Source organism: Hyaena hyaena, unplaced genomic scaffold (genome assembly GCF_003009895.1).
Source record: "Hyaena hyaena isolate Hyena2069 unplaced genomic scaffold, ASM300989v1 scaffold_491, whole genome shotgun sequence".
NCBI classification, from domain to species: Eukaryota; Metazoa; Chordata; class Mammalia; order Carnivora; family Hyaenidae; genus Hyaena; species Hyaena hyaena.
The window spans coordinates 337,003-409,091 of NW_024081114.1; the positions used below are offsets into that span (position 1 = coordinate 337,003).

The 72,089-nt window shown below is 43.5% G+C and overlaps 1 protein-coding gene across 1 annotated transcript; it reads left to right on the forward strand.

The window, feature by feature from the left end:
• Positions 1-34,229: 34,229 nt before the first annotated feature.
• PRSS23 (serine protease 23) lies at positions 34,230-45,563 on the forward strand. Its single transcript, XM_039254346.1, has 2 exons — positions 34,230-34,373; positions 41,948-45,563. The coding sequence occupies exon 2, from the start codon at positions 41,961-41,963 to the stop codon at positions 43,092-43,094; it is 1,134 nt and encodes a 377-aa protein (XP_039110277.1). The 5' UTR covers positions 34,230-34,373; positions 41,948-41,960; the 3' UTR covers positions 43,095-45,563.
• Positions 45,564-72,089: the final 26,526 nt, after the last annotated feature.

Genomic DNA, 72,089 nt, shown 5'->3' on the forward strand with positions numbered 1-72,089 from the left:
TCTTACATTCCTTTTTTTCTTTTTTTTTTTTTTTTTTTTTTTTTTTGGTGTTTGCTTTTTGTTTTTGGCCTCTCAGACACTCTCACTGGTGAGCCCCTGGATGCATCTCAGCAAGGCCTGAAAGAGACACAGCAGCCAGATGGCAGCCTGTGCAGCTCAGGAAAGAGCAGTGCTCTGGCTCCCTAATCAAAGAACTGAATTAGGAGGCTCAGTTAGAGTCACTGAGGTCTGCCGAGGGGCCCCTCATGCGGAATCCGAGGGCTCAGTGTAGCTCAGGCATTCTGTTTTCTCTCTGCTGGCATTGCTTCTGTTCCCGAGTTGCTCAGTGTCACTGGAAGGAGCCATGCCATTGCTATGATTAGCATGACGACAAATCCCTGTTATCTAATCTCAGCTGGGTCCTCAGTGCTGCTCAGAAGGCCTCACTGATCCTAGCGGATCTCTGTTGCTTTTCCCACAGCACGATTTCCAACTGTTTCTGCTTTTCTTAAGTCCCCAGCCCACGTGAGCTCCCTTGCCCGTGTGCTGCTTTGCTTAGAAGATTAGGTTGTTGGTTACCTTCCCCTCCAGTTAGAAGCTGCCTCATTTCTTCCAGTCTTTCCTCTCTCCTTGCCTCCTCACTCCCAGGGGCCCATTCACAGTCCTGATGAGGTCCTCCCCAGTCCTGGAGATGCTACTTCCTGTCTCATTTCCTTGTTCATGCATCTCCTTCTTCACCATTCCTGGGCTCATCGTCTCAGCTGATAAGCAGGTGTTCAACCATGCAATTAAATGAATAAGCAAACAACTTTTTCCCCCAACATGCTTCCCACTCACAATACTATCCCACCTTTCTCTTTAATGGATGCTTCCTCTTCTTCATGTCTTGGGCTTACAGTTGTGAATTATATACGATATCTATGCTCATGGTAGAAGAGTTAGAAACTGCATGTAAGCAAAGGGGAAAAAATCTACTATCCCCACCCCTTGGAAATAACTCTGTACTATCTTAGAGTCCATTTTCTAACCTTTTTTCCCATGCATATATATGTTCATAAATAGTTAAACAGATTTAAAGATAAAGATAAAATCATATTCCACATTGTGCTCGGAACTTTTCTAACTTCACAGTGTAAATGGAGCATCTTTTAGTAGAGTCCACCCAAATAATCCAGGGTCCTCTCCTATCTCACAATTCTTAAATTAATCCCATCTGTAAAGTCCCATTTGCCAACTAAGGCAACATATTCACTGGCACCAGGAATTTGTGTGTGGACATCTTTGGGAAAGGGAGGCATTATGCTGCCCGTCCCACATAGTCAATAATCTAGAAAAGTATAAGTTGGATAAGAGTGGGAGGTGAGGGATTCTGGGCACAGGAATTCCAGGCAGAGAGCTGTAACAGGACCTCAGTCTCTCCCCATCCCCCAAAGCTTCTGTGCTCATAAATATAGATCTACATTATATATATAAAAAATAAGTTTACCATAATGATAGGCACTTTCAGAGAGCATCATCTTTCTTCCTTTTGGAAGATGCCCTTTCCTCCCACAATATGATTCTAATGGGTTTTTCAAGGAAGGCATGTGTGCTCAAGTTGACCAATCACATTTCTCCACCTCTTTGTCCACAGCAGTTGGTTGAAGGATGGGCAAGTGACCCAAACAGGACCAGTGTTCTTGGGCCAGGGTCCTGACCAAGCAGGTGAGGCAAAGAAGTTTTCTCTCTTGTGGATACAGTGAGCTCTAGAAATGCTGGAACCATGGGGGCCATCCTTTCCACCATGTAGAGAAATCTCCTCTAAAAATGAATCCACCTAAGTGAAGAGGGGAGAGGCAGAGGAAAAGGGAGCAGGGAATGGAGAAGAGTAGAGAGAGATTTCAAGATCAGAGGACATCATCTTAACATCCAGACATCTGGATTAAATTCAGACTTAATTAAGCATTAATTAAGTATTTAATTTAAATTAAACATCTGCTTAAATCCAAACAATTTCTGGACTCTTCAATTACATTAGTTAACAAGTTCCTTTTTCGTTTTTGGGTTTTTTTTTTTTTTTTTTTTTGCTTGAACTAGTTTGATTCAAGTTTCTGTTGCTTAAAAAGTTCTTACTAATATAATATTATTCCATAATATGGATGCTTTAAAATCAAATTAACGAAATTCTCTACTATTTGGCTTTTAGACTATTTCCAGTTTGTACTAGTACTGTTTTAATAATACCATAGTAGATATCTTTGTACGTATGTCCCTATGCATACAACTGATTATTTAGAATAATCAAGGAAACCCATCAATTTAACCTACTGCAATCTGGCTGCAACCCACAGGTCCACTTAAAGTACCCTCTATTAGGTCCCCAAGTATCTAAGTGACTATACCCATATTCCTTTTCTCCATCCTCATCTTATTCAGCCTTTTCCCACTCCTTCCACTTAGAGAATTTCCTTTGACTTGAATGAGTCTTTTTCCTAGCTTCCCTTGCTACTTCCAGGATTCAAGTTGGTGCCAGGTTTGAAGTATTGGTAGGGAGTACTCTTAGGGAGTACTGTGTTGAAGTAGATTTTTGAAACCACAAACAGGTTCAGCGGGAGAATGTTTACAAATGCACTGAGGCATGCAGTGGGGGGCAGGGAGAACTGAGGTAGGGAGAGGTGAAGATTCTTGAACATTTGTCTTTGTTTTATCAATGAGGTTATTAACCTGGAGGAAATAGACCAGGGATTTCCCTTGGGGTTCCAAAATGACTGAAGGGTTTCATAAATCCCCTACTGTTGCATGCAAATATTTTTTGTAGTTGTGCATTTTTCTCGAAAAAACAACATAGCTTTAATCAATTTTAAAGGGATCTTGAACCCCCCAAAAGATTTAAAGCCACTTCTGTGGACAGCCTCCTAACCTGTGTTTTCCTCAAACGGCTTTATGGAGCCCCACCTTAGAGAAGGGGAGAGTCAAGTAAGCCAGTAATTACCGACCAACCTGACACGTACAATGACATCATGAAGATGTCGGAGGTCCCTGAGAGAATCTTCAGGGAGAAACATGTGCCACTTTACACTGCCCTGTTGGCCAGTCCCCGAGAGAGTTTAAATGAGTGGGGAGAGCAGGCAGGCAAGGTGACAGGAGGTGCAGCTGCTCTCCATGACATGCGTTTCATTCTTTAACCTGTTCTCCAAACTTCTCTGAGCTGCTCCGCGTCAGCTTCTCCCGAAGCCACTCCTACTCACCGGTACCGGAAGCCAGCACAGTGCATGACCAGGGCCACCCGCCAGCTGTGCCCCAAAGCACAGAAGTTTATGACACCTGGAAATCTGCACATCCATATTTCACTTTCAATATGATTTCCTCTCTGCCTTTTCTGTTTATTGTAAGTCTCTTAAATCACAGTGGCTCTGTGCAGACCTCCTTATCTTACTGACTATCTATGCTTTGAATTCCTTGCTCCCCCTACCCCAAGTTGAATGGGAAATGTTTCCTGTCAACATTTCTCTGTCCTCTCTAATGACTATGGCTTGAGCCATTTTGTTATCTTCATGAATTCCATTAAAAAAGGATGAACATCCGATGTTCCAAGATCACTCGTGAAGATATTAAATAAACCAAGAGTGACCTTCAGGCTTCATCACATCCTGTGAAGACCTCCCAGAATCTGGGCTAATAACTTTGTATTTTTATTTATTCCATGGTCATAACCCATACTGTGCCTTGACAGACCACGTTGGATTCTTTCCAAGAATATACTTTCTTGAGACCAATTCAATGTCCCATGGAAATTATAATGTGCCTCCTATGCCCCAGGAATGTCTCTAACCCATGCTTTCCAAATACCATTCAGCCTTCCACTCAGTGCCCGCGCTTTGGATATTTTCTTCCCATGTGCTCATATGGAGCACGGCTGCACACACACACAAAGGCCCATGCATCTCACTCTGCAAGGCCCTCCAAGTTGGTGACCTTTCCTTTTAGAGTTTTATCCTCTATAGGAACATGCACTCTAGACTCAGATGACCTGCACTTGAATTCTGGCTCTTATACTTCCTAACTCTGTGACTCTAGGGAAGCTGATTATCATCTCTGGGTCTCAGTTTCCTCTGTCATAGAATGAACTGAAAAAATTAAATTGCATAGAGTTACTGAAGGGATTACATGAGATAACATATAGAATGCATTTAGCAAAGTGGCTGGCCCATATGACGTGTTGCTATAGAGAGAATGGAGCCCCAAAATGTCCACAACCTCATCTCTAGAACCCAAGAAAGAAATAGCACGGATATAATTCAGATTAAGGACCTTCAAATGCAAGGATTATTCTGGATTTTGTGGGTGGGCCAAATCTAGTTCCACAAGCCCTTAAAAGCTAACAGTGTTCTCTGGCTGGAGACAGAAGAGATGCAGCAGCAGGCGAAGCATGTGCTAGGTGGTGTTGGCAGCTCGGGGTGTGTGCCTGGGCATGGGCTGTGAGGCCAGGAGGCAAGTGGTGCTGACAACTGGCTCAGGGCTCCCATGGTGAAGCAGGTGCCGGAGGCTGTGTGGGAGATGCCTTCCAAGGGCCCCGTTTTCACCTCCCCAGTCCCAGAAGACTCCCCAGGCTTCTCTGGAAGGGCAGAGGACACTGTGGTCCAGCTGGAGCAGCTCTCCCATCAGAGGCTGGCCTGCATGGCCATGAATCCATGGCTGCAGGAAGTGCATGATGGGCTGAGGCAGAAGTATGAGGACCTGCGGCGAGCTGGTGAGGAGCTGGAGCAGGATGTTGTCCAGTGAAGCAGGTGGCACTGCCAGGGGCCATGGCTGCCTCCTTGGGCTGCCTTGGCCCACCTGCTTGCCTGAACATGTGCCCCCCGAGCAGGATGCACCATAGGCTTGCTGGAACCTTTAGTCCTCAAACCACACCTGACCTGGCACACCTCAGACCTGGGGCCCTGGGGCCCAGAAACAGGTTCCAGGCTCTCTGTTCCATGACATAGGCACGCCCTGTTACCTGAAGACCACAGGGGACAGAGCTTGCATGAAGTGTGACAGATGCACGTGCCTCAGCTGGGCACGGGCCCTTCCCTGGCAGTCAGGTCTGGGACAGTACGGATACAGCTTGCTCTGGAGCCAGGGAGCCCAGGTTGGACTCCATGTGGGGTCCCTAGCACCTGAGGGCCAGTCCATCCATCCTTCCCTCCCTTCCTCTGTGACCCTGCTTCACCACATTATTCCAATAGACTGAGCGGACAAAAATTACCCCTGCTGTCTCTGCTCACGTCTGCATGAACTACAGGGCCCAGAAGTTCCAAAAGAGGATGGGAGTTCTGTCCCTTCTTCTACTACAATAGCCATGGCTGTATAGAGAGCAGTTGCCCAGCAGGGCCCACATCTGAGACGGGGCCTCTGAGGGGTGTCACCCCTCAGGATCCCCAGCACCCTGATCTAAGGTGTAGGTACTTTTCCAACAAGCACTTGCTGGTTGATGGTTGGGATGCAGGACCAACCTGTTAGCTGTGGGATCTGATCACATGGGGCACCTCACATGGGCTCCTATGAGAGAATGAGCAGGTCAGTCACCCACCTGAGCCGTCACTGGGCTGTCTTGATCTGGCAAGCTTCACCTTTGGGCAGGTATAGGGGCATGGAACAGGAGAGGATCTTCAAAAGGTTTTTTCACTCTAAAAGCTAAACCATGAGAAAACCAGAGAAGCAATATCTTGCAAGAGTTGTCCCAGAGGCCAGGCTGTCCATGGGTGTCCCTACTGAGTCCCTCAAGTAAAATCTCCTCTGCAACTGGCCACCTGACAGTGACTCTGTGAGCTGTGGGTCTCTGGAAGCTCCGGGAAGTATCGGAACCTGCCACGACAGGGACCTGACACAGGGAACCCTGAGCATTCCAGTGTTTCTTTTTCCTTGAAGAAGGGGAGCCTGCCTGAGCCTCAGAGATCCCCAAAACTGGAAACCAGAAACTGGACCATGGGAGCATGATGTGAGGACAGTGTGATCTTGGCTCCAGTTACAGCAATTGATGCCTGTCCGGGGTACCCCATGCCCTCAGTGCACTCTTCCTAGATGCTAACCGTTTGCCCTTGGTGCAAGGTGCTGCATGCCCCTCTGCTTGGCCCTGGCTTCAAGGAGCTGCCTGCCTCCGGGGTGCTGTCCACCTTCCAGAGCCCCCCTGGGGTCAGGCAGAGACACTTCCACTTACCTCCCTCCACTGCCCTGGTAGATCCACACCTTGGCTCTGCCTCCAGGGATCTGTCTGAAGGAGTCTCTCAAGCATGTATAGTTCCTTTGCTCCTAGAGGAGGCCAGGATCTGCAGTAAGCACATGGACCCAGGATGGAGGTGAGTAGGACAGAAGACACACAAAGTCCCCCTCCCAGCCTCACCTTGTCCTCACTCACTTAGAAATGGGGCCACAGGCAGCGCAGAGTATGACTTGAGAGCTGTGTTTATTAAAGGTGCACGTGAGAGAAAAGAGAGAGGCAGCAGCAGAAATCAGAGGGATTTGAAACAAGAAAAGAGCCCACCATTGTGGATTGAAGAAAGGAGTGAACCACAGATGAGAATACAGAGAGGCTTCTAGGAGCTAAAGACAGCAAGGAAACAGGCACCTCAGCCCTAAGCACAAAGAACTGACTCCACTACCCTGAAGGAGCTTGGAAGTGAATTCTTGCCCAGACACTCTAGAAGGGAACATGGGTTTGACTTTAGCTGAGGGAGACTGGTGTTGGACTTATGTCCCCCAGAAACTGCAAGATAATACATTTGTGTTGTTTTAGCTGCTTTGTGTGTGTGGTAATTTATGACAGCAGCAATAGAAAACTAACACATTGCTCAATAATATTGGCCATCACTATTTGCCAACACCAGCCTAAGAAGATACCCCAGCTCACCTGTATTCTTTTTCCAATCTCTAGAAATTTCCTTCCCTTGTGAACCCACCTTCCAACTTACCTCCTCCGTGGGGCCTTTCATGATCGTTCTATGAGAATCAATCCCCCGTGAGCTTCCAGAGAACATTAGTAAATGTTCCACTCCTTCCACAGTCTGCTTTCTTTCAGAACGGCTCACCTACTCGTCTGCAAACTCCACGGTGAGTCCTGGAGGAAACGCTACCACATTCATCTATATTTTGCCCTGCACATCGGTCACAGACTTCTTTCTGAGGTACATGTGACAGGAGAGGGAAACTAGCAATCACAAGAGTTTTTTCTGGGTCAGGCTCTGGGCATATAAATTATTTTATTTCATTCTTATAAGAACCCTATGGGATAGATATCTTTTTTTTAACTTGAATTTTTTAACTATTTATTTGAGAGAGAGAAGACAACATGATCAGGGGAGGGGCAGAGAGAGAGGGAGAGAGAGAATCCCAAGCAGGCTCCATGCTGTCAGCACAGAGCTATATGTGGAGCTTGATTTCACGAACCATGAGATCCAAGAATTGGATGCTGGGCTACCCAGACACCCCTAGATACCTTTTTAAAAATAGATGTCTCAAAGATAAATATCGTATGACTTCACTCATATGAGGACTTTAAGATACAAAACAGATGAACATAAGGGAAGGGAAGCAAAAATAATAAAAGCAGGGAAGGGGGGAGAACATAAGAGACTCTTAAATGTAAAGAACAAAAGGAGAGTTGCCAGAGGGGTTGTGGGAGGGGGGATGGGCTACATGGGTAAGGGGCATTAAGGAATCTACTCCTGAAATCTTTGTTGCACTATATGCTAACTAACTTGGATGTAAATTAAAAAATAAATAAATTATTTTAAAAAAAGATGTCACAGTGAGACAAACTTGCCCAAAGTCCAACAGTCATTAAGGAGAAAAGCTATGCTTTGACTTCCAGTGAATTCAGATCTACATGATTCTAAATTTGTTGTTCTTTCCGTTGTCCTACAGTGTTTGGAATAAATAGTACGTTTGCCACCATCACTAGAGCCGCTGGGGACACCCCTGTGACTATCCCTGCAGCGGTTCAGAAAGTTATTCATGCTCACAGCAACTCTGAGGAAGGCTTTATTTCTCTAATTTTAAAGATGAGGAAATTGAAGCCCAGAGAGGGCTGATCTGCCCAAGTGCACCCAGGCCCTAAGAGACACAACGGGGGCTTGAGCTCTGGATTTCTGACTGCAGAAACTGTTCAGCGCCCCTTCTGCCACTCCACAGCGAGTTCCAGTCAGTGTTTACGAATGAAATGTTGTGCAGTCTCAGCCCTGTTCTCTCTTTCTCTTTTCTAAAATTACTGCAAGGCAGTATTTCTAGCGTCTCTGAGTCAGATGTCAGTGGTTTCTCTGTCTTGACTATACGAGCCACACCTCCTGAAGCTGGGTTAGCTGCAAATTATGTTTGTGTCACCCTGACTTCTTCCAGACTACACACCCAGATAGGCAACGAAGCACATTCTGACACCAGCTTCTGAGGCATCCAGGCCCCACCTTCTTTTCCTCCAACACAGGCAAACCAGCGCCAATCTCCCTTTGTTTAGGGTCTTTCAGTTTACTTTTAACCAATGTGACTTTTTGTAAGTAAATCTTTATTTTTGTTTCAAAATAACATATCAACTGTGAAAAACAGAAATTAAACATCACATTTAATCCCACCACCACAAAAACTAGAGGACGTTACTTTGAAATGGAAATGTCCCTAAAGGCAGTTTAAGGATTCTATATCCAATATTGTAAAACTGAATACATTAAATGCATAATAATGTCTTCCTTTGCCTATTTATAGACCTAGTATTTGAAAAGCAATTTGGATTGAATACGCTGTATTTATTTTTTTTATTTTTTAATGTTTATTTATTTTTAAGAGACAAAGAGAGACAGAGCACCAGTGGGGGAGGGGCAGATAGAGAGGGAGACACAGAATCCAAAGCAGGCTCCAGGCTCCTAGCTGTCAGCACAGAGACTGAGGTGGGGCTGGAACTCATGAACCACAAGATCATGACCTGAGCTGAAGTCGGATGCTTAGCCGACTGAGCCACCTAGGCGCCCCGAATACACTTTATTTTAAAAAAGAAAAAAGCCTTTATTGAGATTCTTCATGTTTTTTTCTTAAAGTCTCTAGGGTTACTTTTTTTTTCTTAAACAGTTTATTGTCAAGTTGGTTTCCATATAACACCCAGTGCTCATCCCAACAAGTGCGCTCCCCCATGCCCATCACCTAGGCTTTTAACTTTTATTGTTGTTTCATTAATTTTACTACTCAATGAAATAAGATCTATATTCCCCCTTGAATGTAAATCAAGTTTCTGATTCTGACCTCTAGTCCTACCCTAATTTTTCTTTAACTTGCTAATGCAAGTACCCACCTCCTTACCCCTGAGAACATTCGTGTAGCTCTGCGGCCAAGTTCCTGTTTTCTACGTGCTCCTCAGACTGCTTTCCATCAAAAGTTACAATAGCGTTTTCATTACCTCCTAATTCTCTATACTATTGGGCTCCGGCTCCCTTATGAATGGAAGCAAATAATAATCTGTGCAACAGTATTTTCTGTTATTTTTCATTATTTCTTCATCTGCAAATTTTGACTTAATGCAGGATTTTCTGTTTCTGTAATTATATATAGCAAACATTTTCTCAAAGCCCTCAGCCTCATGCTACTGACTCTCATTTTTTGGCAGTCCCTGTCTTTACTTCAGGATGCCTCAATTTAGGTTACTAGGTTTTTCCTCACAGTTCTCCTTTTTATAAAGTGTGGACATTGCTTTTCCTCTATGCTAACTTCACAGATGTGGTTCTGTTTTAGTTACTTGCAAAGTGAAACATTTAATGATATTTTATTTGTAGAGGGTGTGCCTAACCATTCAGTCACAGCACAATCTATTGAATTGATATTTATTGATGATCTGGCTTGAGTTTTTTTTTATCATTTATGAAAGTATTTCACGAATATGTATTTACATGTATTAACTTGTTTATCACAACAGATTTGTGATAACTGTCCTCACTTTACAGAGAAGGACACGGAGGTACAGAAATATTAAGTATTTTATCCAAGGTCACACAGCTAGTAAGGGACAAAGCCACAATCTGTACCCAGGCAGTTTGGCTGTTAGGTCAGGTGTTGGCTCGTGGGACATGTCAGCGACTTTCTAGGAATACACATGAATTTTCAAATAAGTATTATTTCAAGAATTAACTAGAGAATGTATTGATCTTTTTCAAAAAACAATTAGTAAACTTGACTCTCTGCCTCCACTATGGTGGACACTGTGGAGAAGAGAATTAGCAAACCAGTATCTACCACTGATTGAATTTAAATATAACTGAGGACTCCAAAGGTACAGATGTGACATAACTAAATAACAATGGAATTAACATTTGAGTAAAAGATTATATAGAACAGCTTGTCTATGATATTGGAAATTATAAAATGGGAAAATAATTATGGGATCCATTTTGTTACAGTATAATGGACTAGCACTACAGCATGAGTAAATTCAAGGAGATAAGAGGAAAATCTTGATATCATAAAATGATTTAATTAACTCAAGCAATACTTTATGCACCTACTATGTGTCAGGCAGTATTCTTTGTACTGATTGTTAAAGTATGGAATGCATTATTGAGAGAAATTATAAAATCCCTTTCTCTTGGAGACCTTAAAGCAGGACGATCTATATTTAGTTATGCCCAGAGGCAGGGAGATGAGCTGGGTGATGATAATTGTACCTAATAATACCGGGCTGACCTGAAAGAGGGACATTTCATGGCCCTTTCTCTTGTTGTCCTGTTGAGGTTCACAGGGAGGAGTGTCGACAGATCATCTCAAGACCTCACAGAAGTTCAAGGCTAGTGTTGTGTATTTTTAATCAAATCCAGTCTTTCATCCCGCATTTTCCTCTCATACCCTTTTCTAGTGCCTTCCAGAGCTACACCTGTGATCCACAGACTCCCATATGTCCTCACTGTTCTGACTACTCCCTCTTCTGCTGGCCTTGCAGAAACCTGGCTTTTTCCCTGAGGCCACTCTTCTCCCACAGCCCCTCAAGGCCCTGTTCTCTCTCACACCATGTGTATGTCGGGGCTAGGAGATGGGAGGCGTATCCTCTTTGCACCTACTGTAGCTTAAACCGTTTCTCCTCGCTTCCTCTCTCAAAAACGGCAGCTCCTTTGAAGCCCCTGCCTCAGATTACACACGTTCCTGGTAGTTGTCAGATACCTGGCCTTCCATTCACTGGGTACTCATTCTCCTTCTTTCATGGAAGGCTTTGCTGACAAGCTTCAGGTCTTATTCTCCTACCTTCCCTGTCATCCTCCAATACTTCAACATATACACGAATGGACTTCCCAAATCCCTGGCCTCTCTGTCCCTTGTCTTTCTCACCTTCCCCAATCACAAACATCCACTCCCATGGTCCCTCCCTAACCTCACTGTGGATGGCAGTTCCACCCTGATCTCAAACATCCCACTCCCTGACAAGCACCTTATCAAAACTTTCAGGCTACCTACCTGTCCCATTTCTACTATCTGTCACCCCCATCCTCATCCTTCTCACCCAGTTTAAACAACCTCTCCCTTGCAGTCCCCCTCAATGCCTTTGCTTAACAAATTCTCATCCTCTCTCTCTGTCTCTGTCTCTGTCTGCCTGTCTCTCTCTTCATTGTATTCATTTAGAAAAGCTTCACCAGTCATTTATCTAAGGTATCTGCCTTTTCTTTTTTTTTTTAATTTTTTTTTATTGTTTTATTTATTTCTAGGAGAGAGAGAGAGACAGCGTGAGCAGGAGAGGGTCAGAGAGAGAGGGAGTCACAGACTGAAACAGGCTCCAGGCTCTGAACTGGCAGTCAGCAGAGAGCCCGACGCGGGGCTCGAACCCAAGAACCGCGAGATCATGACCTAAGCGAAAGTTGGACGCCCAACCGACTAAGCCACCCAGGTGTCCCAGGTATCTGCCTTTTCTGTGCATACACCTAAGCTGCTGAATATTCTTGGGAAAAGGAAGCATTAAACTCAGTCAATTGGTTTCTCTCTAATTTCATGCCCACAAACCTCAAATGAGTACTGCCTGAAAAATTTCCTATCCTTCTCCAGCAAATTCATTTCCCACTTGCCAAGCCAACCAGCTCACACCTTTTTCTTTCTCCTTAAACACCCCCTGTCCATTCTCACCATTTCCTTCTCTTTTTTTAAAAAATTTTATTTTAGAGAGAGAGAGCACACACACACATGATTCGGGGAGGGTGGGGGTGGTGGAGAATAAGCAGGATCCATACTCAGCACAGAGCCCAATGTAGGGCTTGATCCCACGACTCTGGGATCATGACCTGAGCTGAAATCACGAATCAGATGCTCAACCGGCAGAGCTACCCAGGTGCCTCACTACCATTTTCCTTCTTATTTGAAGACTTATACTTCATTGAGAAAATACATGCTAGCAGAGAAGAATGGCCTGAAATTACATCTAAGAAAATGTATATCAATCTTCTTGCCTCCTCTCTTACAAAATAAAACAGAAGAACTGTCACTTTTGTATCAGTGCTCCACCCCCTTATTTGTGTCTCTCCACTTCATCTCTTCTAAACTTCTTCAGCACCACATTCCTATTATTTAGTAGTTCTCAGAGTGTGATCTGTAAAACTCTGAAGATCCCTGAGACTCCCAAACCTGTTCTTTCTGGACGTTTTTCTCTCATCAGCGGTCATTAAGTGAAATCCTGGGAGTCATTTTGACTCTCCTTTCCCTTAGGAGGAATCTAGCACTTCAAATCTAGCACTAACTCTTGTTCTCTTTATCAGCAGCTGGACTCCCAACCCCACCTCTATCCCAGCCACTATCTTCCTTCCCCAACCTGGCATGAAGGTCACCTAACACAGTTCACTGCTTCTGCTCATATCCCCCAAGTCCATCTCCACACAACAGCCAGCTAGCTCTTATGACCCCATGTCAGACCACATCAGTCCCCCCTGAAGAGTCAGCTGCTAGCTGTCAAATGCTCATAGGAAAAAACCCACAAGGAGCTGCAAACTTTGGCCTGTGCCTCTGTCCCCCATCTCGTATGTTCCATGCAGAGTGGAGCACTCCATGCACCTTCCACCTCCTGGCTTGGGCACTTGCTCTCTCTGTTTACCAGCTTCTCCGATGATCTGCATATTCTCATTCTTTGGGTCCCTGACTCAAATATGTTACTCAGAGAGACTGTCCCTGACAACCCTATCTTAAATGTTCTCCTCAGATTACTTTCTTTGTTTACCCGATTGTTTCCTTCATGACATTTATTATAACTGACTATTATTTATGTATTTCCTTATTTATCATCTGCCTCTCCAGCTAGGCTGTGGGCTCCATGAGGGCAAGGACCTTATTTTGCTTAATTGTCCCTGGATTTCCAGCACCCAGAACAATATTTGGCCAGAAAGCAGGCACTTGATCACCATCAAACATTTGTGCTGGTCCCTTGGCTATGACCTTTGAATGCATTACCTTATTTAATCATGTTAACAATCTCATGATACATGATTACTATTATCTTCATCCGACCAATGAGGAAACGGCAGTTGAGAAGAGCTATTTGCTCTGTCACAGAGTTCGCACGGACTCTCTTAGTCAACTCAGTCTGCCATAACCAAATAGCATAGACTGGGTAGTTTAAACAATGAAATTAATTTTCTCACAGTTCTGGAGGCTAGAAGTCCAAGAGCAAAGCTCCAACTGTTTTGAGCTTCTGGCGAGCCCTCTCTTCCTGATTTGCAGACAACTACATTTTTGTTATGTCTTCACATGACTTTTCCTTCATGCTTGCATGTGGAGAGAGACAGAGAGAGAGAGAGAGAGAGAGAGCTCTCTAGCATCTCTTCTTTTGAAGACACTAATCCTATTAGATCAGGGCCTCACTCTTATGACCTCATTTAACCTCAATTATTTCCTTAGAGCCTCTGTCTCCAAACACAGCCACACAGGAGGTTAGGGCTTCAACGTATGAATCTTGGGGGGACACAAACTTTCAGGCCCTAACACTGGCAGAACAGGGATTCAAATCCAAACCTGTCCAGTTCTGAAGCTCTTACTCTTAATTCCTGAATCACAGTGCCATGTTGTATCTGGGCCCCTGGCTCTGCCCTTGTCCTGAACCTTTCCACCTCAGGCTCCATACATTGCCAGGTGCTTGTGTGACTCTCTTCTGGCTCACAATTGCCTTGCAGTTAGGAGCCAAGGATGCAAAGCCTGGCTTTTCCCTACCATTGTGACCCGGAGCCAAGAGTTTGACAATCCCAGATATGCCTCCATTTCCCCATCAATGAAAAATGAACAGTAACAGAAGATACTTCTGAAAATTTCCTACAAGTGGCATGGAAGAAAAGAAAGCTGTCCTTATGTGAGTCCCCTGAATGTTTTGGAGCAAACACCGCATGATTCCAATCTCTTGTTGTTATGACTATTACCCTGAGTAACATTAACAGCTGCATGAATGGGGTGCAAGAAAGCTGCCTCCACCCCAGTGTGGTGACACAGCCTGTGGGAAGGGCATTTACATGGCTGTGACCTACATTTTCCCCTTCCTCCTCCTGTTGAATCATCAAGCTTTTGTTCTGTTTGAATTAAGCATTTTTCTCTTTGTTTATAAGCTGGGAGGAATCGCCCCAAGGGGATCATTCCAGTAGGTGGCCTGATCCTACTGAAATGGGTGTCACCCTTCTGAATGTTCTCAGGAATGTAACGAATCCACTCAAGATCAATGGACATCTGATGGTAGACTAAATAACAGTAATAATTGTAAGAGCCACAATAAGAGTCATGAGCTAACACTTAGAGAGCACTGACTGTATACCCAGCACTATCATGAGCACTACATGGACAGCAGTCCACTTACATGATACATCTAGGTAGGTACTATAGTAATCATTCCCACAGTTAGTAAACAAATGGGCTGGGATGTAAACTGAGGGACCCTGGCTCTAGAGGGTCTGAACCATCAATTCAAGGCCTTTCCTGAGGCCTGGTATTCCTCCCTGCCTGTCCTATAATCCCATGTGCTGAGAGAGGGGGCCATCCCTGAAGACAGGGAAAGGATGTGCAGTCCTCTGTGGGAGAGGAGAGACGCAAGGTGTGCCATCTAGGATTAAAAGCAGAAGCCATAAGTCTGTGTGATCTGCAGTTACCACCTAGAGAGATTATGGTTGGTGGCTCTCCCAAGGCTCCCAGGTCACCCTGTGTTTTCCCTCTCTCAGCACTAAGCAGCCTGCATCATGACAATTAGCTCATTATCTCCTCTTGGATGCAGTGAGGTCCTTCAGGACAGGGATGGCAACTAGGTCCAACAGGGTCCCTGAGCAGCAGGAGGGGGAGGACCTAGTCCATCACCCTGGGCCCTGACACAATGCACTTAGGGAATAGGCATTTGCAAATAAGTAGACGAAAAAGGCCAGGAAACACAATTCATTGGCGCTGCTATACTGGTCTTTGCACGTTTATGATTTCTTTATCTTCGGTTTATTTCCTTTTAGCACAAAGGCCCTCAAACTTGAATCATTTGAGGAGTTTGGTAAGAATGCATGTTCTCAGGCCCCAAGCCCCTAAGATTCTGATTCATTTTGTTTGGGTGTTTTTTTCAAGCATTTTACTGGAATATAACATGCAACCAGGAAAGTAGTATATAAGTAAGTATATAACCTGTTGAATTTTTGCAATCTGAATATACCTATGCACCCAGCAACTAGATCAAGAAACAACATTATTAGAACAGTTGGAGAGTTTCAAATAGATAATTCTGATGGTTCTCATGAAGGTCCCCTGAGCACTGAGAAACTCTGTAGGAATGACTAGCAGTAAAACGCATGAGTTCATGTGTACCCTCTTGAGGACAAGGACAAGAGAACTGGGAAGGGACCCCCAGAGACACAGTGGGAGACAGTGGTCTTGGAGTGGGAGCCGTCAAGATATAAGAGGAGCAGAGCTTATAAACTCCTAATACCTGTAAAAGGGCCCTGACCACTCAATGGGAGAAAAGTCCGTGGATGCCACGTGTAGACCTTCAGGTTATTAAACTGCTAAAGCAAACAAGCTTTCGAGGCCAAGACACAGGGGCCTCATGGACCTTCATCACTGAGCCAGCTGTTTCCAGAAGGATGCATGTCCCTTTTACAACTTCTGCCTGAACCATACTGAAAAGAGGCCTTCAGAAATTAATTCCCAATCTCAATCTCTCTCCCTCTTCCTCTTGCCCTGACACACACACACACACACACACACACACACACACACACACGACTTGCTTTGCTTCGGAATGTTCTTTCCCATGCTCCAATTAAGGTCTTTCAGTATGGGTCAGACTTATTTTGATTCTTGAAATACCTCTGTCTTTTTTCCTCCTATTTTTCTTTCCTTCAAAATTTCTTGATTCCCAATGTTTAGACCTAATGACAAAACTAAAATCTGTGAACCTGGGCCATCCACAAAAATAAAAATATTGAGCTGTGGGAAGAGAAGGCATTATCCTGATTAGCTCTTCATCGTCCAACTTCAGATTCACAGGGGTCTGAAATTAGCCTGAGCATTCCAAGGGGTGTCAGAAGTTTCCCTCCTGCATTTAACATCATCTAGAGCCTCCCCTTTTAACAAGTACAGATTTAGATGGAGGAATGGGGGTGTCATTTTGGCATTGGACTTTCTGGCTTTCTATTATTAAATCACTAACAATTTCTCCAACTTTAATATGATTGAAGTGCTGTATATTCAACAGACGGTTGGATGTTTCTTCTGTTTACTGATTGTGGCTCCTGAATTCTTTTCCCAGAATTTGTTTTCTGTGGGAAAAGAGTTTGAGGAATTTCAAATTGAGTCTAGAGAGAAGTTGCCCAGGCTTTGCAAGATTCAAGATGATTAAGATGAGTAAATTTTCTGCGTAATTCCATGTCTTCCAGCCACTCAGTAGCCAAAGTGACAGTCCCTATCCTGTGATCCTATGGAAAGCTCAGCCAGAGCCAATACCAGAAAAGTCACGCAGAGGGCACCCTTCACAGCCTACTACTCATTCACCAATCAACTCATCCATTCATTCATTTATTCAACAGATTGTTACTGAGAGTGTACCATGTGTCTGGCATCATGTAGGTACAGGTTGCCAAATGCAAGCTCCTTCTCTGGCCCCTCTTTTTATTTCTTGGTGGTGGCACTCAAATATAAGAAGGGAATTTAGATCCCTAAAATCATCTCTTTCCCCTCCAGCTGCTTCCAGTCTTCCCAGTCCTTAGTTGATAAGCCACATAATTGAGGGGAAAGGGATTCTCTCCTAACCAGAGTCTTCTCTCAGCACTGTTAACACCTGTGCTTCTTTCAGGATGATCCTTAACAGCCTAATGAGGGCCAAGAGGCACTGGGGCTTTGCAAATTAGCTGAGTATTGCTGTGAGCCCACAGCCTTGCAAGGCTTGGTGGTGGTTACAGGACTCACCTGCTCCAGCCAGACCAGTGCACTGGTCTAGCTTAGTTGGTTAAGCGTCCAGTCAGGTCATGATCTCTTTTTCATGGGTTCAAGCTCCATGTCTGGATCTGTGCTGACAGCTTGGAGCCTGGAGACTGCTTCAGATTCTGTGTCTCTCCCTCTCTCTGCCCCTCCGCCGCCAAAATAAATAAATTTCAAAAGAAATCAAATGTTCCAGCAGGATTGTCTTTTCTCATTTTCAAACTTTTGATCTCATTCCAAATGACATGTTATAGCAATTTGCATTAGCAGGATGATGATCATTCAGGAAAGCTGAAAGAGCAGTTTTGCCATATGTTTAAAAACGTGCAGTGTGTGTGTGTGTGTGTGTGTGTGTGTGTGTGTGTGTTCTAACAACTTGATTCAGGTTGCATTTATGCCTTTAACACTTTTCAAATTGATGTTTTCTACCTCATAAAAACAGAGCCCAAATTTAAAAGTCCTGTAATGGGATTTATCATTTTCTCATAATGCAGTTCAGGTGTACATGCCTGACTTTCCAGCAAAACCAGTATGCGAAAATGTAAGTCCACCCATCCACACAGGGGGAAGGGATTCACTTTACAGATTAATGGATTCACTTCACAGAATGATCCTTTTCTTTACCAGAGGAATGTCCATAGGGGTTTCTAAAAAGGGCATGCTTTCCTAGTGCGCTTAAATACTCTGTAAATTTTTAATTTAAAAACACTGCTTAGACATCACATGTACCGTGTAAAGAGAAGACTGCTTAGTTCAGGCAGATGCCCCCATGTTGTTTTTAGAGCCATTACCCCATTTCAAATGGTACACAAATGACTTGTCAACATCTGGCTAGCATTCAGTGCCCTTCCTAGATGGTTCTGAAGCAAAGCTTATACTTGCTTCAAGGCTTAGGTCAATAGTTTGTCTTTTGTCCAGCCTTCTCAGACAAATCTTCCCTCTTTCCCATCCTTGAAATCTCTCTGGCACATTTGTACTGCCCAATTTGAATACTGCCCTAGAAAGTGTCTTGGTTTTATTCATTTTATGAGTTCAGCTATGAGCCAGGTTCTCAAGAAACTTGCCTACAAAACTTATTGTAGTAGACAAAATGGAATGAAAAGCCATCAGTGTTCTCAATTAGTATCTTTTTATTAGCAAGAATTCATCAAGTGAGATCTGATTTTGGTCACGGAGCAATGTCTTTTTTTTTTTTTTTTTTTTTTTTTTTTTACAAATAGTTTATTGTCAAATTAGTTTCTACATAACACTCAGTGCTCATCCCCAAAGTGCCCTCCTTCATGCCCATCCCCCCCTCCCCCCCACATCCATCAGTCCTCAGTTTTTGTCAGCATTCAAGAGTCTCTCATGGTTTGCCTCTCTCCCTTTCCCCCACCATTTCCGCCCTTCTTCTCCCCCTTGGTCCTCCGTCAAGTTCACGGAGCAATGTCTTATAGTGGCCTACAGTTAGGCTGTCTTCGTGAACAAATAATTAAAATATTAATAGAAAATGAAAGACCAGATGTGGATCTAAGCCAATCAGTGACAAAATCTCGGAGCAGAGGGATTGCTTCAGGAATGTGTGATAGAAAGCAGATCTAAGGGCATTTGTTGGGCCTGATGGGGAGGATAAGTTCTCTCTTCCACAACGTTGAATTGTCAGAAAATATAAATTAGTAGCTTCTGGGGATTGCTGTAAAGTGAAATCAGCACTGAAGAAAAACTGTGTGGTCAGGAAAGCCAAAGTCCTGATGATATCATTTGAGCCCTGGGATCCAACAGTTCCTGAGGCGACATCTTTTTTCAGTACTTTTTAGTTAAGTGAATAGGTAAATTCACTTATTTATTTAGGCAAGTTTGGGCTGACTTTTTGTTACTTGTAAATGAAAGACTGCTTACTCTCCCCTTCCCAACTGGTCTTTATATCAATTACCAAGAACTATGGTTTCTCCATCCAAAATGTCTTCTATTCATTGGCTTATCCGCATCCAGATGCTCATAATCTGATTCAGGTTCTCATACCTCTTATTTGAACATGGAGACTCTTAGTTTGCTTCTCAACCTCCACTTTTTGTCCTTCTATCTTCCCAGAAGCTGCCCAGTTAATCCTCAACAAGCACAGTTATAATGAAGTTATATACTTCACTGGCCCAAAACTTTCACCAACTCTCCACTGCCTACTGAACTAAAATAATAATAATAATAATAATAATAATAATAATAAAAACTACAGTCTTGGGGAACCTGGGTGGCTCAGTCGGTTAGGCGTCCAATGTTGGCTCAGGTCATAATCTCACAGTTCATGGGTTTAAGCCCCATGTTGGGCTCTGTGCTGACAGCCTGGAGCCTGCTTTGGATTCTTTGTCTCCCTTTCTCTCTGCCCCTCTCCAACTCAATGCTCTGTCTTTCTCTCTCTCTCTTTCAAAAATAAACAAACATCAAATAAATAAATAAACCTACAGTCTATTCCTCTGTGTGTCTCCTTTACTACTCACACAGAATGCTTCACCTCTGATATTTCTGACTACCAAATGTGGATGGAGGGGTTCCCCACACCAAGCAGTTTCCCATGACACCAGCTGGGTGTCCTACAATTTAATTCAATTCTGACATTCTCTGCCTGGAAATAGGGTCAGATCTCACAGGTTAAAGTCTCAGTCCTACAAAACTTCCACCCTCATTTTGATGCCGATTCCAAGCAGGAGGTTCCCTCAGGGTTTCCTCAATCTCCCTCTCAAGGTTGATTTCTTTGCTGGATTGGCTCATAGAACTCAGGGAGACATTTACTTTTACCAGTGTATTAAAGGATATAATAAAGGATATAAATGATTAGCCATACACAGGGCAAGTTCTGGGAGGGTCCTTAGTGCAGTAGCTCTGTCCTTGTGGAGTTGGGCTGTATCATTCTCCAGGTGTATGGAGGTGTTCACCAATCTGAAAGCTCTCTGAACCCCATAATTTAGGGATTTTATGGAGGCTTCATCATGCAGGCAAGACAAATTAACTCTACTTCCAGCCGTTTTCCTTTCTCAAGTGAATAGGAGGTGAAGCTAAAAATCCCAAACTTGTTTTTAATTTTTTAAAAAATGTTTGTTTTTGAGAGAGAGAGAGAGAGAGAGAGTGGAGAAGGAGCAGAGAGGGAGAAAGACACAGAATTCAAAGCAGGCTTTAGGCTCTGAGCTGTCATCACAGAGCCTGACGCCAGGCTCAAACTCACAAACCACAAGATCACGACCTGAGCTGAAGTCAGATGCTTAACCAACTGAGCCACCCACGTGCCCCTAAAAATCCCAAACTTCTCATCATGCTTGGGTCTTTCTGGCTACCAGCAATCATCCAGGGGCCATCCTGGAGCCAACCCAGTGTCACCTCTTTGGTGACACTCCTACCATTCAGAAAATTACAAGGGTGTTAGGACTCCTCTGTCAGGAACTGGGATCAAAGACCAAACAGAACAAAAGATGCTCCCACTGCTCTTATTACTTAGGGAAGTACAAGCATTTTTAGGAGCTTTGTTCCAGGAACCAGAGGCAGAGGCCAATATATATATTTTCTGTTATCTCACACCTACTGAGTAAAGATCAGAGTTTTCAGCCTGACATTCCAACCCTCTATAATCCAGCTGCAATCTCTACCTTTCCAACTTTTATTTCTACTATGCTATTTATACTCAAGGATTATGCATTTTGGTTGGATATTCAAGTCCTCAGAGCAAGTTTGATGTAGAGTCAAGGTGAGCTCACTATTCCCATATCCAAATCTTCTAACCCTGGTCAAATGATATCTTGAACTAAGCCTTTCTAATGCCACATCTGGAAACCATGTCAATTCTCTGAACTCTTACAGCCCTTTATCTCTACATGCCTTAGGACTTTACCTCTCACTTCCTCTTATCTTTCTACATTTTATTATAGCTGCTGGGAATATGTTCTGTCTAGATTTCTCTCTAGAACTTTTCCATACTGGATAGTTATTCTCCTGCATGTAGGGTCTGTTTGGGATTCACTTTTGTGTGCATCCTCTCCCTTCCCCCCCATTGTAACATTCCACATTTGTTTATTATATTGGTATAAATAAAGGAAAGAGAAAGGTTGTTTAATAGAGTCTTAGGAAACTTGCTTTTTGATGCATAGAAAAAATAACTTATAAATAATGTATCCATATATAAGCAAATTCTATTGGAGTTCATGAGGGTGCTTGCCTTTTGCTTTTCTTAAAAACTAGGGGTACCTGGGTGGCTCAGTCAGTTAAGTGTCCAACTTCGGCTCAGGTCATGATCTCAAGGCTCGTGGGTTTGAGCCCCGCGTCGAGCTCTGTGCTGACAGCTAACTCAGAGCCTGGAGCCTGTTTCAGAATATGTATCTTCCTCTCTCTCTGACCCGCCCCTGCTCATGCTGTCTCTCTCTCTCTCTCAGAAATATATAAAACATTAGAAAAATTAAAACAAAAAACAAAAAAACTAAATGTCACACTTTCCCTGTTTTTGCACTATTAACTTTCCAGTACAAAAGTAAAACTTAGGTAAGCCTTTAGCAAAGCCTTAGAAATTCTAAGCTATTATCTTGATGAAGATTAAGCCCCATGTATGAGGGTGATTGAAAAAGTGTCTTATAGCCAATTGTTCTCTTTGAATCATGTTAATAGACACAATAGTATGCATCTAAGTTGTGTGTTATAGTTTGCAAAATGCTTCTGTGGACATTACTCCATTCCTGTCTCACAACCTGTGAGATTAGTAGGATAAGAATCATCCTGTTTTCCCAATGAGGAAAATCTAAGGTCTAAGAGAGGCTAAGCAACCAGCAATTTCTATAACTAAGTAAATGGTAGAACCAGGACTAAAACCCAAGATCCCAACCCCTAGTCCAGAACTCTTGTGATTATTCCATTTTGCTTGCCTCAAACTAACTAAGGTAACTCATTCCCTTGACAGTGGTTGATTTAATAAAGGGCTTATGATTATTGATTCTGACCATTGTCATATGGGGAGAGGCCTAGAGAGTGGCATACATTTCTTGCTCCCAAAAAGGAGACATAGGAACAGAAGTCGCCTTTCTTTTACATTCTCCTGAATATAATTCTATATGATGTCTGCTTGTATTTCTCCTTCCATCTTGTCACAAGCCTGTGGGCAGAGACAATGCAGAAGAGGGTAGGGCCAGGCAAAACAGAGTGTTAGTCACCTGCAGACCCCTTGCACTTGAACTTCTTGCTACGTGAGATGATCAATTTCTTTATCGGTCAAGCCAGTGTGAGTCAGTTTCCCATTACTTGAATCTGAAATCATCCCCACAGAAGCAATATGGGAGATGATATATGGATTTGAGGTTGAGAGTCCTGGGTTTGAATTCCCTCCCCAACCCTTCAAACGAGGAATGGTACTTAACTATAACTTAAGATTTGTTTGGTCAGATGCAGTAAGAGGAGGGAAGTGTCTGCGGCATGATAAGTAATCCATAGCCATAATTTTTTTTTAATATTTTATTTATTTCTAGGAGAGAGAGAGAGAGAGACAGTGTGAGCAGGGGAAGGTCAGAGAGAGAGGGAGTCACAGACTGTAACAGGCTCCAGGCTCTGAGCTGGCAGTCAGTACAGAGCCCGATGTGGGACTCGAACCCACGAACCGCAAGATCATGACCTAAGCGAAAGTCGGATGCTTAACCGACTAAGCCACCCAGGCGCCCCTCATAGCCGTTATTGTTAAGATGAACTCTGACCATACCAATGTCATAAGTGCTTTTACAAAAAAAATTTTTATTTTTGTTTAAACCGTAATTTTACCCAGGACAATTTTAGTGGCTCACTCATCCTTTTTCTGCCAGTCAGGCAGGCATTAGGGTAAACACAAAGGTTGATTCCTATCAAGCTTAGATCAAGAAAGCCCAAACTCTGAGTGAACTTCATTTCCCTGGAGCTTTGAGATCATTGGGCAGGGGATGAAAGCATTGATAATAAAATCGCGATTGGAGCTGAGGTTGGGGTGCTTCTACCAAGATTGGAATTTGCCTTGAAGTCAGCAATCAACTCTTCAAAGAGTAGTCTAACAAATCAAAGACTTGTCATTTATTTGTTTTTAATTTTCCTGCAGAAAGGGTTTCAGGGATTTAATAGTTCAATTTTATTGCACTGTTACAAAAAGAGAGAGAGGGAGAGACATTGCCTTCTCTTGTCCTGAAAGGGAAGGTAGCTTGAGTAACCTCACTTTACCAATATGCTATTTATACAACTGGGAGGTCACAGTAGTTTAGGACCGGGCCTGGTCTTCCTGGGTCTTCCCGGATTCGAGCCCACTGCCTTTTTCATTTCAACACTAAAACAAAAACTATCATGTCATCTTGGAATGACTGGAGGCACATTGCCAGGAAGAGCTAATTTTTATTGGCAGCGTAATCCCCAAAGTGCTCTGTTACTTGTGATTCCTCTATATGATGGGGTGCACCCACCACTTACCTGGACGATACACAGCTTTGGCAAACACAGCTGTCCAATTAAGGCCTCTGCCAGGCTCGAGTAAAGAGACAAAATATCTGTGTGCCCCAGGAAAAGCCAAAGGACCCAAGCAAGCTCAGGCCCACCAGGAGAGTGTGAGGTTTAGGGGTATCGGGACTTCAGAGCTGCAAATTAATAAAATTGGCTCATGTCTTGATTTTTCAGGGATGGGGACGATAATGTGAACTCCTTACATATGCCACAGGATCTAGGGACTAAGCATTCTTCTCACTAATTTTAGACTGCCGGAAACCCGGATAAAAAGTCACTCCTCTTTAAAGGAAGTCCCTACCTGCAGCTGCTGGTGTCAGTACAGGAATCTCCTCCCAGCGTGACCTTCTTACCTCTTTCAGGGTGACAGTCTCTCCAGAGCCTGTCACCCTCTGAATGTGCCCTTCCTCCAAGAACACAAGCTGCATCAGGGGGCACCTGTGCGGCCACACCAGCTCTGACATACACTTGCCTTCATGTGGGTAAGTTTCCCCCCTCAACCCGGCTCCTATGAAAGGGCTTTCTCTAGAATCAGCCTCCCTGGTTCAGGCAGAGAGCTAGCCCTCCACGTGGCATTCTGAAGGCTTTGAAGTGAAAAGAACAGTGGTGATTATTCTTGTTGTTTCCCTAATCTGTGTACCAAGGGCAGTGAGAGCCCCGTGACCCTATGTTTGAAATAAAACAGGTTAGTGATCTGAAAACAGGAAGCAAATTGCTCTTCAGACACAAACCCTCCTGCTTTACCCTCGGGCTGGCCATCCTGACTGTGTGCTGTCAGGACAGGAGAAATCGCTCATTCACAGGCTTGGTGGTGGTGGTGAGCTAGGCCCGGTGAGCTGGCTTGTTTTCAGTAACCCGCTTTGCCCCTGAGCGCCAGGAAAACCAGACACTGAAGACTGTGTCTGAGGAGTGCCAAACAATCTGCTGAAAACTAAAAATAATTCTCAAGTTTAGCTCTTTGTTGTCTGTTTTTCAAGGTCAGATTGGCTGAAGGTGTCAGTCAAAAACCCAGCAAACTAGCTTCCCTTTTATCTCCATGCAAAAGGGCTCCCCATCACCTATGAAATACCATCCATTAGGGGCTTTGCTATAATAAATGGGGTTTTGTGCTAAATGTGTAAAGGCTACAAATTAACCTACACTTGATATCTTCCTCAATTAGCTTTTATACTATCCATAGAGTTCTTCAAGTATATAATAATAATAATTAATAAAAAGAAGAAGAAGTAACTAATCTAACTAGAGAATCAGGCACCATACTACTTTGATGCATTTCTTATTTAATCCTCACTGTAATCCTGTGAGGAAAGGATGGTCACTGCCCTATTTTGCAAATGAGCAAACAGAGGCCGGCTATTCTCTGCCTCTCCACTGGCAATTCTCCACCCATTTGCTGCCCTGCTCGGTGCCCACGGGGCTGGGTCTTGCTGACAGTACAGCCCTGCTCTCCTGTCAGCTGACTTTGGCAGGCGCCAGAGGTCAGAGAGCAGGAAGAGAAGAGGTCAGGGTGTTTCTTTCCCACTCCATCCTTCCCCCGTGCCAGATGGGTGCAGTGGCCGCCACCTCCTCGGACCATGTAGCTCTGGCAAGAGGCCCCTGCTAAGGTGCTCACCTTTTGGGTCTCAGCTCCAGCCTTTCCTCCCTTCTGCCTCCCACCTGAACAGCGGGGATGGCTTCTCCCTGTTGCTAGACCTTGGGTACCCTCCGTCCTTGTTGCTTCCCTCATCCCCTTTTCTCACCTCTTCAAATAACCACTTTATCAAGTCTCTTCATTTGAACTGATTAAGGACAAATTGTCTTCCTGTCAGGACTCTGACTAAGACATCCAGCAGAAGTTCAGACCAGAGATTCCAACCCAAACTATTCAGTGGTTGGGGAGAGGAAAGGTAAACTGATAAGAAAAGAAAAAAAAATTAAAAGAGCCATAAGAAAGTTGTAAAAAAGTGTTAGGGAAAATCAAAGGCCAACAAAAACACTTTGGAGAGGATGATACATTGTGTTAGGCCTTTAGTTCATGCGTAGAACGGAGACAACGAGATATGAAGAAAAGAGTTTCAAATGCAAAAAAAAGTATTGATGCAAAAAAGCACAAACCACATTTTGGGTTCAGTACCAGCAGTGGAGCAAGCTTGTGCATAGTACTTCTCAAACTGCATCCTGCAGAATTCTACTGTTCACCAAATATTCTACCATATTGAAAAAAAGAGTCTATAGTCAAATAAGACTGGATAGCTTTGATATAAAGAAGCTTAACCAGGTTTCTCTACCTAGGGCTTCTCAGAGCATTTGAAAGACCAAAATGTATATTCTATTACCGTTTTTTTCATGGACAATCTATTTTAACATCTTCCAGAACTGAGAGAGGACACAGAGTTCGGGAAACACATGTTGTCTGATATCTTGGCAGACCAAATCAGAATGCTCACACAATTCAAAGCATATTCTAAAGGGTTGTGCAGAAAGTCAGTGGGAATGTTACAAGTCATGAACAAGTGATACCTATAACACCATCATGTAGCCATAACATGAGTTGTGAAATGTAACAAGAAGGCCAAGTGGAAATTGAATTTGTTACCTTGACATGCCCTGTAAGGTAAAAATTATGGAGGGGCATCAAACAGAAATTTGGATTTATATCCTGCAAAGCATTGGAGCCCCCATTGTAAAATTTTATACACAATGGGTCCTACTCCTAGTGACTGGCAAGCCAAATAATTTCAGACCTGGTATTTTAAGCAGATTAGAATTTCACTTATTAATTTATTAAATTATTTATTAATAAAAATCAATTGAGCTTACTATGAGCCAGGCTCTCTGCTAGACTCTAAAGGAAAACCATACAGACAAGAAAGAGAAACAAGACAGAGTGCCTGCAGATAAGGAGCTCAGGACCACTTGAAGTTGAACATGTAAATATATATAGCTGGCCCTTAACAATGCCAGGGTTATGTGGTGTTGTATCACAGAACTGTACTGTATTTACTGAAAAAAAAAATCTACACGTAGGTGAACCCATACAGTTCAAACCAGTGTTTGTTTAAAGGTCAGCTGTAGTTAACAATTTTAAACCTCATGTCAATACCATTCTCTGAAAGCACAGAAGATGGATTTATAGGGGCACCTGGGTGGCTCAGTCAGTTAAGTGTCTGACTTCAGCTCAGGTCACGATCTCACCGTTCGTGGGTTTGAGCCTCACATCGGGCTCTTTGCTGACAGCTCAGAACCTGGAACTAGCTTGCTTTGGGTTCTGTGTCTCCGTCTCTCTCTGTACCTCCCCGGCTCATGCTCTGTCTCTCTCAAAAATAAACATTAAAAAAAATTAAAAGAAAATAAAAGATGAATTTACATATCCAGCAATGAAGGGATTAGAAGACTTCAGAGAAAGCTTGATATTTGAGCTTGAAGGACAAGTAAAATTTGCCAGAGGGAAAAGGAGACAATTCTTGAAAGACATTGAATTTTAACATCCAGACCCCAGGGCGCTGGGGTGGCTCAGTTGATTAAGTGTCTGATTCTTGATTTTGGCTCAGGTCATGATCTCGGGGTTGTGGGATTGAGCCCCATGTTGGGCTCCCTGCTGACAGCATGGAGTCTGCTTAGGATTCTATCTCTCCCTTTTCTGTGCCCCTCTTTGCCCTGCTCATGCATGTGTGTATTCTCTCTCTCTCTTAAAAAAAATTCAGACTCCATATTTAATCGCTTAAAAGCTTGCTCCTTATAAGACAGAAAAGAGAAAATCCAGTATTTATGGATTAACAAAAACACAAAAACAAAGGAATTACCCCAAAATGCCTTTTAAAGTTATAGAGATTTGGGGGAAAATGTTGTAAAAATTATGTAAAGAGAATGACAAAGGATTATTTATGTCTATTTCAAGGCCAATAGCTCTGCTGCTTCTCCTTGAATTAAAGGAAGAAAAAACCCTTTATTTTCCTTTTTGTTCTTGTTCATGAGGTCCAGTGTGTAAGTTAGAATACATCAGAGAAGCTCAGTGCTGGCCTCTGGAGACTTTCTGAATCTGACCAGAGAAAATGAGAAACACATAGTTATTTCAAAATGTTTCTAATTTGCCAGTTTAGAATAGTGCCCACGGTTTACAGGAAATTGCTAGTGCCAAAGCCTGTTTTTCTTCCTGATAATTTTAAATCACTATATTCTTTTAAGTAGGATTAAAGCTGTTCTGTTCTTTGCTATGCAGCTTTTTTTTCTTTTTTAAGGGTACCATGTATACCAATGTGGCAACTTAACTCTTTGACTACTTTATATAGTAATCTTTCACATATTACACCTTCACATATTTATATTCATAGTGTGCTTATATTTCTAAACATTTTATTTTTTTAATCCTATTTTAAATGTTTATTTACTTTTGAGAGAGAGAAAGAGAGAGCGTGAGCAGAGAAGGGGCAGAGAGAGAGGGAGACATAGAGCCTGAAGGAGGCTGCAGGCTCTGAGCTGTCAGCACAGAGCCCTACACGGGAATCAAACCCACAAGCTGTGAGATCATGACCTGAGCTGAAGTTGATGCATAACTGACTGAGCCACCCAGGCACCCCTATATTTCTAAACACTTTAAAAAGAGTAATTTATACCTAACAAAAACAGAATTTTTAAAAAAGTTTTAATGTAATACAAATACATTTATCAAATGCTATAAAGATTTTTTTTTAGTGGCTCTTTTTGCTAACTTTTAAAAACAACTACAGTTAATTATAGGTTTATGGTAGGTTTTATTTTTTTTTTTTACCATGTAAGTTTTTAAATCCACCATCATAAGATAAAAAATCTGGTTTTGCCCTTAAAAACACTGACAAATCTACAGACCTGGCAATATTAGTGGTTCAATAGATGTTTGTGGAATAGATAATTGGGGGAAGATGAGACAGACAAATACAAATCCTGGCTCTCATTTGAACCTACAATTTTTCCCAAATTCAATTCTAAGAAACTCATTTTTGCTACAGACCAGAATTCTGACAGGGAGACTTGAGGGTAGTTCAATAGGAATCCCGAGATCATTTCTTTTTAGAAGGCCTGGATTAAACTTTCTGCATTGATATTATAATTTTATTCATTCATTCAACAAATTTTAAAACATTTATCGAGCATTCACACTAGTAGTAGCAGTAATTATGATAATAATATTGGTACTAGCAGTCCAATTTAGAATTTCTTTTATGCTGAGCCCTGTAACTTTGTACTGATTATGTGAGTCCTCACAATAGCCCTAAATTAGCCCCTGTGCACAGCTGAGAAAAACGAGGCATGGAAAGTCATATATTTGCCCACGGTCACCCAGAGACTAAATGAATTCTAAAGTGGATCCAAGGGAGTCTGACTCTAGAGTTCCACATTCTTTGCCACCTTGGAATCTCATGGTGGGGGCACCCCACAGATAATGATATACATGGATCACCCTTCTGCGAGGATTATGGTGTTGTAAATTCAAAGACTGTCGTCTAGGCTCTCTTTGTACAAATGACAAATAAGGCCCATAAGTGAGCTGATTTACCCAAGGTCACACAGACAGGTTTAGAATGCCCCCTACCCAATCTCCTGTATTGTTTCTCATTTCCACTCTCTTCGTTAACTACTTGGAGCTGTATGTATACCCTACTTAGCTGAGTAAACTTCTAGATCCGTATTATCTACCACTGAAAAAATCCGCGTTGTCACCAAAGAAACCACGTGGAAATTATTTTAAGTATGCAAATGTATCTCCTTAGAAATAATCCTCATTGGTAACTTTCAAATGGACTTAAAGTTTTGAAGCTGCATATGGATCTTGGACTCATGAAAAATGAATTGCATTTAGCAGTTTCAATTTAGCGCTGGCTTTGGGTCTCTCACCTCCCTGCTATCCTAAGTTTCCAATTATCTTCCAGTCTCATCTAGTCTGCTGCTCTAAGGCCATTTAACAGGACATTACTCAGTCATTTCACAACTGGAACAAAAGGACAGAATCAAAAGGATGTTTAGAGCTGGAGCAACACCAGCAACTGATTCAACCTCCTTACTGTAAAGCTCAAGAAAAGGCAGGTTCAGGAAGCAACACAATACAATGAAAAAAGACTCCATCGGTTCACTGGAGACCAGATTCTTACTGGCAGGCACCCTGTATTGCAAAGCCTCAGTTCCTCCTACCAATAAAGTGTGTCTGTGACTGGAGGCTAATATAATGCTTGAATGTGCACTATGAAGCTCAGGCATGGGAAAAGAATTTATCAACTGCAACAAAGATTCTTGATTCTCTTGAAGAAGACCTTGACTTTCCTTGAGATCAGTCTGCTACCACAGAAGCCAACATGGCCAGGGTTTATAATTGGGATATGAAGAGAAGGGGAAAAAAAGATGATTCTACCATGAACAAAGCATAATGCTGGCAATTAGAAATGTAGTTCAGTTTTTCAACCATGTTATTTTAAATGTTTTTAATGTTTTATTTATTTTTGAGAGAGAGAGCACAAGCAGGGGAGGGACAGAGACTGGTACAGGTACAGGAGATCCGAAGTGGGCTCTACGCTGACAGCTGCAAGTCCGATGTGGGGCTCAAACTCAAAAACTGTAAGATCATGACCTGAGCCAATGTTGGACGATCAACTAACTGAGTCACCCAGGTGCCACCCCCAGACATGCTACTTTAAATACCCCAAAGTTTATCCCTAAAAGTTGACATGACTTTGGCTAATTTTTTAACAGCAAGAATGATAATTAAACTTAAAAAAATATGATGAGTGAAAAAGATGGCAAAAGAGTGAGATAGACTGGGCAGAAGTCATAGCTGCGTTACTTAGTAGTATAACAAAACTGGGTATCTTACTCAATCACTCATGACCTCAGTCTACTCATCTGCAAAATGGGAACAATCATATCTATTTTTCTGTTTGTTGAAGATTACATTTAATAGTGTATTTCACACTATTTGGCATATAGTATACATTCAATAAGAAAGAGCTATAATTATTACGCTTCAGTGCTGGTTCTGCCCCCTTCATTCACCCATTGATTTGCTCACTTATACAGGGGAGGAACTCAATGAGATAAAGTTTGTTAAAGCCTTCATCAGAACTCCATCTTTTGAGCTCCACCTCAAATTCTATCACTTCTTGGAAGCCAGAGTGGGAATTAATAATTCCCTCTTCCCTGTTCTCTGGCTGGAGCCTGATACAGCCTATATCTTGCTTGCTTCTGTATCTGATTTTTTGTTTATTTTGATAGCATACCTTTTTTGGGGTGAGGGAGATCTGCTCTCTCCCTCTTTCACAGTCACTTTACAAAGAGTGGGCACTCAGGAAATGTAGGGGGCCTTGCCTTGAATGCATTTGTAACACTTGAGTTGCTATGCACATGAAAAGTATTTGAGAATGATAATCATGGATTTGAACTGAGTTCTTAAAATGAAGTGAGGGCTTTGGATTTTCTAGTTTCATTTTTGTTTTAGGGGCTGGAGAGTGGGGCAAATACATAAAGAAAAGCAAATATCTAGGCTCAGCGTGAGACATCTGCTATTTACACAAGACGCGTGTCTTGGAGGCCAAAGTACTCTACAGACCTGTTGCTGGTGCTCTTGCGAATATTGCCATGATAATCTAGGAGGCATGTAGTATCCCCTCCTTTCACTATTGGCACTCTCAGGAAACAGCACAGTGGGTGATGCTTGTTCAGGCCCTGACTTCCTGTGGGTCATCTGCAGTTGGAGCTTCTTTGGGTCGGGAGCATTAGACCTGAGACTGGCTGTGGGAGTGGAGATACAGAAGGGATGTGCTCTTGGGTCCTTCTGTGCCTCAGTTTCTCTCTCTGGACGATGAGAATAATTATCTTATTTTCTACCATCCTATCTCCCCAGATTAGTTACAATAACTGCCAGGACAAAGGAGCAACCAATGTGGGTTGAGGTTGTGTTAAAAGAGCCTGTTCCAAACCAGAGCTAAGGCAGGTTCTTTTCACATAACAGATGTAACACTGGCTAATATTTATTAAGGGCTTACTATGTGTCAGGCAGTATGCTAAGCAGTTTATGTGTTTTAATTCACTCAATTCTTAAAACTACCCTATGAGGTAGTCTCCATTTTACAGAGGAGGAAACTGAGGCACAAAAAGGTTAAGCCAGAAGCCACACAGCCAGGAAGTGGCAGAGCCCAGAATAGTACTCCTGCAGTTGAATACCTCTGGTGTGCTCTTCATTATGCGGCTGTTCTGTCTTCCTGTAGCTCTCTTTTTAATTTGGCGTTTACCACTATGCTCTGCATGAAATAGGTACTCGATAAAAATTTGTTTAATTGGAGTAAAACTAATGAAACTCAAGCATGCTTGAGAAGTCTCTCCTTTCTTCCTTCCAGTTCCAACCCCAGCTCCTCTATTAAGGAAAGTATTTCATTTTTAATGCAGTGTCTCCGATTGGGAGCTACGGACCCTTGGAGATCCATAATGAGCACTTTCCATAGTTTTCATATAAAATGAAAATAAACACATTCTGGATCATTGGGATAATGATCTAATACCAAGAACTGTCTTACGGTTTCAAAGTCTATGTGTGCTACTCCTTGGGGCCAAGAGTTACAACTTTATCCGTTATGCTAATAAAGCAACAGCACAAAGTAACCTCTAAACCGTGTATTAGAGTCAAGTGAAAGCCAATGTTACATACAATGACGAAGGGTGGGAACAGAGATGTGGTTGCTGGAACTGAGGAAATATGTCAGAAAATCGTGTCAATATCGGGCACATGACACACCAGAGAACTGATAGAGCCACACACAACTCAATGTACCCATACCTGGGCTGTCAGTACCACATGATGCTGGTAGTAGCTGAGTAAACATTACCAATTTAATGTTATTGTTCTGGGAGGGGATTTCATATTTAATTTATAAACTTGTTTTGGCTTTATTCCAGAATTGTTCATAAGCTGTAACATAAAAGTATATCCGGTTTAATGTTTATATAGGTAACATTAGAAAAGAAACTAAGCCAATACTGGGGAGATCTGGGAACATTTTGTCCTTAAAATAGCGGAGGACATGGTATGTTTCTCTCACGTCTGAGAAACACAATAGCACTTGTTGGAGCTTTCCCATTTAAAATTGCAAACACAGGGGCGCCTGGGTGGCTCAGTCACTTAAGTAGCTGACTTTGGCTCAGGTCATGATCTCACGGTTCGTGGGTTCGAGCCCCGCGTGGGCTCTGCGCTGACAGCCAGCTCAGAGCATGGAGCCTGTTTCGGATTCTGTATCTCCCTCTCTCTCTGACTCTCCCCTGCTCACGCTGTCTCTCTCTCGGAAATAAATAAAGCATTAAAAAGTTTAAAAAAATTGCAAACACAAATACATTCGATGTATCATTAACACCCTGGTGTGAAAAAGTATGTTAGGCCCTCCCTTTCTGAGAGCTTGGGCTGTGATAGGAGAAAGGACAGCTAAGAGGCCTGAATGGAAAAATGTGGCCTCCGTGCACTGGGCAGGTCGTTAAGACTCTGTAACCTTCATGTTCTTGTCTGTAAAAGTGGTTATCTGCAACTTCTCTGCAACGGTTTATCTGTAAAGCTGGTTCATAGAAGGCACTCGGTAAACCGTCATCTCTATTAAATACTGATGTACTTGGGAGAGAAGAGGAAGCTTTAGCCCTAGGCTCCTAAATGGAGCGGCCACCGGTCTGGCTGCGGGAGGCCCGGAACTGTGGGCTCATAGTGGTGACTCAAGGAAGCAGGCCCGCTGGGCGAGGAGGTGGCTCCACCAGCTGGTGCCCCTATGGAAAGCTGAGGCGGTGGGCTCACCAGCCCGCCCGCCACTCAGAAGACGCCAAGCCCTGCTGTGCTCCGGGCCCCACGCACCCACCGAGTGGCGAAAGGGATGCCAAGCATTGTCGGTCCTGCCACCGAGACGCAGCTCTGTTCCTCGGCGGCACCTGAGAAACTGCGTGAAGGGGGCAGGAACTCGGTCATCCTCTAAAAACTCAAGTGCCCAGATTTCCCGCAATTCCTCTATTTGCCGAGGGCCTCCCCATGCCCCAGGTGTAGCCCGCGTCCTCAGGCTGAGGGTGCTGGGGGACCACTTTGGGAGGTACCCGGTCTTCGCGAGCGGGCAGCTGAGTGCAGGCGGCGAAAGCGGGAGGCTCGCGCCGGAGGCTGTGCCCGAGCCCCGGGGGTGCGCGGTGTCGGAAGGGTGAAGGCGCGCGGCTCCAGCGCCGGGCGGGCCCTCCTCCGCGAGACTGGCGCGGAGCCGCAGGGACCCGCGGGAGCCGCCGCACCGCCGGGGCCCACCTGCGCGGACCGGACGGCGGCCCCTGCTCGGGGGCGGGGCCGGGGCCGGGGGCGGGGGTGGGGGGTGGGGGTGGGCGGCGGCCGCGCGGCTTCCCCGAGGCCGGAGGCGGGGCGGGCAGGCCTCGGGAGGCGCGGGGGGCGGACCCGGCCGCTGCCGGCGCCGCTCGCCCGCCCGCCAGCTCGCACTCGGTCGCGCCGCGGGGCAGGCATGGGAGCCGCACGCGCCCTCCCGGCGCCCACACCTGTTTGAGCCGCACGGCGAGCCGCGGACCCGGCGGGCTGCTCGGCGCGGGTGAGTGCGGGCGCGGGCTGGGGGGCACCGCCGGAACCCGCGGGGAGCGCGGCGCCCAGAGCAGCGGGACAAAGGGCCGGCGCGCGCGGCGTGGGGTGACTTGCGGGCTGCGGGGGGCGCCGGAGATCCCGCCGGGCCGCCCCCGGGGTTGGAGGGCTGGGACCGCGGCCGGGAGGAGCTCCGCGGAGACTCGGGCGCTGCGGGGCGCTAGCATTCACGCAGTGTCGCCGTGCAGCGGGTGGGAGGGACGGATTTGAAAGTGCTGTCTTGGATGCTGGGTGGGAGGTGAGAGGGAGCCGGCTCTGGGCAGGCTCTCGTCCCGCTGGGCGATGACAGCCCCCGCACCCACCACCGCCGCTTGTTTTCCTTGAGTTTTGCCTCTGTGCGTATTGCAGCATGGTCTGAGCATTAATTTTAACTCCGGGCACGTGATGGTGAACACATCCTAACCAGCAAGGAAAAGGCAAGCAAACACAGGTTGGGGAATAGGATAGGATCTTTTCTCTGGAGCCTTAGGTGGTGACCCTGTGCTTCCTTGTAAACTGTGAACTATCATCGTTGTTGGAAGCAAATGTTTCTTCTACAGCCTTTGGACATTCATCCCGAGTTAACCTTTAAATAAAAGTTTAAAAATTGTTTTAAATGAGGAGGGAGAATAATTATCTCGATGAAGGAAAACCTCGGGAATACACATTAGGGTTGCTTTCCAACGTCTCATGAAAAAGCAGCTGATAAAAATCCTGGGTGTTTTATTGTCCTTTGGGCGACACCCACGGAGACTTCAGAAAAAGAAACAGTCCGTGGCTGATGGAAAGCTCCAGGTTATTCAGGATCAGTGTTGGGTTGGGCTGGCTTCCCTCAGCCCCAGAAACGGAACGTAAGGAGTCCCTGCGTGCTCTTGTGGGAGCAGATAGGCCAGTGCCAGAGTCATCTTCATGTGGCCTTGCAGGAAGGGGTTGAATTTATAGTTTGAAGTCAGCTGTGGCCAAAAGCGTAATGCCACTTAATGAGGATATTAACTGCACTTGATTCAGGATCCTACTGGTGCCCAAGAGCTTTAAAATAGGCAGTAGGACTGGGTCTCTCCACAAGTGTGAGAGGAGTGGATTGGAGGTGGAGTGGGGTGAAGGAATTTAGGAAATGCTACAAAAGCCACTGTGTTTACTTGGAAAAGTTTGGTTCTAGGCATACCGTCTGCATTTGAGTAACTTGTTTCACCTGTGTTTTGCCCACTTCAAATAGTCAGGAGATAACTTGTCATGCGTTCCTGTGCCTGAACTGAGAAGGAAGCATTCTTCCTAGGTAACTAATAGGGATCCTGTTTTTCCCAACACTGACAACTTATTCAGTTAGATGGTGGATATGGGTGCACTTTTCTGTCTGTGGTTTAAGTGCCAAAGTGCCCATAGTGGGTCTGAGAACATTACTGGTGCTCATCTGCAGTGTTTAGTAGTCTCAGGTTCTCCTGTGTATTTCTTCTCATTGATCCCTTAGGATTCAGTCCACTGGGTTTTATTCAAGCATAACTCCCCCAAACTCTGGAGAATTCATGTCTCTTGGTCTCACCACTGAGTTTTATACACCCTGTTCTTCTTCTGTCACCAGGTTTGTCCCAAGCCTACCAGGGTAGTTCATTTTGCTTAAAATCTGAGAAAAAGTTAAACTTTGTTTGACCACAAGATTATGTTTAGGGTGGCTGGGCTTGTAAACGCCCTGCATTTCTTTCCTGTACAGGCTATAATTCTTAAACCAGTATGTGATTAGGTCTGTTTTCCTTTAACAGGTTCTGTGACTCAGGAAAATGAGAGCAAGCTTGGCTACAGAGGGTTCACAGAGCTTTGTTCATTTTTAGGTATTTGCTTTAGGAATTAGCATGGTTTCACTGTTCAGTATTCCTGGCCACAGATTCCATGGAAAACCCTTTGTTATCCTTCCAGATGGTGTCCAAAACTTTTATCTCTACAGATTTTCCCACTGTTCGTTTCGACATTACTGTTTATAGTGGTCACAGGAATTCATCTGTTGTACAATAGAGAATGTATGTCCTGAGGATTAGATTGTTTTTTTCGCCCAGCACTTGTTTGCTGTAGGAATTAAGTCCTTCCCCCAACTTGCCCTCTTGAGGAGACCTGTGTTGTTGCAGTTTTGAAGACTAAGGTGCAGGTCTAGGACAGAGCAAGCAGTTCCAGTGTCTGGTGTCCAGGCAGATCGTCGTTGTTTGTCATCTCTGATGATGTGCAAGGTCCCCTCACCATAAGATGATTAGTGGACCATGAAGCAGCAGCATCCTCATAAACTATAAATATTTGTAGACCGTGGATGGCAGGACAGTGGCTCCTCCTAAGTGAAAAAACATGGACTGTGTAACTCTTATGCAGCAGATATACAGAGTTGGAATAGTTTCTGTATTATTAAACATGGCGAGAAAATACTCACCTTAACTTTGCATCATGCTGTGTCATTCAGGAGAAGTGATACATGAGGATACTTAGCTGAGAACTTTGAAAGATAGGGGCACCCGGGTGGCTCAGGTGGTTAAGCATCTGACTCTTGATCTCAGGGTTGTGAGTTCAAGCCCTCCATTGGGCTCCACACTGGGTGTGAAGCATACCTCAAACAAATACTTTTTTTTTATTTAAAAAAGATAATGATATATAAGGAATCTTTAGCCAGAAAGGCTTATTTCTAGATATGAAATGTTGTAGGCCTGAATTTTCTTCATCTGGATTTTCTTCATATGGAAATCTTCATTCTTTTTTTTTTTTTCAAGTACGCATATTTCTGTCCGTTTTATTTGGAAAAAGTAATTCATTGGCGAAGGCAAGAGAGAATTTCAAGTTACGTAATCCATCAGTTACCTTTCCAATAATGAGATTATTAATGTTTATTTATTTATTTGAGAGAGAGTTTGTGGGCGAGAGAGCAAGCACCAGGGATGGGGGACGGGAAGAGAGGAAGGGAGAGAGAGAATCCCAAGCAGGCTCCATGCTCAGCCCGACTGGATCCCAGAACCCCTGGGATCATGACCTGAGCTAAAGCCAAGAGTCATAAGCTTAACCCACTGAGCCACCCAGGTGCCCCAAGATATGAATGTTTTTATTATATCTGTTTCCATCCTAGAGTGTTTATTGAAATAAACTTAAAGGGGCATAGTGCAGGCTTGATTTGAGTTTATAAAAATGCAAACAATAATTTTCCCCTAGGAAATTATTCAGAAAATTATTATCGGGTGAGTTGAGAAATTAATGCAAAGCCACCAACCTAATTTTTAAGCATCACGGTTTCCATTGGTTTGTTAATAACGGGAAAGGGGCCAGGGTAGGGTGTGAATGCCTAGGGAAAGGGCCTTGGTGGGTGAGGTTTCCCCCTCACCCTTTTCTAAGCCAGCACACCCATCCATTCTTCTACTCCATTCTCGAAAGCTGCCCTCTGCTGGAGGCCTTTGTTTTCTTGGCCAACTGATGAGGGAAATCTGGTCTTCCATATAGGCAAGAGATTAACAAGATACATTTTCCTTTTTCCCCCTCTGCCTCCTTCCTCCTTAACTGTGTGAGTGTAAGCTCCTGAGCAGTAAATGATGGTGCAGACCCTGTTTGTATACAACATGGTGCTTGCCCTGGACTTCTGTGACCCTGGAAAATTAAAAAATTAGAGAATCCTGGGCCTGAAATGACGAGTGCTAAAAAGACTAAAGAGATCATCCAGTTCAGGTTGCTATTCAGAATAGTTTCTAAACGACCCTAAACACCCATTTGATAAGGGGGGGGGAGCAGTTTATAAAGTTCATAACCTTTAGTATAGATGTCAGTTTAAACCCATTAGGGAGCCTGAGAACGGATAACTTTATTTCCCAATTTACAATCAGTTATTTAAATACCATTATTATTGCACACCTGAAACTTATATAATACTTCATTACAATTTAAAACTTAATCAGTTTGAAATAATTTGCCCTGCATTAGTCTGCATTAATTTCTACATCTGTATTAAAGTCTTTTTAATGCAGTTTTGTAGTTTTCTGAGTTACAAAGAAAATTTAATAAAGATCTGAAACATCAGAACAAGGTCTTATCACAAAAGTTGATAAATTTAAGCAATAATATAGGGAAATTAGAGACAGTGTTTCAGACTACTAGAAATTAGTGTTTTTGAGGTACCTAAAAAGTTTATTTTTAAAAGATTAAATCTTCAACCTACGCTGTTGGTTTAGTAATCCTTTACTTAGAGATGGCTGACTTCTTCACTGGCTAAATGATCAGAATTTAAGTTGTAAGGACTCTGAATTAGTAATATTATTTAATGAATATTGGATATTCATTCTCCCTAGAATATTTTGTAAGTTTATTTATTTATTTTGAGAGAGACAGAGACGGCATGGGCAGGGAAGAGGGAGAGACAGAATCCCAAGCAGGCTCTGTGGCAGAGTCCCACCCGGGGCTCAAACCTTTGCACTGTGAGTTCGTGACCTAAGCCGAAACTGAGATTCCATTGCTTAACCAGCAGCCACCCAAGCAGCCCATCTACCTAGAATATAAATATTTGATAGAGAATATTCATACCCTAATAATAACCTGCAGCAGACTATTTAGCATTCTCTCCCAGCCCTCTGTGATTTGTAAATGACCCCACAAGTTCTTTGCACAGTTGTCACTCATCTCTCTGAGGAACACATTCGATCCTGTGTGTTGAGAGGCTGCACTGAAGTTGTGACTGGTAAGAGAGCCCAGCTGACTGCCCAGCCCTCACACCCAGGAAAAGACTTGTCTCCATTTTTCCAGACCCATTAGGTTCCAAAACATTTTTTTTCCTGTTTGAAAGACAGACATTAAAAGAAGAAGAAGAAGAAGAAAAAAGGCCATGATATCACGTGAAATGAAACATGCTTCAAGGACTCTGAAAGTAGTTTTTAAACAGGCTTGCTATATAGGCAAAGCACTTAGAAAAGTGAAATTAGAGCTAATTCTGCCTAAGAGGTGGATAATTCACTAAGATTTATTTATAATCAAATAAATATTTGATTATAAAGTGTGTTTGAACTAGTTTCAGAACTCTTTGCTGCCATTCACTTCCCTGACACCCTTGCCAGTGGACTGTTTCAATGTTGGGTTGAAGACGGATGGGGCTGGAGCAGTTTTGCTGCGGTAGATAATCCAGACTCTGCAGTCTCAGGATCCAGTTAACACATACGTTTCTGACTGAGATTTGAAGATGCAGGCTCTAGATGATGAGCGTATGAGACCAGCCCATCTGCTGCTCAATGTCAGCAGGCACCAGCATTCTGCACGTTAGTCAAAGGGGGAAGAGATGGCATGTGGGGGTCCAAGACCGGCACTCCTAGTATATATCACACTTGGCAGGATTCTGGTGTGGGCGGCATTTAGTCACCTGGACAGCAGCTTACGTGGAGGAAAGGCTGTCCAGGACCTAGATATGTTAAAGACCGGGTCCCCAGCCAGGATTTTGGAAATAATCAGTCACAGAGCCATCTCCTGAAAGGGTTGCCGTCACCACACCTCCCACTGGGGAGGAGGGCTTTTCTAGCATTAGCATCCCCTCTCTCATCTACTTAGAGCCTTTAGTCAGGATAGTATCCACCCCTTCTCCCCCACACCAACAAGTACATGCAGACATGTGTATGCACATACAATGTGCCCTATGGTTTCAAGGATTTAGAGAAAGAAGTAGATGTATTTCCTCCCCACAGAAGGGCCTAGGGACTCTTCCTATTTGGAAAAAGAGAAAGAAACAATTTGAAACAATCAGGAAGTCCCAAGGAATTGCCTTTTCCAGGAGCTCATTCCTGTTTTCTCTGACAGAAGTGGAATCAGTAAGAAAGAATCAAGCAGAAAGGTCTCAGCGGTGTATGGGTCAAGCACGCTTCTTAGTGATGTTGATTGTGGATATTGGGAGTGTGGATTGGCATGCTCACCTGGCCTAGATCAGATCAATGGGATTTTACAGTTTTATGTAAAAGGAAGCAAAAGTCACCCAAAAGTTGCGGGCAGGTCTTACCCTCAAAGAGGAAGAGAAGGGGAATGAGGAAATGAGTTCTTCCTCACTGCTGCTAGGTAACAAAGCCTCTGAGACCTAAGCCCTGCCTGTCTGTCTTTTCGGACTGCTTCACTGTGAATGAGTTGCTCCACCAGCTCCATCAACTTCTCCTGAACAGAAGATTTACAGCTAGTCAGAGTCAGCCGGTGCTTGAATATTTATGAAAGTACTCCCAATCTTGTTTTTTATTCTTTTTTCTTGTGGGATGGTTGATCCAGATCTTTCAACATACATGTCAGGATAAAATCCAAGCTTCTTCATTTAGTATACAGAGCCATGCACAGTAGGCTCTTGTCTGCTGCCCACCACCGCCTCTCTCCCACCCTTGCTGAGCTAAATATAATAAACGTCTGAAATGACTTGCACTGTTGCATGTCTGTGTCCTTGCATACTATTGTCCCATCTCTCTAAGTGTCCCCTTCACTCTGCCTTATGTTATTCTACTTCTCTTTATATTCAACACCCGTCTCCAGCATCACCTCCCCTGGAATGGCTCCCCTGTTCTTGTAACTCCCCATGCCTGGATTTCGTGCCCTTTCCCTGAGCTACCACATCATCCATATCCATTTCTGTCCTTAGCACTCAGTGTGCATCATTCAAAACTGTGCGGTTTTTTAACCACATTAATTCATTCACTCCTCCATTGATACAAGTATCTATTCAATAAGCTTGCTCAATAAATTTTTGTCGAGCCCTAGCAGAAGCCCAAATTCAAGCCATTCGGATGAGCCAGGAACATAGGTACAAACACCCGAAAAGTAACCAGCAGTAAAGCTCACAACGTGATACCGGAGGCAATATTAGAGCTTCAGATCTTTGACAGAAATGGTGATAGTATACAACCAAATCCAAAGGAGGGAGGCATAGCTTGTTTGTTAGAGACCTGGCTGCTCTGGAACTAAATTTATAATAGTTCAGTTTGTTTTAAATTCATAGGAAAAAAAGTGTCTTGTCCTCTTTGGAACCACTCAGCATTTAGAAGTGAGAGAAATCCCAGTAAGTGTAATGCTGCGGAGCTATATCCCTCCTTAATGCCCGGCTCACTCAGTCAGCTGCGTAATTTAAATTTACATGAACAAGTTGCCCTGAGGATTTTCCAAGCACATGCTGTACTGAGAATGAGCAGAAAGAAGGAAAGAAAGGCAGGTGGATCAGAAAGGTGGGAAAGGGCAGGCATTTAGAATCCAGCACAAAGAGGGTTCGAAATGACAGAGAAACCGGGCTGCTCAAGCAGCTCATCTGGAGATAAATGACCGTTTGCACTCCGCCTCGCAGTGGGCCATCACTGGGGGCATCTTCAACGCAGAAAGGAATGAACACCCATTCATTTTGAGCTCGGAAAAAAGTTCCCAGGTCAAGCCTTTGTATTGTAAGTGAGACCATTATGTAGGGATTCCTCTCCACACCCTGATTCCTGAGGACGGTTCACAGACTTAGAAACAATGACAGGCATGCTGCTGGGCTGTTTCCTCAGTCAGCCGGTGCCCCTTGCCCTCCTGACCTGCTTATCTTTGTTCCTACAGAGTGGTGCTCAGCATGACGGGGATTCCAGGGCTCCTCTTCCTCCTCCTCCTCCTCCTCTGTGCTGTGGGGCAGGTGAGCCCCTATGGTGTCCACTGGAAACCCACTTGGCCTGCCTACCGCCTCCCTGTGGTCTTGCCCCAGTCCACCCTCAACTTAGGCAAGCCAGACTTTGGGGCTGAAGCCAAGTTGGAAGTGTCCTCCTCATGTGGACCCCAGTGTCACAAGGGAACCCCACTGCCCACGTATGAAGAGGCCAAGCAGTACCTGTCTTATGAGACGCTCTATGCCAATGGCAGCCGCACCGAGACGCAGGTGGGCATTTATGTCCTCAGCAGTGGCGGGGGACAAGAGTCTTCAGGAAAGTCTCGGAGGAAGCGGCAGATTTATGGCTATGACAGCAGATTCAGCATTTTTGGAAAGGACTTCTTGCTCAACTACCCCTTCTCAACATCAGTGAAGTTGTCTACAGGCTGTACGGGCACCCTGGTGGCAGAGAAGCATGTGCTCACAGCTGCCCATTGCATACATGATGGGAAAACCTATGTGAAAGGAACCCAGAAACTTCGAGTGGGCTTCCTGAAGCCCAAGTTTAAAGATGGAGGCCGAGGGGCCAACGACTCGAGCTCAGCCATACCAGAGAAGATGAAGTTTCAGTGGATCCGGGTGAAACGCACCCATGTGCCGAAGGGCTGGATCAAAGGCAATGCCAACGACATTGGCATGGATTATGACTATGCCCTCCTAGAACTGAAAAAACCCCACAAGAGAAAGTTCATGAAGATTGGGGTGAGCCCTCCTGCCAAGCAGCTGCCAGGAGGCAGAATCCACTTCTCTGGTTATGACAACGATCGACCAGGCAATTTGGTGTACCGCTTTTGTGATGTCAAAGATGAGACCTACGACCTGCTCTACCAGCAGTGTGATGCCCAGCCCGGGGCCAGCGGGTCCGGGGTCTATGTGAGGATGTGGAAGAGACAGCAGCAGAAGTGGGAGCGAAAAATTATTGGCATCTTTTCGGGGCACCAGTGGGTAGACATGAATGGTTCTCCACAGGATTTCAACGTGGCTGTTCGAATCACCCCTCTCAAATATGCCCAGATTTGCTATTGGATTAAAGGAAACTACCTTGATTGTAGGGAGGGGTGACCCAGTGTTCCTTCCTGGTGGCACTTAATGGTCTTCATGTACTTACTTTAGGAGAGGCCAGATTTTGTCATTGGTGTGTGTGTGTGTGTGTGTGTGTGTGTGCGCGCGCGCGCGCGCACGCGGTGTGTATAATGTGTCATAATATCTTTTACCTAATTTTTTTAAATTGCAAGATGACTGGCTTTATTATTTGAAAATCGGTTTGTGTATCATATAGCATTTAAACAGGTTAAAGGCATTCTTTTGCATAGAAGTAAAAAAAAAAAAACATGCTGATGTTTGGGATGATAGGGACTATTTAGCAATTAAGTTAATCTTTCACTTTCTGAGAACTTTGATTTTATTTCATCTGAACTTGTTTCAAAGGTTTATATTAAATACGTGGCATACGGGAGACATAAATTCTTAAATTCTTATGTGTGTATATATGTGTATTTTTTCCTGAGATTCATCTTGGTGTTTTGTTTTGTTTTTCTAAATGCCTAATCATCAATGTTTTCACATGGCAGTATTCCCACCACATACAACTCTTGGGAAATTTCATGATAGTTCTTAAGCAGGTGTGCTATTTTTGGATTTGGAGGCATTTACACAGCAGTCCTTGACCAGTAAAATAATTTGTTACCTACATTGGTACACGTCTTGAACTCTATCTTATAGTATGTCAGTGTCCCCAGCTGCTTTCAGGGTTGAAATGGTTTCTCTCCCCAAGACTGTTGCTCTGCTGTTGGGGAAGCCTCGCGGCGTGGCCCAGTCAGCTTTGCGACACGCCAGAGTAGGCAGGATCGTTGATGCCAAGCCTTCCATTTAACAGGATTTTACTCACATTTCTGAACTAGCTGTTTTCCAGAAGACAATAATCGGGGCCTAATTAGAACAGGCTGTATCACTTCCCAGCTAACAGTTGTGGTCACACCGAAACAATCATTTCATTTTAGCCCTGGAGTATGGCACATCTCATGTTTTATCATAGGGATGGAGTGATTTAAAATGAAGTGAATTCCAGAGAACAATGGACGCATTGCTTGGCAGACGTCACAACAGAATAACCACTTGTTTGGAGCCTGGCACGGTCCTACAACCTAATCAAAATTATTCTACATAGTTTTCAGTGAGCTTCCAGGGAGCTATCTACTTGTGCAGTTTGGAAGCTTTCCTCTTTTACTTTACTTGTTTTATAGTAAAAATATTTGGATGGCGCTTTAAGAATATCCAGGGGGACATTTTCCCAATAGCTTTAAAAGGGCCTCTGACTGGGATGCATTAGGCTACAGGCACATATATAATCAAGTACAGTAGCGAAAATGGAAATTGGGAGAATGAGAAGCAGATCAAAATCACGTTCCAGTAAATGTCTTTATGCATGTCTTATCAATATGATAATCACAATTTCTGAAGCAAAGAATTTGACTTATTTTATCTTTTCATTTTATGCATCACAGCCTGAGCACATCTTTCTAAATGTATCAGTGGAGGAGAAAAAAGCAAATGGTTTATAGGGCAGATGTTTGCTGGGCTTGTGCCTTAGGTGACAGTCTGGCTTGTGACTGCTTTGCGAGGACATTCAGATATGGCACTGATGCTTAAACCTTCTCTGTGTGGCTTTTAGCTTGCGTTTCTCAAGCTTTTTGGGAGAATAATCCTGAAAAGATGTTGAAGAAATGTACACCCGTAGTGCTTTCTTCAAATCACCAAAGAAATACTATGCGTAGCAAAGAGATATAGGACCTGCCAGGATTTTATGAGCTCCAGCACAATTTGCTTTGCAATTTAGCAGGAATCTAGCCTGAGGAAGAAGATAGTCTGTATCCCTGTGTTTGGTATTTGGTGGTGGTGGTGGGGGTAGTTTTTTGCTTTTGCTTGGTGTGAAAAGAAGTTCACTGAACACCTAGACAGAAGTAATTTTAAAAAAAGATGCTATTTTTGTAAAGCACCTCATTTCTTGAGTTTGATTTTTTGCAAAATTGGAACTTCCCTCAGCAAGGGTAAGTAATGGCACAAAGTCAAAATAATATCCATGTTTAGTTCACAAACAGGTATAATTTACTAAAGAATAGGACCCACATGTCTGTACAACATAACTCATGGATAAAATATTCCAACACGTCCATCTTTTCAGTGGTAAGCATGGTATTAAACTGTTGTGTGATTTGAAATAAAAGATGAAGAAAGGACTCTCACGATATTACTAATATAATTAGTGTTTTACCTGTATTAGTTATACATTGTAAGGGTATATTCCCAGTGAGACTAGTAGAACCACATTCCTAAAGTGTGTGCCATAAAAACTCATCCCTCCAGATTTCCTACCAAGAACAGAAAGGGCACCATCATCAAAGAGGAGCGAGATGTCTCCTTATCAGGGATTCCATTGCCTGTTTGCACTTTGAACACTCTAAGTCCTGTAGTAAAGAGAGACCTGTTAATGTTTTAAAATCTACATTTCAATAAAGATCTTCGATCACTCAACACTAGCTTTCTCATATGATGCCCATGTCAAATCCAGTGTTCTAATAAATACGTTTTGGGGATCGCTGTAACAGCCCTCGGTCAAGGTGATGGTGTGGAAAGTCTGACGAGCCCCTAGAGGCTTCAGGTATTGGTGTGTTTGGGTGTTTAACCAGAACCCTGTATCCAGATTCGGAAATGTCCTGAGGGTAAAGTGGGAGACGATAAAGTTGTAAATCACTTGTCGCTGAGAGTCAGAAAGTAGTAGCAGAAGTTGAGACACTTTTTTCCCCATAGACTTTATTCAGAATTTTGAATTTTAGAAAGAAGCTAGTCCCCCCACCCAAAATGGGAAAAAATAGGGCTAAAGAGGTAGAGAAATAAAGAGGTAAAGTAGTAGGGTGGTTTATGTATTTTTCTTTATTTTGGCGGGGGGAGCCAAAAATGAATTTAAAAAAACTGGGAAGTAAGTTGGAACATCAAGATCATGGTCTTCTTTTTATGTGACTCCGTCTACCTACTCAGTACGGGGACAAGCCCCCACTGACACCTGGGTCAGTATTTAAGGTAGTGCTGGCTCTCCAATGCCTACCGGAGTCTTTGGTCCAGAACTTGTTGAGGACACCAAGCTCCTGGCTGGAATGAACAGCTTCTCTTGTATCTACCGTGTGCTACTGAAGGGCAAAGGGCAGCCATCCAGGGTGACCGGGGTGGGAATGCGGGGTTCTGAGTGCCTCTGTAAGCGCTGCCACGGGCCCTGCGCTGACCCGGCTCTCCTCTTTGATTGGTCTGAGTTCTCCTTGTCATGCCCGGCGCTTCTCTTAGTCCTTGCCATGAACCAGCTCAAGGATGCCTTGAAGTTGCCTATGTCAACTGATTTCTATGACTATTTGGTAAAGTGGCCATTTAGTTTTTCATCCAGAATGGAGCTCTTCGGTGACTGAAAAGGAATTCTGTGAATAATGAGGCTAGGGCAGCAGGGGTTCACCAGATCTGTCCTGGGAAGTCCACCGTGTCTGCTCACTCTGACTGGTAAGCCCTTCAAAGCTCTGTATGGAAGGAGTGCCATCCTCGGTAATCTCGGGGGGGCTGGGGCTGCCGCTCGCACGTGTCTCATCACTGCTTCTGCTGCGGTTCCTACTTCGTGCCTTCTTTCCTGGATCAGCACTCCCAGGGCCTCCAATAGGGGAACAGCATTTAAAAATCCTTCGGGGGCCCCTGGGTGGCTCAGTCGGTTACATGTCTGACTTCAGCCCAGGTCATGATTTTGCGGTTCATGAGTTCAAGCCCTGGATCAGGCTCTGTGCTGACGGCCTGGAGCTTGCCTCAGATTCTGTGTCTCCCTTTCTCTCTGCCCCCCCCCCCCCCCCGCTCATGTTCTGTCTCTCTCAAAAATACATAAACATTAAAAAAAAAAAAAACCCTTTAGATGAGGTGGTGTCTAGAGTAGCTAGGTGGTAAACATGGGCCATTTCAGATAACACCTCTGTTTTTAGTCTGCTTTTGGCCCAGAGAAGGAAAGAAACCAGCTTCCAGGATAAGAACAAACAAGGGTAAGAGCTAAAACAGCAGACTGGTGTGGGAACATGATGGCCTTGGAGTTGGGCAAACTGATTCCATAGTTGCCAGGTTCCTTTTGGTGAATAAATCTCAGTGCAGTTCAGTTTAAGGCTGAAAACCCCCCTCTCTGATTCAAAGATCCTCTCTCTTCTAGGTCCAGCTCCCTCAGTGGGTTGGGGTGGAACAGAGGAAGAGGGAAAGGGCAAACATCTGTGTCCTCTCTTCAGTGGTTGCTGCTTTTCAGGTAACACCAGCTCTTCCATCCTCCTTAGCTCTTACCTCTGGTGATACAACCTTCTGCCTCCTGCTGTTGGGGCAGACTTACCAGAATGTTCCAGGCTGAGGGAGCTGGAGTGCGAGGGTCCCTAGCAGGAGCAAATTTAGTCTGTTCGAGAGGTGAAAAGAGTGAAAGAGATTCAAGAGTACAAAGTGCAAGCTATAAAATAAGTAAGTCACGGGGACATACTTACAGCATGGTGGCCATAATTAAAAATCTGTATTGCATATTTGAAAGTTGCTGAGAGAGTGGATATTAAAAGGTCTCATCATAGGAAAAACATTTTGTTGTAACTATATATGGTGACACATACTAACTAGACTTGTGATCATTTCACAATAAATACAAATGCATAATTACTATGCTGTGTACCTGAGACTAATACGTCAGTTATACTTCAATTTAAAAAAAAGAAAAAGAGGGGCACCTGGCTGGGTCCTTGGGTTCAGCACCTGACTCTTGATTTTGGCTCAGGTCAGGGTCTCAGTTTGTGGGTTCAAGACCCATGTCAGGCTCTGTGCTGCTTGGGGAGCCTGCTTGGGATTCTGTCTCTCCCTTTCTCTCTGGACCCCTCACCTGCATGCGCGCGTGCGCGCGCGCGCACACACACACACACACACACACACACACACACACACAGACTTTCTCTCTCAAAATAAACATTAAAAAAAAAAAAAAAGAAGAAAAAGAATGACACTCAGGTTTGGGGCCCAAGCATCCACTGCTTGCTGAGATGGAAAGAAATTGGGGAAAGGATTAGGTTTGGGATCAGGGGAATAAAAACCAAGACATTTTGTGTTGGTCGTGTCAGGTTTGAAAGAATGGCCACAGCAGTGGAGATGTCAGATATGCATTGCAGTTGTTGCTTGTGAAGCTCAGTAGAAGGATCTTGAATCAGCATGTGGCATTTAAATCCACAGAGTGAGATAACATCACCAGGGGAGAGAACGGGGAGGATGAGTTGTGAGAGGGGGGCTGAGGACAGAATCCTGGCCCACCAGCATTTAGAGGTTGGGTTTGTGGAGGAGGAGAAGGAGGCAGCCCAGAAGCTGGGAAGAAGCAGCCAGTGAAGTCAGAGGAAAACAAGGAAAATGTGGCCTCACAGAAGCCAAGAGAAAAGAGTCTAGAGCCGAGTGGGTGAGGAGGGAGGGCACAGGGCTGGTTGTGTTTAGAAATCTCTGTCTGCTTGCAGCAGGAGAGGCAGCAGGGTGGAGAGCAGGCAGCCAGGGAGAGTCCCCTCATCCTCCAGGCAGAGCATGGCCTCATGCATCTCCGGGCTCGCCACTGCGTGGGCACAAGCTGTGCTTCCTCACTGTCTGGTATGACTGAGCAACTGAACCCTCCATGGAGCCTTGAGACAGCTCTGCCTGTAGGAAGTGCAGGATTCAGGGCCACACCCTCCCTGGGGGAGTCTGTGCTTGAATGGGCTGGGAAAACTCAGCCTCAGGGAGGCCAAGGGGTGACTGTCCCCTCCTGCGCAGCCTGGTGTTTTCTGAGGACAGAAAGCATGGATGACTCTTCAGTGTGGTATTTGTGTGTGTGTGTGTGTGTGTGTGTGTGTGTGTATCAACTACGTAAAAACACTAAGTGTCTCTTAGGCTTGATTTATCACTGCCCCCTGTCTTCAGACTTTAAAAGGACTAAGGCACTATCTTCCGTAAAGAGCCAAGACAGCTTTGAGAAGCATTGAGTTCCAGTCCAGTGAAGCAACACTGAAGCGTTTGCGCCGGAGAGAAAGAAGAGGGCTCAGAAAATGTAATAAACAGAGCAAGTGGCTGAGACTGGAGCCGCAGCCGTGGGAACAGCACTGGCCCCACCAAGTTGTCTCCTCAGGAGACAACTTCTCGGAAAGGCCAATCCTCCCCAGCCCCTGGCTTGGACCTTCTTCCCTCCCTTCCCTGCTTCACTGTGTCTGCTTAGCACTAACCACTAGCTCACGTACTCTCATGCATATTTCTCTTGTTTCTGAATGTAACTTCGTGAAGGCAGGGATTTATGTCTGTCTTACCCTACACCGAGACCAGTGCCCAGCACACATGTTCTCAGTACATAATTTTTTCAAATGAATGATGGAACGAACAACCCCAGTAGCTTTATAGAGCCTGTAATGCCATGACTCGGGATTCCTGGGTTTTGGATATTCCTTGCACGCAAACATAACCCACAATAAAACTCTTGTGCTGCCTTGTACGTGTTCTCTTCTAGCATGTATTACATGCTGCTATTTATGTGTTTGTCTCTCCTACTCGACTAAAAAGTCTTGTAAAAGTAGGGGCTGAAGGCTGTTCTTTCCTGTATCTTCCATCGTCTGGTCCCTGGTCTTACACAGGAAATATTTGGTGAGAAAATAAATGGATGTCTGTGATGACTTAGCCTGTGGCCCAAAGACTCCTTCCTCTCCCACATCTCATAAGCAATCAGGCAGCATGTCCTGTAGGTGTCTGTGCTGCCCATCTCCTCTCTCGCTCCTCTGCCACTACCCTGATTCTGGCCCCCATCCTCTCTTCTTTATACCATAATTGCAGACTTTGAGTTGGATCTTGAGCTCACTCACAGCTACCCAAGGCCTGTTTTAAAGGAAAGACCTGATCAGCTCACTCACATATGTGTCCTCTTGGCTAGCCTTTGGCCCCTAGAGGAGAGCGCTTAGTTTTCTTAGCCTCAGATCTACCACCTAATCCAAGATGGTGGGAATGTTTATCCTCCGTTGCTCCCCAGTCATACAACCTGCTGTCCAGCAATCTGCACCAAATGTATCCGTGTTTTCAGGCTTCTATCATTGCCTAAGTTCTCCTCCTCTGCTTAGGTTGCCCTCCCCCATCTCTTCAATTATTCAATCATTCAGTTATTCATTCAGCAAGAAGCCCTTCTTGGTGCCATTCTGTGCTCACCTTGGAGCTGCAGACAAACGAGACACACCACTTTGCTCAAGATGTCCACGTGTCCTCTTCTTTAGAGGTCACTATAGTCATGGCTCTTGCTCTACCTCCAACAGTGGCAAAGCTCAGTAACTACTCTATATAGATATTCTATAAGAATATCTTTAAGTGTCGGTGAAATGAAATTGCCGCGTTGTAAATGGAACTAATTGAATGTTCCCCTCACCTTTTAATAAATTTTTGAGTTAGATTATCCTGCCTGGTTTCTTTCCTATGATTTATTAATATTTGATCTACATCCAGTTTCCTGATGTTGAAAATGCCATGTTTGGTGAACTAATAGAGCTTAAGCATGACTAATATCTTCCATGGATAAGCCATCTTAGACACAAGGACATTGTCCTATAAAGGTGACACGTTTAACCACTCCAGGATATTTGCCAGATTGGCAAACACAGAGTTAGAAGAGCCTATGGAAATGCCACCATCTTTTTTTTTATCCTCATAGGAAAAATGTGTTTGTTGACCAACTATATCATAATATCAAGAAGAATTCATCCTATTCCTTTATTACATTTTTATCAGCCTCTTATTCCTCATTAAGTTCTTCAATCTGTTTATGTCCCATATTCTTTTTATTTTCATTCACCTGAGATGTTAAAAATGGTAAAATGTTATAGAAAGTCATCTGGAAAATTTTTTGACTTGAAAATCGAATTACTTATAACACCCACTGTGTAAAAGGATAAAACCTATAAGGATCACATTTGAGTCTATGAATCTGAACTTTAACACACTTGTGATCAGATTTATTTTCAGTCTATATTTTTGCAAATGGCTCATTTTTGCTTGAAAGTATAGTTTTTTGGAGTAAGAACTTTTTTTTGATTTTTTAAGTTACCTTCTGGAATGCCTGGGTGGCTCAGTCGGTTAGGCGTCTGACTTCGTCTCAGGTCATGATCTCACGGTTCGTAGGTATGAGCCCTGCGTTGGGCTCTGTGCTGACAGCTAGGTCAGATCCTGGAACCTGCTTCCGATTCTGTGTCTCCCTCTCTCTCTGACCCTCCCCTGCTCACACTGTCTCTCTTTCAGAAATAAATAAAAACATTTTTAAAAAATTACCTTCTTATTGTGAGCTGCTTTTTCCCTCAACATTTTCTGTTTCATTTATAGTCTGTTGTGGATCATGTTTTTCTTGACTCAAGCTCTATAACCCCTTTGTGTAGTGTTTCTTTTAGATGCCGTTTAAAAACCTTTCCTTTTGAAATGTTATTGATCTGTCTAGAGAATAAAATTAGGGAGTTAGCTTTTTAAAGCTCTTTAGATGGTTACAGTTGAAAAGATGAAAAACAAAGCAAGAAATTCTATGACTGCAGATAGAGCTATAGAACTTTTCTAAGCCGCTGACAGGGATTTTTGAGACAAAACCCTATAGTTTTATTGAAATGCCAACATTTCTTTCTCACTGATTTTGACCATATTCTAGAGGTGAGACAGAGAGGCTTGCCTGGTGGATCTGAACACCAATTAGAGTTCCTTTTTGTAGAGGGTATCACTGTTCAAGTCTCCTGTCTGGCACTGCCCCATTGACTTTTTACAGCCAGTGAACACACATCCAAGGACCCTTCAGTTTCCTCATGAATTTGTCCCTAAAATGAATTTAAACTGAGGTAAGGCAAGTATCAGGTCATCATTCAGAGAAACAACAAGTATTTATGGACTACCTGCAATGTGCCAGATACTTTTCAAAATGCTTTTCATACATTAATTCATTTACTTCTCTCTACAAACCTATGAAGAAGACATTGATTTTTTTTCTCTTCCATTTCAGAGATGGGGAAACTGAAGCATATAGAAGTAATTTGACAAAAATACACAGCTAAAATTGAGATTCATATCCTACCAGTCTGCCTCTAGACTTTATGCTCTTTTTCTACTTAAAGCCAGGTGCCATGAACTACTGAGAATTTAGCAACTAACCATCCTTCCTAGTTGGGGGAGGGGACGTCAGGGAATTTAGCACAGAGCAAGAGATGTTTGATACTTGATGAGGCTCTTATTTAATCCCTGTGAGCAACTGGGTAGTATATACTGAGTTATCTGGAAAGAAGGTGCATTAAAAAAAAACCTATTTGCAAAGCCATGTTACACACCTAAGAACTTGTAACATCAATACAAGTATAACACAAATCATGTATGATTCTACTTATTTTATATGTTAATGAAGTGCTCTCAGATTTCCTTTACATTCTTGTTACATATTATGTATGTTGTTAATGAAAATCTATTTAAAATGACCAACACTTGGAAGTTTCTCAAATATTTGGAGAAGAGATCTAAAATTTTAATGTTTACTTATTTTTGAGAGAGAGAGAGAGACAGACAGACGTGAGTCAGGGAGGAGCAGAGAGAGGGGAGACACAGAATCTGAAACAGGGTCCAAGCTGTCAGGAGAGAGCCCAACATGGGGCCTGAACTTAAAAACAAGATCATGACCTGAACCGAAGTCAAATGTTCAACTGACTGAGTCTCCCAGGCACCCCAGAGATAGAAAATTTTAATATACACTGGTTGTTCTAATTCTGTTGTTTGTCATGATAACGTGATTCTAAACAACTCTTTATTTGATAATTGTTCCTGACAATTTAGGAACTACTTTCCTCTCCAAGTCAAAATACGCCCCTTCCAAATAACAGTTTGAAATGTCACCTTGCCCTACACCTTGCTTTTCAGATTCTTCAAGAACCTGAAAAATACATATTAAAAAACCCGGTCTTTAAAAGAGAACTTTCCTTTGCCAGCTAGACTGACATTTGCTCATTCTTGGATCGCCCCCTAGTGGCATACTTGAGTTATGACGATTTCTCAGGTACTTCTAGGCATCTCCTGTTTGCTTTGAATGTTTTTAGTTTTGTCCCTTCCACACTGTCTCACATTAGCCCAGAGGGACCTACGAAGGCAGCATCTTGAAATAAAAAGTGAATAATCTGCAAAGTGACCCAGACAGAGTGGTGATTAAGACACGCTGTTGCCGATGACGGGGATTAATCCTTCCTTAAGTCTGTGCTCTTGCTCTTTGTATCGTGGTACCATGTGTTTACGTGTCCACCCCTCATTCTCTTCCCTTTGTCAACATCCCACTGGACTGGTGCCAGGTAATCTAAGGATGAGATGAGCACTAAGCAGTGCTGTGCCTTGAAAATGCTGATGAAGCCCGTTGGATGTTGCTGGGTAGGAGTCCCATACACTCACCCACATAAATGAGTCACCACTCTAGAGTCCTCCATCAGTATCAGACTTCCCATCTCCTTCTGGGAAGCTAGGGTTGTGACATGCTGGCCCAGCCACTTGAGTATCATCCAAATAGCACGAGAAACATTTGTGTTGTGGTTCTGCCACTTCCAGGAGGGGTCCAGCCAGTGTGAGGGACCTGACCCTCTGCAGAATGCTGGGACCCAGTCTCCTGCACCAATTAGACCAGAACCGGGACCCTCAGTGCAACACACCATTACTCTGAACAATCTTCTTTAATAGCAATCAGCCAATAAATGGCCCGATTTAGTAGGTAAGAATACCAGTACATTTTTTAAATATTTAAAATACTTTTAAGGAAAAAACACTTGATTTTTTCTGAATTTTAAAAAAATGTTTATTGATTTTGAGAGAGAGACAATAGCAAGCAGGGGAGGGGCAAAGAGAGAGGGAGAGAGAATCCCAAGTAGGCTCCCCAACATGGGGCTGGAATCCACAAACCAAGAGATCATGACCTGAGCCGAAACCAAGTCGGACGCTTAAATGACTGGGCCACCAGGCACCCCTTGTCTAAATTTTAAAAGAAGGCTTGATATCACACATGAAATGATGATTGAAAAATCATTCTTTTATATGAAAGAATAATATCTGTAAGATGGGACTGGTCATTGCTTCCCAGAACAGTTGTGAAAATTAGAAATAGTGAATGCAAAGGGACCATTCATTTCATTCAGAATATATTTATTGAGTATCTGTTATATGCAAGTTTGAGTAAACCTGAGAATATGTGTGCCCTGTGAGGTTTACATGGAGATTTTGCATCACACACCTCAAAAAGACAACTTAGGGAGGAAATGGCCACCATCTTTTAGGGACTTGTGGTATTGTGGTGGAGAGGGGAATGCCATGTTCTACGTGGTTGTAGAAGGCAGAATTAGGACCAAGGGATGGACTTTCAAGAGTGGCTGTTTTCACTCAATGAAAGGAAGACCCTGGTTGTACTCAGTGCTGACCAGAAATGGGATGGGTCTGCCTCTGGAAGCAGTGGGTGGGTGGGCTAAAAGATGTTCTGTCCGTGGAAGTATTATATAAGGAATGTAGGACTTGGTTAGTATCAGGGATCTCTGCAGTGTGGGCAAGGTGGGAATACGTGAAATCCATGTTGCCTTCTACCTCTTAGTACCAATCTGGGTCTGGGGTAGAAAGGCACTGCCATTGCCAGAAGGTCGGGTGTAAATGCACATGCTATTCTGGCTACAGATGAACTGGAGCCATAAGTCCTGTCACCGTCTGTCTCCAGTAATCAAGCACCCTGAGTCTGGATTACCAGGGGTCTGGATCTGACCAGGCTGAGTGTGGGGAAGACCCTGTCAGGAGATGGGGCACTTTGCTGTGCTAAAGGAGTCAGGAGGCCATTTCTAGCAACTGGACACACATAATAAAGCAGAGAGAAGGCAATAATGACCACACCCACAATATATTCAGAACCTATTTCTCTTACTTCAGTATTTCTAATCTTTAAAAGCATCCTGAAAAGTAGGTGCAATTAATCCCATTTTTCATTATGATAGAAATCTTACCTATTTCTAAGAAACCACGTCTCTCCTCTCGGCTCTTACATTGAGCTAGTGGGTGCTCAGTATGAGCAGTGAACTGAGATCAAGGTTTGGGCACCAGTCCTGCCAAGGTGTTGATTTAAATGCATGTGGCTCTTTGACCTTGTCTGTGATATAAAATATCACTAATCCAATAAACCCAGAAAGGAGCCTTTGCAGAGTGGGATAGTGGGAAGTCATCACCTCCCTCTGTGGGCACAGGCAAATGGGACTGAGATTACAGTTAGGTATCTACATGAACAGAACAATTCTGCAAACAGATCAGCATAACCAACAAGTTTCCAAAAGAGGAGAAAGTGCAAGCCTCTCTCTAGTCTCCATGGATCGTGGCCCACGTTCTTGTAGGGAGGAACAACCCTATGGCATTACTGAATCTGGGATCTAAATATTTACTTTAGGAGATTATAGGAAGGCTGTTAGGTCATGAAGAATGGTGTCCTGATTTTGTGTTCTTATGTACAGGCCAGTCTTTATGTTTATTGAAATGGAGGAATGTGCATCTCGATCACTCTTTATTTCCTAAAATATATCTTCCAACCTTCCCTCTGTGTCTATTCATCATTGTTTCTTAACTTGGTCTCTGGATTTTATAACATACTTTATAATTTGACACCTCTTTTGCTTCCCTCTCATAACAGCCCTGGTCATCACTTTCATAATCAAATTTTCTTACAACTATGCTTTGCTCTTCACAGTTCATAAAACACATATTCATGATCTCATGAATCCCCCAAAGGCCCCCTAAGGCCAATAAAGTATTTGCTCTTATACATATTTTACAGGTGAAAAAACTCCAGGCTAAAGAAGTTAAATCATTTGCTCCAGGCTGCTAAGCTCACTATCTGAGATTCAAATTGAACCCAACCCTCCTACTGCTTAACTGTTTGCTTTAGCCAATACCGCATGTCCACAAAATCCCAACATTTGGGCTGTGGCAAACCTTATTTGAAACTTGGATCCTTCCTTGATAACACTTAAAAAAATTTTTTTTTTTTTACTTTTTAAATGTTTATTTAATTTTGAAAGGGGAGGGGAAGGGGCAGAGAGAGGGAGGGAGACACGGAATCTGAAGCAGGCTCCAGGCTCTGAGCTGTCAGCACAGAGCCTGATGTGATGCTCAAACTCACGAACTGTGAGATCATGACCTGAGCCAAAGTCAGACGCTTAACCAACTGAGTCACCCAGGTGGCCCAAAAAATTTTTAAACAAATTAATTGTGTGATTTATAAGTCAAAGTGTGTATATTAAAAGAAAATCACTTGTTTGAACTCTAAATAAACTTTTTATGGTGCATAATGCCCCCCCCAACACACACATACACATACTGTCTCCCAAAATGGATTACCATTATGTAGTAGATGCTCAAAATTTTTGTTGAAGGACAGATGGATGGATGGATGGATGCATGCATGCATGCACAGAACTAGGTAGGGCTTCAACATATATTATCTCTCATAAATCGTTTCTTTGCAGTATTTGTACCTTGATTTCAGATGAGAAAATTGAAACAATGTTGGGTGGCTCATCCAGGACCCACAGCTAATGATAACATAGCCAGGACTCTACGTGGGCAGGGCTGTTATATCCATTAAGCCCATAGGTACAATGCAAGAGTCTCCCCAGGCCTTCTAGGGAACTATAAACACATTTGACCCTGTGAAACAAGATACAAAATGCAGTGGTTCTAAAAACTGTAGGGAATTTCCAAAAACAAAATGAATAAAAATCTGAAGATCTATTAGAGGTAACATATCAACTTTGTTAAATTAACTTTATTAATCTTTTGTCTTTCTTATTTTGTTAACATTTTCATTACAGTTGAAAACAATTTAAGGTTAGAATTTCCTGAAGCAGGCTCCAGGCTCTGAGCTGTCAGCACAGAGCCTGATGTGATGCTCAAACTCACGAACTGTGATTTTGATTTCCAGAGAACACACTAAGACTGCCCAGATATTACAGCAATCCTAAAGTAAATAAGTAACATAACCAAATAATTTCAAAAGCATAACAATAAAAAGACTTTCAAAAAGCTCATAGCATTTATACATGCATTTAAGTATGTCTGATAAAAGCCACCAACAGCAAGAGTGCCTGGCTTCTGCCATGATTTAAAACAACCTCTGCCTGGGGCACCTGAGTGGCTCAGTCGGTTGAACGTCTGACCTTGGCTCAGGTCATGATCTCGCAGTTTGTGAGTTCAAGCCCCACATTGGGCTCTGTGCTGACAGCTCAGAGGCGGGAGCCTGCTTTGGATTCTGTGTCTCCCCCATTCTCTGCCCCTCTCCTACTCACGTTATCTCTCTCTCTCTCTCTCTCTCTCTCTCCCCACCCCCCTCTCAAAAATAAATATTAAAAAAAAAAAAATAAGGAAAAAGCAACCTCTGCCTGGTAGACCCAGCCTAACTGTGGGCTTCTCATTCCAGAGAACCAGCTGGGTTTTAATATTCAAATGTTAAGATATTTGTGAGATGATCTTTGAACTCAGATAACTAAAAGAAGGAAGAGATGAAAGGAGGGAAAGAGGGAGAGAGAAAAAACATTTTTCAAAGCTCAACTTTGGCATGGCCCCTGCCCTCAGTAACACCATATATCTCTGTCAAGTCAAAAGAAATGGGCTGTAAGATATGGGTTTGTTCTCAAATAGGTATGACAAATACATAATTTACTTTTCTTAGCTCTAGTGCAGGACACCCTGGCCATTCAGACATCCCATAGGCATTGGCATTAATCCAGGACCTAAATAGCAGCCCCATTTGCAATCCTGGGGAGGGTGTTGCATAGGATGATTTATTTTGCTCAGTTCCTTCTCCGTGACTAAGAGCAGGGAAGCAGGGCTATAGTGGAAAGAATGACAGGATTGATCAACTCTGTGCAACCTGCAGATGGAAGGAGGTGAATGAAGTGACAGCTCAATGCCACGCAGAATCCCGGATTGGCTCCTTGTGATGGATGGAGGGGGAACAGTCATAATGGACGTGATCAGGGCAATAGGCAAAATTTAAATAGGGCTATAATGTATAATGTATAGTATGTGGCAAAGTCACTACTTATTTTGATAGAGAATATCCTTGTTCCTAGGAAAAGTGCTCTAAGGCATTCAAGGGGGATTTGGAACTGATTATTACACTCGTGATAACAAAAATGATGACTACAATGGTTCTTGTGAGAAAGTGGACACCCTCTTGCTGGAGACGTGGGGATATGGTGAACACATCTCTTTGTGTCTAGGGATCCTACACCCCAGAACCTTCCATATCCACAATTGCCAGAGAGCAAAGACTCAGCAGGTCTTAAATCCTGTCATGATGTAACTTGCTGATGAGGAGAGTGGTGGGGAGGTTCCACAATTTGAGGAGTGGTGGCGAGAAATTCAGACATGCAGGGTAGTAAAAGTAGGTCACTTGGCTCTACCAAGGCACAACCTGTCAGTGGTAGGGACTTTTCTATTCTGGTAAGGACTAGAGGGACAGGACAGTTCATCTTAGGCAGCACTCTTTGCTAGGAGACAACAATCTTACTCTGCTTAAAGGAATGAGCATAAGACACATGATCTTCAACATCACTGATGGCCAATGTGATGGTTAATTTTATGTGTCAAGTTGACTGGGCTGAGGGATGCCCAGATAGCTGGTAAAACACTGTTTCTAGAAGAGGGTGTTTGTCCATGAGGGTGTTTCTAGAAGAGAATCACATTTGAATTGGTAGAATGACCAATGTGAGTAGGCATTGTCCAACCTGTTGAGGGCCTGAATAGAATAAAAAGGTGAGAGGGGGTGGATTTGGTCTCTGCTTGACCTGGGATTCCTACCCTCACACATCAGCTCCATGGTTCTGCGGACTTTGGGTTTCTACCGAACTACACCACCGACTGACCCGGGCCTCCTGCTTGCTGATGGCAGATCATGGCGCTTCTCAGCCTCTAAATTACGTGATTCAATCCCTCATAATAAATCTCTTTCTGTATATTTATATACATCCTATTGGCACTATTTCTCTGGAGAACCCCTACTAATACAGCCAGGCATTGTGCTAAGCATTTCACACACACATCACTTAATCTTTACAAGCCCCGTATTATAGATGTGGGGTCAGAGGCTCAGAGCGCTGAAGCAATTCACCCAAGTTCACACAGCCGGTGGTGGTAGAACAGTGTTCTAAACCAGCTGTGTCAACTCCTACATCCAGTGACTCAAAGTGCAATGAATAGCAAGAAGTAGCCAAATGTATATTTGAGAAGTGGCCTCCAAGTACCATGATAGGGACCCAGAAAGTTCTTGGAATAAAAACAGCTGTGACTTTGAAGACTGTCTAGAACTGAGGCTAGCAAACCAGGTCCACCATATTTGTGTCCCTTTGGGAGAAAACCAACACCAAACACTGGTTGAGACTCCTGTGTGGCCACTGTTTGGAGGACACCAAAGCCAACACGGTAAACAAGAGCTTGAGTGAGCCCTTGTGAAAGACAATGAGGTCTCACTCTCCCACACCACCTGTCCTCAGAGATGGTGAGGTTCACCCACCTGCAGGCCCTCAGCCAGACACCCAAGGATGTCAACCATGAGAAAGTGCTCCATAGTCTTACCATATGACCAGCCCCTAAACTCACTTATCCGTCTGTTCATTAATATATTTGCCACACATTTATGGAGTGCTCATTCTGTGCCAGACAATGACATAGATGCTGGCATGAAATATAGCAAAACTAAATCAAGGGTTTTGGGTATGTTTAGGGATTGGGAGGACTGATTACAGAACCACTAAGTAAGAGTCAGATTTAATTTGAGACTTTGTGATAATAATAACTACACTTTATTAAGAGTATACTGTTGGCAAGCACTTTGCCAATAATAGGTATAGATATAGATGATTGTGTAATGCTATAATTATACATATATAAAATGTATATTATATAATATAATTTAAACCTCTTTACAATACTCAAGTTAGATGCTATTATCATCTCTAATTTATAAATGCAGAATTTAAAGCTGCCTGAGTGAGCCTGAGTTATTTGCCCAAGGCCACATAACTGCTAAACAACAAAACTAAGATTTAAAAGCACTTCACTCCAAAGCCCAGGGCCTAGCTCTGTACATATGGGGCTGAGAGACAGTGTAGAGAGGGTTGAGATTATGAGTTCTGGAGAGAAATTACCCAGGTTTGAATGTCAGCTCTGCTAGTTTCAGGTTGTGTGATTTCAGGCAAATTACCAACCTCCCTGTGCCTCAGTTTCTTCAAGTATAAATAGAGGGCAACAGCTGTTATCTGTCCCATGAGCCTGTTGTGAGGTTGAAATGTGTTAACAAATGCAAGACATTTTAAAAATGCTATATAAGGGTTTTCTTTGTATGGAAAACCCATAATCTGAAAAGGAAACCTCAGAAGCTAAGCAGGGCAGAGGACAGAGATAAAAGAGAAATGAGAATAAATAGGGCAGTAAAATCGGACAGGCATCAGGAAGTGAGGATATGGCCCATGAATGCTGGGAAGTTAAATTCAGATCAGGAAGGACAAGGCAAGTAAGGAAAAGTATGAGCTAACACTGGTTTAAAGGCAATAACTTATATTAAAGTTGTCAGAGAATATGTGCACGTTTTTAGAAATTTGTTTCCACCATTCTGGATATATTCAAAAAGAATGTTTTGGAAGAAAGAACCCCATTTGGTTGGGCAAAATGAAGTCATTCTGTTCTGTATGCAAAGTTCCTTCCCGGGCATATTCCCCATGATGGATTAACTGGACATAGACTTGGATCCCCCACCCCAAACAACTGGAAACCTGGACACAATGTCTGAAACAGTTGTTTGAAGACACTGGGTACTATGCAGCCCAGGAGTGTGACCTCTCAAAAAGAGAAATGGATGAGATGAGCTCCATGATCGTGTTTTGTTCAGCCTGGAGGTACTCTCCAAACCTCCTCCTGTGCCTGAGGTGGGCACCCAAGCAGAGCAGAGCCATCTTGTTGAGCCAGGGAGATGGAGGCCACAGAAGCTGAGGAGGCTAGAATAGTGGGACAGATACCAGAATTCTGGATGACATGCAGAGTCATCAAAGCTTGTTGTAAGCTGATATGACATCATTGCCATGTTATATTGTTCAATAAAAAAACAAAGGGTAAAAGAGTATATATACTCTACTTTCTGTGTAAGAAATGAGGGAAAATAAAGCATACATCTATCTACTTACATGTACTTCCCCTCCTGCAAAAAAAAAAAGAAATCATAGGAGAAAGCACCAGAAATCTATAGAAGATCCCCTTGAACCTGTTGTTGAAAACTAAGCCAGTCCTGTGATTGAAAACCAAGGGAGAGAAGGGACAAGAAAGCCTGGGACACATTGTTGGGCCAGAAAGTTGTGCTCAAAGAATATGATGATGATGGTGGTGGTGGTGGTGGTGGTGGTGGTGGTGATAGGGGTAGACCAAAAGGATACAGGAGTTTATTTGCCTTATCTGTTATGATCCTCAAATCTGGAACACTCTGAGGATCATAAGAACAAAGGACAGAAAAGACACAATTCATTGAGTAAAATAGTTACGGACTCATGAAATCATGGAAGGAAATTCCCTGGGTTTGAATGTCAGCTCTGCCAGTTTCAGGTTGTGTGCTTTCAGGCAAATTACTCATGAATTCATGAGTTCGTGCTGATAAATAGATCACAAATCAATTAATAAATGGGAGAAAGGAGAGCTCTTCCTTATAGTATGAAGAGAGTGCCATTTGTTCGGTGTGAAAGGAGGGGTGGGGTTGGAGAAACAAATCACCATTTTACAAACATCATACAAAAGTGTAGTTGAAGTAAGATCATCAGTAGACTCCAAGTCTAGGCAGAAAAGTTTCCTGAGAAGCCAAATATTTGCATGATTACAACCTGCCTCCCTCAGACTGCTAATTAGTTGCACGGGGAAGAATCATAATCACACAGTGGAGAGACTGAAAGCGTCATGACCAGGTCATCAATATTAGCTTCACCAGTGAGGGACAACCAGATGTGTGTGTCTCCAGATGTGACACCCAGAAGGAACGTGTTATTTAAGAAATAATCCTGCAGCAGATGTATAATCAGAAGCTAATCTTGAGGAAATATTAGATAGAAACTTCTGTAAAATCCCTGGACTGTATTCTTTAAAAATGATAATATGAGGGCACCTGGGTGATTTAGTCAGTTAAGCATCCGATTCTCGATTTTGACTCAGGTCATGCTCTCACAGTTCATGAGTTTGAGCCCCAAGTTTGCTCTGTGCTGACAGCATGGACCCTGCTTGAGAATCTCTCTCTCCCTCTCACTCTCTGCCTCTCCCTTGCTCACTCTTTGAGTGAGCTCGCATTTTTAAAATGTCAATATAAAAGAAAGACTGAGGAATTTTCTAATATTAAAAGATACTGAAGAGAATTGAATGCAATACTAGATCCTAAACTTGAGAGAAGGAAATGCTATGAATAATGTTTTTGGGACAATTCACATAGATGGAGTCTAAATTATAAACTTGATTTTAGAATTAGAGTAAAAACCATAGAAAGTATCATATACATGTTAAGGTCCCTGCATATGATAACCACACTGTGCTTATGTTAGAGAATGTCATCATTCGTAGGAAGTACTCCCTTCAGTGTGGAGGTGGACGTTATGTAGCAAATGGTTTCAAATGGCTCAGAAAAATAAAATGCGTACATGTATGTGTGTGTGTGTGTGTCTATAGAGACAGAGAAAGACAGAAAGATGGGTAGAGACAGAGAATATTAAATGTAGAAAAAATTTAAAATTGATTAATCTGATTGAAGAGTATGTGGGAGTTCTCTGAACTATTCTGGCAACTTTTCTATAAATTTGAAAGAATTTCGAAATAAGAAGTTAAAAATAATAGAGGCAGGACTCTTGCCTAAAGACAGAAGAAATCTGTGGTTGGTGGTGCAGAGTGGCCCCAGAGGCCACTCTCTGTGGTTCAAGCCAGACGAGAACGTGTGACCACATTCTGGTTTGGCTGTCTTCTTCCTGTCCTGCTTTACTCCCTCTTTTATAGGATTCTCCTAAAATACATCATGTGCACCCAGATCCTTGTCTTGGGCTCTATTTCTAGGATTCCAACCTAAAACACCTATTCTGACCAACCCTATCCATCCTTCATTCTTATTTCCCTTTATCGTGGGGAAGGCTGAATAATGGCCCCCTCAGCACATCCACATCCTAATTCCCAGTTCTTGGAAGCTGTGAATATGAGCTTAGATGGCAAAGGGACTTGGCAGATGTGATTAAGCTAAGGGTTCTGAGGTGGGTGATATTAGCCTGGTCTCACTGGGTGGGCCTGATCTAATGACAGGAGTCCCCATAAAAAGTATTGGGCTTTGAAGGTGGAGGAAGGGGCCAAGGAAACCAGGTAGCCATGGAAGAGAAACAGGCAAATGAATGAATTCTCCTCTCGGAGCCTCCAGAAGGAGCCAGCCCTACGGACATCTTGACATTTAGCCTAGTGAAACTTGAAACTGATCTACAATTTCTGACCTCCAAAACTATCAGGGAATAAATGTGTGTTGTTTTAAGCGACCAAGTTTGTGGTAATTTGTGACAGCAGCCATAGGAAACAGAAACACTCCCCTACCTTTTCCTTTTTCTGTTGCACGTATCACCTTGTGGTGTGCCATATCATTTACTTGTTACGCCTTTACTATCTTGTCTTTCTCCTCCCCCTAGAAGGGAAGCTCCACAAAGACAAGGTCATATGTCTATTTTGCTCATGACTCTGTGTAAACACCCAGACCAGGGTCTAGAATATAGCAGCTGCTCAGTTAAATCTCCTGAATACCTGCTCTTCATGCCTTTCCTCATAGCCCTCCTCTCCAACTCTCTAAACTCTGGCTAACCTTCCAGGCTCAACTAAACCCATGGGCTCCATAAAGACTTCACTGACCTTTTTAGGTCAGAACTGTCTCACCCTCCTCTGAATTCCAAGAGTATACACTCCCTGTTCCTTTTATCCACACTTAAACCTAGTGGCTAGTATGTGGTGTGAGCATAGACCCTGAAGTCAGACGACCTAGTTCCAGAGACTGGCTCCATCACTCACTCACTGTGGGACATGGGCAGAGGGCAAATGTAGGAGTTAAATAGATCATGGAGGTAAAATGTCTGGCACATAGTAGATGTTCAATAAATGGTAGTCCCCATAGTGAGCACCCAATAAATGTTTCTAAGAATACAATTCCTAAGTTCTGTTTTGATGTGGTTTTTAAAAACTCTCCTCTCTCCCTACAATTTTTTCCTCACTAGATCAGGAGTCTGTAGAGGAGAGAACATTGGCTCCAAACATCCTAGTACCCTCATAGTACCCAGTGGGATATAGGAAATACACCAGGTGCTCATAGGAGCCAACGGTAGGCTTCCTGATCACTTAGCCTGATGTGAGGGGGGGGACCAGGTGGTTGAATGGGTCTGGGTAACTCAGCTTTCTGTGTACACACCTCAGGATGGGGACTCCTGGGGACCTGTGAACATTTGTGTTCACAGGATATTTCTCATATGGCAGAATCCTAACTTTCAGAACTTAAAGTCTCACAGCGACTCAAAACGCTTACAACATGAAGTCCCTTTTCTATTTATTCTCCACTTAACCAGATTTTCCCAGACCTGTTTTCTCTTCCACAAAACCCCTTCATAGACTTCAAATAGTTCAGCATTCCCCCAGCCCCAAATATTTTTAAATTTTTGACTTTCTAACGCTTAACACAGACAGAAGAAAGATCAAGCCACCAGCTGGGGCAGAAGAATTAAAATCCAAATTCAGGTCTGTAGTATGGGGCAAGCTTGCGTCGTAATTCCATATTGCAGAGCAATGCTCGACACAAAGGAATCACGTGCTTTCCAAATACCTGCGTGGATGTTACACCTGAGATCACTTTGGATCTTGTGTTCATGACTCATGTTTAAAATATATAATCATCACAAGACTAGCTGTCATTTAGAGAGATTTGACTTGGCGTCTCACACTGTGCAGTGTATTTTGCATAAACCATCTAAATTTCCCCTGCACCAGCTCCATGAGGTATGCGTTCCTGTCCTCATTTCGCAGATGAGATCACCAAGTCTGGGACATTAAAAATCTGGCCTTGAATCTGTGGTCACAGCTATTACACATACTGCACAGCATCTAATAGTGATTATTTTAACTGGTTTTTTTTTTTTTCCTCCAAAGCCTGGCGGTCCTGGCCTGACACAGGACCCGGCAAACGTGGACACTGAGGGGTTGGCCAAGCCAGTGCTGGGAATCAGATGGCTGCAATAGGCCCAGCCTGGAGGGGAGAAGCAGGGTCACAGGAAAGAGCCAAGCTAACACTGGGAGATTCTAAAAGTGGGTCTAGAGTCGAAACCCAGAGAAGGTGCCATATAGCTGTGCCTGAGAAGCATGGCAGGTGATGCCACCGGATCTGGCCAATGACATTGGTCTCTCTGGGGCTGCCTCTACCAGTTACCTGCTCTCATGATGGCTCCTGCCCAGTAGTGACCCTAAAGGCACCTCTTGTTATCTGGCAACATGTAATATTTTCCAGGTTGTATTAGTTTCACGTTTCTGCTATAACAAATCACTGCATGCTTAGTCCCTTACAGAACACAAGTTCACTATCTTACAGTTTGTAGATCAGAAGCCCAAAAATAGGTCGTATAGACTAAATCCAGGTGTCAGTAGGGCTGTGTACCTTCTGGAGGCTTTAGAGGAGAATCCATTCCCTTACATTTTCTAGCTTCTAGAGGCTGGCCTCATTCATGGACCTGTTCATCTTCAAAGCCATCAGGTAGCATCTTCCAGTCTCTGATTCTGCACATTGTCGTCATTTACTGTGACTCTCCTGCCTCTTTTTTAAGAACTCTTATGATTATGTTGGGCCCACCCAGATAATCCAGGGTGTTTTTCCCATCTCGAGATCCTGAACACAGCTATATCTGCAAAGTCCCCTTGCCACATAAGATATCTATAGGCCTTAAGGATCAGGATGTGACTGTCTTAAGTGGTGGTGGAAAGGGTCAGAGCGTTATTCTGTCTCCTGCACAAGGGAAGTAGTGGGAGCTTGGTGATATTTTTCATCCTGGAACTGACCCTCCTGCTGTAAGGAGGCATCATGATGCAGTGGGAAGGCCACAGGCTTTGAAGGCAGATAGATGTGAGATTCGATTTCCAACGCTACTGTTTATTGTGGTCACAGGCAAGTTACTTCTTTGAGCTTCAGTGCCAACTTGCAGAAGTGACTACAGCACTTACCTCCTAGGGTTCTGGTGTGGCTTGGAGATAAGGCATGCAAAGTGCATAATTTGATGAATAGGGGCCATCGTAATTGGCACTCTGATGTTTAAGCACATTCTCTGAGTGTAGCGATGGGGATGCTAACTCCAAATGCTTTGAGGCAGAAATAGTCCCTACTTGGGCCTCTGTTGGAATGCCAGTAAAGCCTTTCTTTACCAGAAGAGAGGTGGGTGGCACTGCAGGAAAGAACTGGTGAGCTGTTTTACAAGACTCGGGCAATAGTCAGACTCTCTCTTGTCATCAGTTAGCAGGTCTGTGCTCCTCCACTTGCTGGCATCCAATTCCTGGTTTTGATTCCACTGAGGACTCCATGTACAGTGCTGGCATCTCAGGTACCTCCTGCTACCTACCTAATGATGCCATGGTGTTCTCATGTTGAGTGGGAAAAGGGGGACCAAGCTAAGAAGACAGCTGGTTGCAAATTCACTTTCCATGCATGGAATTAATGGAAAATACCCACATCATCCATTGAATTAAAGTTACAGATGCTGCCTACAGAGACCCACATGTTTATTTGAATAAACAAATTCATGGCTGGAAACATGGTCCTCAGTCCTCTCCTCACCTCCTACATGGCCTTCTAGATCTAAATTGAGCTGGAATATTTCAAAGGCTGAAAACCAGGCTAACATTTTTCTGTGTATTTCTCTTGCATTTAAAAACAGAGCTCCAGGGGTGCCTGGGTGGCTCAGTCGGTTAAGCATCCAATTCTTGATTTTGGCTCAGGTCATGATCTCATGGTTCATGAGTTTGAGCCCTACATCAGGCTCTGTGCTGACGGCACCAAACCTGCTTGGGATTCTCCCTCTCTCCTTCTGCCCCTCCACTGCTTGTGTTCTCTCTCTCTCTAACATAAATAAATAAATAAGCTTAAAAAAAAAACAAACAAACCCAGAGCTCTACAGGGGTGGGATCCAGCTCCTCAAAATGGCAAACTGTTTTATAGCTTCTCTTTGATCATGTAATGCCACCTATAACACCTCCCAGATATTGCTCAGCACCTCCCAGACTTGCCACTATTTAATAATCCTGTTTTCTCCCATCAGATGGTGAGCAACTGAGGGCAAGAGCCACCTCTCTTCCGTCTTTGTATTATCTTAAGAGCCCAACATAGTGTTTGGAGCATTTTAAGTATTTGATAAGTATTGCATACTGAATTAATGAGTGAATGGTACTCACAGAGCTTAATGGACTTGTTTAAGGTCACTTGGCTAGTAGCAGCATGGCAGGGATGGAATCCAAGTCCTCCGCCTCTGGTCCTGGGCTTTTCCCTGCAATGCTGAGTGAAGGAAGAAGTCAACCATTGAAAAGTGAATATCCCTGCCTAGGTCTGGAGTTCTTCTTCTCCATCCAACCAGTGATTATCAAAGAAGAGGGGCAAACCCATCCATTCTTTATAAAAGTCAACTCCTTTGCTTTCTCTTTGATTCTGTTGCTCACGCACATGCTCTCTCTCTCTCCTACTTCTCTCTCCTCCTACTTCTCTTTCCCCCTCCCCTATTCTTCCCCCCTCCTTCTCTCCTCCTCCTCCTCCTTTTTCTTCTTCATTTCCTCTCTCCACATTTTCTCCTTCCTTCCTTCCCTCTCACTTTCCCTCTCTCCCTTCTTCCCTTCCTATTATGTTTTTCTGTATACATACACACATACATACACACAGATACACATACACACCTTAAACATATACATATACACATACACATACACATATACATTCCCCAGGGGAGGAGCATCAGGGATTAAAAAATATGACCTGCCAAGATTTCTTAGGTCTCCCCTAGTTGACCAGAGCATGATATGGCTCCATCCAACCAGCAGAGGGCAGGCTCGTATGCACTGAGTTTCCCAGGCCTGCTGGCAAGTCTTCATCTGATCAGCCTTGGCTCTGCAGAACGATGGGTTTTTTTGTTGTTGTTGTTTTACAAAGGGGGAAGAAAATCCACCTGAGCTTTTCCAAATTACCCCACCTGTGTCAACACCACCTTTCCTGTTTCTTGGAGGGCTATCAGCAATGTAGCTGCTCTGTAGTTGGTGAATAATGGAAGGGGGTGTTCGCGTGAATCAAAGTCCTTTTTCTATGTACAGAATTCTGAAGCCTGAAGTCTAAGCAGTGACATGGTTAACTAGCTGGTACCAAGGAAATAAAGCTGTGCTTATATCTTCAATTTTGGAAATTTGCATTGGGAAGGACCTTAGAAATCATCATTTTACTGAGGATTAGAAAAGTTTGGCTGACATTACACAGCAGATCAGAGGCTACATTGGATACTCACCTAACTGCTAAATTATAGATGGTCTGAATTATATTATTGTCCTTTAAAAAGTGTGGAGTTTTATTTCAGCAGGCAGTTAAGTTACTAGCAGATACCTTGATCCTGCTGAGACTTGGTTTTGCATATTTTTAGAATCAGCCTAGAATTTCTCTTCCTCCAAGACATGATCCTTATTCCTAAAGTATGGCCTTCTGATGTCTCAGTTACATTCCCTGACTTTTCATGAGATCACTTCCCTCAGAATGGTTGAAAGTACATCTCCCAGCACTGTATGATCTCCCCTCCCCCATTTCATCCTTCTCCCCCCACCTCTCCCCACCACCACCAATTGCCACTATGTGATTTGTACAGGAAATTTCATGTTCTCTCAGTCTCTACCTCTGGCCAGAAATGATTGATCCAGAGATAAGCACCTAAACCCGGCAAGGTCAGTCAGAGCCTTTCCTTCGATGTTTTAAACTGTAGGGAGAAAGGATGATGGGCAGACAAGCAGAAAAGAGCCCTGGAGAGAGGGTGATGTGGATGCATTCATGTTCCTGGAGCTTAGTTACCTCGTAGCTCTACCTATGATTTGGTTACTCAAAGCTTCTTTCACTCATGTGAGTTTCCCATGTTATTCCAGGTCCTATGAGAATAAGTTCTGAGATGAGATTAGAAGAGCAAACCATTGATGAGGGAAAATGCCTGTGGAGGAAAGCGTGGAGGGAGATGGAGGAGTCTGAGAGAGCTATCAGGCCAAGATGCGGGTGTAAGCTTGGTGAAGAGAAGAAAGGAGAGAAGGCTGGTGGAATAGTTTTGGACTACAGAGCAGCTCGAAGGAATTTCAGCCAGTCTGCTAGGGAATCCTCCCTTACCTGTCGGAGCAGCCCCCAGCCCTTTAGGAACAGCCCACCCGCAAGCCTGCCACACCTTACTGGCTGGAAGGAGCTTGTCCAGAGTTGTCTGGTTAATATAGGATACCCGGTTAAGTTTGAATTTCACATCAACAATGAATTGTTTTTAGTATAAATATGTCCCCAATACAGGGCACCTTGTATTTTTATTTGCTCAATCTGGCACCCCTAAGCTTGTGAGGAGCTTGGGCTCAGTGTGAACACAGGGATGAACCTCAGAGTCCAGCAGTGGGACCATTGGTCAGTCGGGTTCCCAAAGCTGATCTGCACGGCACCTGCTCATGACTGGCACGGTGCTCTAATACTTTTCTAGCAGGTTCTGTTTTTCCTCAGCTAGTTTGAATTGTGCTTTTGTCACTTGCAATTCAAAGAGTTCAGGTTGATTGCTGTAGTATCTATCAATGTGTAACAAACCCTCCTCAGTTTTGTGGTGTAAAACAAAAACCATCTTACTATGCTTGTGGGTTCCATGGGGCATGAATTAGGACGGATTACAGAGGACATAGTTTATTTCTGCTCCACAGTGTCTGAGGCCTCCTCTGGGATGCAAATAGCCAAGACTGACACAAGTAGCTGTAGGACCGAGTCATCTGGAGGCTTCTTCAGGCACTACATTTAGTGCCCAAAGGCTTGTTCAGTTGGGACTGTCAACCAGAATGCCTACACATGTCTCCATGTGGCTTGGAATCTCTCCCAATATGGCTGTCTCAGGGTAGTTGAACTTTTTACATGGTGGCTTAGGACTCCAAGCATGATTGTCCTGGTATATAAGAAAGAAACTGCACAACTTTATATGACTTTGCCTCACAAGTCATACAGCCTTGCTTCTGCTGGATTCTATTTGGGTCAAGCAGTCACAAGCCACCTGGAGTCAAGGAGAGGGGACCTGGATCTCATCTTCTGGTGTTAAAGGATTTATAGTCATGATTTTAAAGTGCCAGGCTAATTACTTGACCAAGCTGAGACCATCGTTTTTTTAAAAACTCCTCTTGCCTCTTAATGTCTGCCAGAGATCCTCTAGAAGGAACTCTGGCTCTTTCACAAGGTCAGAACACAATGAATGCTTACTGAGTCCATGGCATAAAATTCTTTCCCAAACATCTGTTCAGACCATCCTTGGCAGCACTGACATGACCACTAACTTTTTCTGCACTATTTCTTGACTACATCTTTGATTAAAAATGTAAGCAACTACCTAACATAGCAGGACTGTAGGAACAAGCTTATTTTCTTTATAGAGAGAGCTCTCCAACTCCATCAATTATTCTCTGTCATTCGACATAAAGCTGTGGATAGAGGCTGCAACAGCTGTGAGGATATGCAGCAGGGAAGTGAGAATAGCCCTTTTCATCCTCAGAGATCATGGGCAGATCAACTATCATTCTCATGGTCAAGTTCTTAAGATTCTTGACAACCTGGATGTTGGTAATAAGGAAATGGTTGATTGATAAGCATTTCTTCACTGTTATCTGTGCATGATTTCATAATTACAAACAAAATAAAACATATGACAGATGCAGATTTTTTTATTTTCACTTCTACCTAGGTAGGTAGACTTTGGTGAGTCACTTTCCTTCACTGAGCCTCAGTTTCCCCCATGAACAAGGCAGGTAATAATTCTGAGTGACTTAGCATAAGGATTAAAATAAATATGATCCAAAGCAGTTAGAACATAGTTTAATTTTGACTACTAAATCTGAGAGGTATCCACATAAACTTAGCATTGTTCCAACTAGCATCTTTCAAATCTCAGCTCAAAATCTACGTCCTCTGGAAAGTATTCCATGTTCCCCCACACAAACTTACGTGATTCTCTTATGCCCACAATATACTGTGTCTACATCTCCAGTGAGGCAGCTATTATATTGCATTGTGCTCATCAGGATGGTTATATTCCAATTGGAAAGTAGTTTCTCGACAGTAGAGTACATATTTTATATCTGTATTTCCAGTGCTAAAGCCTGGCCCAAAACAGGTATTCTGTGATTGAATCTCCCATTGTTCAGTCCCCTACCACATACTCTATAACAGCATTGAATTTCTCTCCCTACCAGATGACTCAAGAACGTTTGTTACCGACTTACCTATTTCATCTCAAGTACTTCATAGGCAAAAATAACAAAACAAAGCAACAGAATTAAATCTATTCTGGCACTGTCTCTGAATAATGTTCTTCACACCATAAAACCCTTTTTGTCTAATTCTGATTCCATAAATTAGGTGATGTCTCCTGTTCGTTTCCTGGGATGGTGAATTTTATGTGCCAATATGGCTGGGCCGCTGGACCGAGATTAATCTTTAAATCAGTTGACTTTGAGTAAAGCAGATTGTACTCCATAATGTGGTAGGCCTAATTCAATCAGTTGAAGACCTTAATAGAGCAAAATCTGACCTCCCCTGAACAAGGAAATGTTGCCAGCGGATGGCATTTGGACTTGTATTAAAACACTGACTCTTCCCTGGGTCTCCAGCCTTCTGACGTACCCTGCAGACTTTGGACTCATGAGCCT

Bases quoted from the DNA above. Each gene is read 5' to 3' on its own strand.
- PRSS23 (XM_039254346.1), top strand. From the start codon at position 41,961: ATGACGGGGATTCCAGGGCTCCTCTTCCTCCTCCTCCTCCTCCTCTGT.